Source organism: Falco peregrinus, chromosome Z, assembly GCF_023634155.1.
Source record: "Falco peregrinus isolate bFalPer1 chromosome Z, bFalPer1.pri, whole genome shotgun sequence".
Classification (NCBI taxonomy): Eukaryota; Metazoa; Chordata; class Aves; order Falconiformes; family Falconidae; genus Falco; species Falco peregrinus.
The window spans coordinates 26,302,585-26,374,673 of NC_073739.1; positions in this window are offsets into that span (position 1 = coordinate 26,302,585).

Genomic DNA, 72,089 nt, shown 5'->3' on the forward strand with positions numbered 1-72,089 from the left:
GCTTTTAAATATGATGAATTCTAGGATTCAGATTTATTAGGTACCCAGTAATTTACCTTTGTCTGCTATTAATTTCCTTTTCCATTTATGTGCTACTTCTGTTAGTTTTAGTCTGGGTCTCCTTGACCCAATATGTTAACAGATGCAGCCACCAAAATCGGGTCTAGGACAAAGTACCTGTGGGGGAAGGTGTCAGGGCTATCTGTCTAAGCATCCTGATCAAATTACATCATGAATAAATACAGTTGCCATTTCACTTTTTGCAGCAGAGACAGCTGAGAAAGCCTTTAGCAGTGATTAACATGATCTGAGTAAGGCCCTGGGTAGCTGATTGCCCACAGCCAGGTAGGTACTTGGAAAATTTAATAATGTGAACAGCATCGTTGCCTACCTGACTGTTAAGTCTGGAAGCACACTAAGGCTTGTAAGGAGTCAGCTGTCCCTCAGGACTTGACTCCATGGTCTCTTCAGACTCCAATGCAATGCTCCAGAATTCTATTTTGCAGAAGATCTCTTAACTAGGTATCAGCACCTGGGGGCCATGATATTGTGCCTATTGCAGCATGAAGTTGTTAAATGACATCAGAAGAGATGGGGTGAATGGGAAGTTTCACTGGTAAGGAAACAACAGAGCAGTTTGAGTTTTTGCAAATCAAAGTAGGCAGAAAAAACCAAACTATAGCACGGAAGAAGCATCGTTTTTTCAGAGGTCTTATCAGCAGAACTAACAGAATGATTAAAAAAATGCTCTTTGCTCATGAAGAAAATGTTTCTGGCATTCTGATTCATTGGCATGTGTCTGGTGCTCTCTATTCTGTGTTCATTTAGAAGAAAATTTTCTGTCTGAGTTGATAATACTTTCCTGGAAATAATTTATGTTTATTGTATCTTGGGTGTAGGATTACACAGTTTCAGACAGCAGCTTTAAAACTTACTTTGAAGTGCCTCAGTTTCCAGAAGTCTGTAACAGCTTCCAGCATTAACAGCAATATGTTTTTGAAACTTGTTGAAAACAGTAAAACTTTCTTAGGTATCTTTTAGTATAAGTAATTCAATTCAGTTAAAAGTAGCTTCAAAGCACTTGACAAAATGTATACTTTAAGTACCAAAGCCTCCTCCTCCACTAAATTGTATAACCCATCTTCAAATGAAAAGGAAATTGGTTTCAATTTTCCAAGGGAAGGTGGTTAAGCTAGAAATCTCAGACTTTGGCTATTAGATAGTTACTAAGAGCATTCTAAGAAAATCAGTTGACTGCAATGCTAATAAAGGAAAGCTTTTCCTTCCTTCCTTCCTTCCTCCCTCCCTCCCTCCCTTCCTTCCTTTCTCCTTTTCTTCCTTTATTTCTTTCCTAGGTATTTTAAGTTATTAACTCAAAACCCTAAAAACAATCATAACTGTCAGATCAATTATTTCATCTCTGAGAACACAGACACATAAGAAGACAATAGACTTTGCCAGCTGTGAACAAACAACTTTGTGAAACATATGGTTCAAAAGGAGGTTTCCTTCATCTATCAATCACCTTTATATAAATTTTCATTTATTAGGAATTTAATTTCAATATATTTTAGAAACTGTAGAAAAGTGAACATCATAGCACTTCCTCTGTGTTTCAAACACATTCTAGTGGCTGATTTTTACTTCAAATTTATGGGACATTTAATGACTATTAGCCTATTACCTTTTCTGCCTTCTAAAATTTGTCTGAATATTCATACATGTAACATATCTGTGAGTGTCTCTGGTCTAAGATATGTGAGGATCTCTGGCACAAATTTTGAAAGATGCTGTGTCCTGCTCTTCTGTACGTTTTATTGTGTGTTTCTAAACTCAGACAGAACTGCTCTGAACCCCTTGGGAAGAGTGAGACAGGGAAGTCAAGGGGGGAACATGATTGAATTACTTCTTCCCTAAATGTAGAAAGCTCTACCTTCTATGAAAAGGCACAAAGAAAGACTACTTTTTTTTATTCCTCAGTGAACACTGTATACAGGGGGTTCTGAAGTAGATGACAAAGTACTGGTTTGGAGATTTACCTAAATGATATCATTGGTAAGCTCCACAAAAAAGGTTGAATTTAAGTGGAAGGGATTTACAAGGTCAAGGATGAACATTTTTTTTAAGAGGTAGAGAACAAAAAAATCTTTTATTGTGATAAGAAACAAGAGGGTAAGAAGTAAAGGAGAAGGATGAAGAACAGAATGAGTACATGAAGATCAAAAGTAGGAGGAGCCACCACTGTGAGAGATTAGTTAACAAACTTCTGTAACTGCAAGAATAGTATATTCTTACCTACCTTATCTCCTCTAATGGTATGTCAAACATTATTTCTCCAGTCTTTCTCTGCTATCTTTTTTCCACTGGCTTCTTATCACTATGAATCTTTGTCTAGTTTTTCATAACTGCTATATGATCTCTCCCAATAAGTCATATGAATAACTCCTGAAAGAAGTATATAAAATCATAACTATTGCGAAGTGACTTATAAACTATCATCCACCTGGTTTTGTTGTAGAAGAACAAGCAGTCATCACACAAAAGTATCAGTCTCAAAATGAGAAGTACTTTTTCATGTGGAGGGAGGAACTGGTTGAGCTTGTCACCATGGGCTGAAAGTTGTAGATGTTGGAAGCTTACACTGGTTCAGAAACTAATTAGAAAAATCAATAAAAGAAAATCCTTCATGGAAATTAAACACAAACATACAATAAGAATTAGCATATTTGCAGAAAGTGACTTTTTCAAAATATTTTAAAAATCCACTTTCAAAGGCTGTGTTTCATATAACATGAATTACATGAAAAGAGGTTTCTCTTCTCTGAAGAAAGGGCATGGAATACGCAAGTATCTAATGCTTTTCACATGTTCATGTAGCACTTAATACTTATATGAACTTCTCAAGAGTAGGATTACCTGAGTCAAAACCAACCAACATGTCTCCTATACAACTTTCTGGATATCTGAGATTTTGCTTTGAGAATGAAATTTGATCCAAACTTATGAAAGCTTTTCACGTAAGTATATTTTGCAGATTATATCCTCAAATAGCATTACTATCTTCTTTATCTCATATTGTGAAATACTGTTTCAAATATGTGAAGGATGAATGAAGGAGTTGTGCATTCCATTTCAAAAGCAATAATTGAATAAAACCACTTTGTAAACATAAGGATGGCCCTTCTTTTTCTCTATATTAAGTGGTACAACTTTCCACTGTATTTACTGGGTCAAGTTCATATGTATTAGCTGGAGTCAGTAACTTATAAACATACAGCTTTTACACATATATTCAAACTGAAAAGACATGCAAGAATCATAGTTCAAAAGAGGAGTGATGATTAATCCTGCTTAGAATTTACAAGACTAAAAGGTGTTTGAGAATTGAAAAGTAATTAAATAGGTGCACGCTAGTCAAAAGAGACTGAAAGAAAAAAAGAACAAATATTGCTTTAGAGCAGGGGTCCTCAAACTTTTTAAACAGGGGGCCAGTGTGCAGATTAAGTGGCAGGCAGTCATCTGCGGCTGCTTGGTTTCCGCCCCCCCCCCCCCCCCCCCCCCCCGCAAACCGCGGCGGTATGTGTGTGTGTGTGTGTGTCTGTAAATACCAGGGGCCGAACTGAGGACCCTGGGGGGCCGGATACAGCCCACAGGCCGTAGTTTGAGGACCTCTGGTTTAGAGGGACTGGAAATGTTTAAGTCTACTTTTTCTCCTGTTATTGTAGTTGTAGATGCAATTCTGTAATTGCAGTTGTAGCTGTAGTTTTGAGGAAAATTAAAGTAACATATACTTACAAAAAAAAGTGTAACAATTAATACTAATTTGGAACATGCATAAAACAGTAGACCATTTATCAAAAAATGTCTCATATATATACAAATAATATTCCAAGAAAAAGACAATGTAGGTTCCATCATAAAATTCAGTATTATAATGGTATTAGGAAGTCTACAATGTACATACAAATCTTGCTCTAAATCTTACCCTACCTAATAATGTATGCACAGGTTGCTTGAAAATGCAATAGTTATGATAATGCTACTACTTGCACAACATTAGTATATCAAAACCATCTTCCATTTTATTAATCTATTGGACAAGGGACATCATACAACTTCATAGCAAAATAATTCCTTTTTCTTAAACACCTATAAGCATGCTTGCTGTGCACTGAATTCTGGAACTGAAAATCCCACTGCATGTAAGTTAACTCTAATGGCAAATAATATTTTTTTTATAGATAGACACAACACTGTTGTAATGTATCATACACAAAAGCTAAACATGATTAGTAACAACATATCCTTAAGTACTAAGTGCATATTGCCATTAATATTGTTTAACATACTTGAAATCTTTAAAGCACAGATTTGAACAATGCATTTTAATGTTTTTATTTAGAGAACTTAAAGTATATATTTCTCACAAATTATTATTAAAATTACAAAGAAATAACCTGTAATTCATTGATTATTTAATTTTTTATAACAGGGAAGGATGATCCATGTGCACTGGGAAACCCTTGGAAAATATAGAACTTGTGTCAGTCAGCTATTTCTTTAAGTATTTTAGACATAGGTCTGGTGTATCTTAGTAAAGTGTTAGCCTTCAGACATTTAGCTCTATATGTGGCAGTAGCAATCTGTATATAATATATATATTTGGATTTAGAAATTCTTATTTATGTAGGTAGGTACATATGTTCACATACATATACAGAAAATCCCTAAGCAGTAAACTGTTTAGAAATAGTATTGTAATAGTTTGTTGAAGTGATAGATTTCACAACTGGCTGATTGTATTTGCAATAAAAGCAAGCATACTTAGATTATGAGCACATTGGGAAATTGCCTATTGAGTAAATTCCCTTTAGAAAAAGATCAACGACTTTATAACTTTTGATTGTGTTTAATTAATTGAGTAATTAAAGGCAATAGTGACTTTCACAATCACACAGTTTTAAAATGAAAGTTATCCTTTGGGACTAAGCCTATTCTCTGTCACTCTTAATATCATTTCCATTTCTCTGATGCTCAGACCTCATTCCCTCAGGGGAATGCTGCTCAGTGCAGCAATTTTCACTTATACTTTATCAAATATCCCCAACAGGCAAATACTAGTTCTCTCATGAGCTTGAAGGAGGTGTATTTGCTAGAGTTTGATTATCCATCAAATGTTTCCCCAAAGCTGTAGGAGTAACCTACATTTTACAACTCATTCCTGAGAAAAATTGCTGCCCAATGAAATTTGGAAAAGATATATAATTTAACATTTCTTGAGAGATGTGTGTTTCTGTCAGGTTTACTTTCTTTGCTTTACTTTCTTGTTATTTTGAGAAAAGAAATGTCTTGAATTTCAAAAGAAGAAATACAAGCCTTTTTATATTTAGAAACTTTTGCATTAGATACAGTGGTTTATGTTTGTTCAGTTTGAATACAGAATGAAAAATTGACCACAGAGGCAAAGATGTGGCATATCTTTTAGGTATGGATAGCCATTATCTGTACAATATAGTACAGACTGAGACTATTTACATTTTAGCTGCATCTATTTCATAATTTTTAGCTAAAACCTCACAGCTTTTATAGTGGATAACAGTTCCAGGAGGATTCAAGGTGAGTCTTGAATATAACTGTGCATCATATACACTTAGATCTTTCCGTATTTGTGCTTGGAATTTCACTTGCTTTGTCTGTTAAGAGACAATATGAGGAGGACTTTAAGGAAAGCTCTGTCCTACGAATTTTTTAGGTCTAAGAACTGAAGGCTTATTACTGCATAAGGCAAATGTCTGTGAGGAATAACATTGGGAGTGTCTGAAGCAGTAACTGCTTGATCAGCAGAAGCTATGGAGAAGATGCTGTCTGGTTATTCTATATCTGAAATAGCTCTGTTCTGGCCCCCACATAAAGGTTATGGCACCCTTTCAAAACTGGGAAGCTCAAAGATTGTTTGAATTATACCTGGATATAATATCTGGTTCTTGGATTTTAGAAATATTACAGTTTTCTAGATGTACACTTTACTTTGTTGAAGGGCAAGTTCTTTGCTACTGATTCATCTCCTAGAAATCTCCGGTTGTCTGTCTTTTTCTGGGAATTTCTGCACTGTTTTGTATGTGGCACATTGTCTCAGGCCCATCTGAAAGCTGAGGCTAGACAAATATGTAACAGCCAACCTGCCAAGTGAAGTTTCTTGCTATGAGTACATGATGTTAATTCTTTATGATTTTCATTGCTGTCTGTTGACTTCCGGATAGAACCTAAGGTGTTGTTCAGAAGAAAGGAAAACTAAAAAGCCTGAAAGACACCTATTTAAATAACCACTATTATGTTCTATGAAGATATTCAAGGTAAATCACTTCATATTTAAGGGACTGGAGAGAATTTGCTGACTCTCTGTTTTCCAGGAAACAGGATTCAATATCCTTTTCATTGTACCAAACTAACATTAATTTTGTTTACTTTTGGTGCAGAGGTGAGTGGGCAGGTGAAGAGCTGAGACAGGGAGAAAGGAAATTAATTGTTCATAGCATTTTGCTAAAAGTCTAAGTTTTGTCAGGTTTGCTTTAAATTTGTAATTTTCCTTAACATAACTTACACCGTATTTCAAAAATCACCTGAGGCAATTTACAATGTGGTATGAGAGTTTTTCCTTCCCCTCCCTCTTTTTTAGTATGTGAAATCAAAATAAATAAATAAAATTAATCTCTGTGTGGTTACATGTGGTTCCATTCTTGTCAGTGTGGGCTTTTGATATATACCTTCAAGGCACAGAACATTCAAGTCTGAGGGGGAATAGGATCATTTAGTTTCATTTTATTTTGTTCCATAGCTTTTATCTCTCTGTGTATACAGGCTAAACTTCCTTTGACTCAGTCACACTTTTGTTTTCCTCTGGTGTTTGATTTTGCTGTATCTGCATTTATTTGATAACCTGTGGCTTACACGTGCTTTCCTATCTGGCGGAGGTTTTGCTGATTTCTGCCATATGTTGGCTTATATCAGATTATTTCTTTTTTGCCAACACATTGTTTTTAGCTGCCCTGTTTCCATACAGGAGTTATTAGTTCTTTTTCTTTTCTTTTTTTTTTTCTTTTTTTCCCTTCCTAAGTTTCAGTAACTTTTTTTTCCCCCCCTTCCTATTTTAACCCTTGATTTTCTGTAGTGCCAACCATGAACACAGCTTAGCATATGTGATAATTCATTACAGTTAATAGGCTTGACTTCAAAGTAATATGATCAAATTAACAGTCCACATCATCTGAAATGACAGTGAAAACACATACATGGTCTTGTATGAATGACTTGATGGATCTATGGTTAGTTCTTGTTAACAGAGAGACTAACTTTTCCTGTTTTTTTCAAGTTACTGCAAGTCAATGCATTCAATATTTTTTTTTTGCTTAATTTTCTGTGTAATTAATTAATTTAAATCAATATAATATTAAACATGGCATATTAAAAGAACAATGTAAAATTCACACATTCTATCAGAAATGGCTGGACTTCATATTTCTGTCTGTGTAGGTTTATATGACAGTCTATTTCATTCTTTTTTATTATCTTTAAAAAATATAAGAATTGCTAACTTTCTCTTCTGCAAAGGGTGGCTATTGTAATATTATTATCACCTTAGTTGCAATCAACTTTCCAACTCTTTTTAGTAATGCTGCCACTGGTCTACAACATCTATATATAGTACAGCTGAGGAACACTGCCGAAATTGCCTGTGCTGGATTTAAGTTTACTGGCTGTCAATAATATTAAAGGTGAAGCAGCTTGGTCTTGATCAAGGCTGCTTGACATGCTGGTTAGTGCTAGAATGATTAATTCCAAAAGAAAATCTGTGTTACTAGAGAGACACTGCTGCTCTGTATAGGCTATACCTGAGTTGACAGACTGTTCTCTGCTTGTACTTTCATTGTTCCATATTGTTGTGATTGTATGTTTAGCTCTTCCTCTCCCTTCTCTTCTTGCTGCTGTCAATAATTTAAAATCTAGGTTTTTGCTCCACAAACAACGTCCATTGCCCCTAACCTCCAATAATTCAAACTCACTAATGGTCTTTTAAAATACATACTTTGCATTTTATGAGTAATCTTTTTCAGGCAAATGTGATAATTTGTAGTAAACAAACAGCCACTGTTAGTTTAGAACCCGTTTTCTTATTGTAATCCCTACAAGAAAATTGGAATGCTGTTAAAATTGCCTAAATATATTTCTCTACAAAAATACAATAAAATATATAAGTAATAGAAATAAATTATAGAGTATAAACAAATTGGAAAACTTTTGATTTCACAGTATACCTTTATGATCATGTCCATAACGATTTTTACTGGAATCTGTTGCATTTGCAGAGCTAATTACTTTATTTGCTGTAACTACAGGATTTGCATAATTTCCTCACCCTGCTGAAATATCAATAGGATTCTGTAAAACTTCATGACTAAGATTTGGTTTTGACCTAAATCAATATAGCAATAAGGGATCTCTACAGAAAAAGGAATAACTTCTGACATAAATTGCTTCTCTTGCAGGCTTGTTTAGAAAAGTTCATTTTTCATAGAACTGTTCTCTCAGATGATAACATCAATGTCTTTTTCCTCTTTTGTGTGTGGGGTGGTGTGGGTGGGTGGGGAGATATGTGTGTGCTCACTCATCTCGTTTCATGGAATTCACCATAATGCACTTACATTTTCCTTAGAATTGTGTTATCAAAGAAGTCCCATGGATTTTCATTTCTTAACCTCAGTTTTTGGGACGTGATTTTGGCTGTTGAACAGGAGTCTACAAATATCTGACCCCAAATTTAAAAAGGACCTCAACTAAAATGCTATATTTTTTTCTGATTTTCAATATTTTTATTCATATTTTGTCGCTACACTTTTCAGACATATCTAAGAAATAGACAAGGTATCGGAAGAAAAGATGTATTGGATTTTTTTTCAGAATTTAATTTACAATCCAGGGGAAAAGAAATCTTGATGCTACAAAGTCTTGATTCCAGAGATAAGAGCACAAGATCATCTGAAAAAAGGAAGTCCTTTTAGTAGTGCAACTCCACAGGGACTGCATTAGACTTTGATAAGTATGACTTACTGCAGCTTTGAAATTTCTTTTTTACGGCATTAATACCTGGTGAAGAAGGTCATGGCCTGCAGGTATGGTGTGAGCAGTACAGACTGCATGAGTGAAAATCAAATGACTGTATCACTCCAGTTAGTCCTTTCTAACAGAAGGTATGATGACCAGCACATGACAACATCCGACAGACCTCTTTCTCATTGAGAAAAGAAATATGAAAATAATTTTTAATTACCTAAGGTAATGAAATAATGGAATAACTTGAGGTCAAGTTTCTTGGTTTGGATAACAATATTTATGAATCTTTATGCGCACAAATTAAAAAATCAGTTTACACCTTTTCTCTCTTGCATGGTACATTTCAGGTCTTCAGTAGAAAGTTGTTCTGGTCTACTCCTCATTAACAATGCAGCACCTTACTTGTGTAAAAAACACAAAAAAATATTGCCAGCAGACCTAGGTAGATACTTTAATAAAATCATCGTATTTCTACTATAAAAAATCAGCTGCTCTTGCAGATTTTCTCTTTTTGGCTGTTTGGCAGTCTTGAAAACTCAAGAACTTTGTAACCTCCTTAGGCTGACGGTACATTCCAACGCACTGAACTTCTGCCCTCAGCAAGTACAAGATGAGAGCATGTTACTTCTGTGACACCCTCAGATAATGAGTATGGAGAACTGGAAGGTGGATGGTGTTGGCCATCTCCGCTATGGTATGATCACAAGAGCTTGATAAGGACAGCATTGATAGAATACTAATTTGCTGTTGGTGTGAATGCATACCTGTTTCAAATAGTCTAATTTCCTGTACTAGCACCAATCTACTATTCCTCAGACCTACTGGGGAACAGAAGCACAATTTTAGTAAGATTCTGGGAGATTGAAGAAAACTCTTATACTATGCAAGGAACACTTGTTTACAATGTGGCCTTAAGAAATACTGTGTCTTTTCAAATATGTTTTTATTTTAGAAGTTTTTTTACTGATTGAAAGCTATTTCATGTGTTAATTTCAACTGTTAACCTCAAGGAGAAATTCATATTAGAAAGAACCTGCAGATATTTTTTTGAAATAAAAAAAAAAAAACAAACAAACCTGCCTGGGGATGATTTTCAGGTAGTATTCTTAATTTTCCAGTTTTTCTCATAAAAGCATATATACATCTTCTTGAAAATAAATTCTACTTCAGTCTACATACTAGAATGTTATGTCTTTTTGAAAAATAGCTTTCTTAGTCATAAAAAAATAGATTTGTGTTTGTTATTTATTATTTATTTTTAAAACATAGACTATTATTTTTATGACTTTGAGAAAGAGATCATAAAAGTGATCCAACATATAGTAGTTCTGACATTAAAATAACTGAGCCACCTATGGAAGACAACTAGTTTTGTCTTTTACTTGGAACATTGTATTGTTAAGGTAACCTCTCCAAAATAAATTAATACTATTTTGTAAAGTGAGAGATATTATCTATTTAGCATTTAAAATATAAGTGAAAAATAATGATGGCTGTTCTGTTATCATCCTGATATTTCCCTCTTTTTTTTTTTTATCATTTAATTTAATAAACAGATCAATTGCTAACCTGCCTGCAAAGTTATATGAACATGAAGCCTTTATGTGGTGCAAAAAATGGAATGAAAAAATAATTTGCCTTTATATTACACCATTAATTACACAAACATGAGGTGATTTCTACTAGTTTGTGCACCCCTCCAGAAATGGAAATTGTACATTGCAGGGATTGGTGCTCTGTACTTGAATACTGATTCATAAGGTGAGTGACTCTTCTAGCTGTTGAAATAGTGGTGTATGAAAATGGATACTTTCATGTTGAAGCTTTTATACAAACAATTCATGATGACTAACAGCAGTGTGGCAGATGTGAGGGGAATACCTAATACTGTCCTAGGCCACTTATTGTACATAATTGTATTTGCTAGTACAGTGCTGTAACTGGAGTAAAAGCATGTCATATTATTGAGTCTTTTTTAAAAAAAATAATCTTTGGCTCTAACTGTCAATTTACTTACAGCTTGGGAGTGGAAGGAAACACGAGAAAATTGATATCCATTAGTTTTCATCATAATGTAGAATGGGTCACATTTTTTGCCTATCTGGAATAGCTTTATGTTTCAATAACTTTTTTTCAGATGACAGCAGTACAAATGGAGTGCTACAAAAGGGTACCCTAAGCATTTCCCCATGAATATGCTTGCATGTAAAAAATTCAGGGTGTGCAATACTGAGGAAGCAGAGATTGGATGAGACAAGGGGTAGGTTTGAAGGAGCCTTGTTGCTTTCTGCTACTGGCTATTCTCAGACTATGTTGTATGAAGGTAACATACTTGCTTGAATAGTTCTTACATGGATAGTTCAAGATTAAAGAGACCTCCAGGAAGTGAAGGTAAAGAGAAGAAAGAATAAAAAACTATGGAGGCTCAAATAAACTGGAAATTTTTTCTGTTAACTTGAAACTGATCTGATTTCTCTAGAGTTTCATATGTCAGCAAGTCCTTTGCCAGCTGTCTTGTATATATATATATAAACATATATCTGATACTTCTTATTCATTAATGTATCTTTAAAACAGTAAAATCTGCCACATGCTTACAGGATGAAAGAATCATCAAATTATCCTTCATAAGTTACATATGCATTAATTCTATTTAAACCATAATATACTGAACTTCTGTGCTATTTCTTTTATTAGCAGTCCCTATATATGAATGGAATTTTTAATATAATAAGTACTTTTTTCTAGTGTCATGGATGTGAGCATAATTCTGTCCCAACTCTCCTTGTCTGTATGTACTGGCATCATGTGCAACCAATATGGCATATTTTGGATGGAATTTCACAACTGCCTCTTTTTTCAGATGGAACAAGGAATAACAGCCTATGTCAAACTACGTCTACTATGCAAATTGAAGTTGTAACGTGTAAATGGTTCATTTAGAACCTTTCATTTGGCAAGCTATGATATTAATCAATTTTTACATTTTGTTTCTTTGGTAAATGGTAAAAAAAGGAAAAAATAAAAAGTCAAAGTACAATGCACAGTGCCTGAATATTTAATTTCACCTACTTCAATGAAAAGGATTCTCTTCTCATGTAAGCTGATCCAGTACCTTACTGTCACCAGAAGCACCAGTCCTGTTTCTCTGTCTGCTCCTTTTTCTTAGCTGGTACTGAGACTTGTTTGTCCTTATAGGAAGCTGAGAACTAAGGATGTTGGGGAGAGTTTGGAGGGTTTCTTTTGCTCAGGGAAGATAGATAGTGGACACCAAGAGTTTTAGTGGTTTAGGATTTCATAAGCCAGAGTTACATATGTAAATTAACATTACAGGAACATAGGGAAGACCCATTTTTCTCTTTGCTTTTCTCCAGTGTTGCAAAGAATCATATCATGGGGCTGCCCTTTCCTGAGAGCAGTCCAATCTTTTTTTCAATAATAAAATGGTCGGCTGGGTCACACTGTTTTGTCTAATTGTCACCTGACATTTAAAAGAAAGGCAGACTAATGCATATTTTTACATGAAGTCTTGTTTTCTGGGGTCCCAAAATGGTATCATTTTTATTCTGAGAGTAAGTGACCCCTATTAGCTTCTTTGCTTCCATGGAAGATTCTTAAAGTACAAGCCATTGAAACACTTAGATGCAGTCTTCCTTTTCTTTCATTACTTCTTTAATTTTACTTATTGTGCTTTTGCTCTATTTGTTTTTCCAGTCAAGTAGTCATATCTTCTAAGATGATGTGTCCATATCAGTTGTTTTATTTAGAACCATTCAGCCATAATGGTTTGCAGTTATAATTCCTGTGTTGGTGACAGAAGAAAACATGGACTGCAACTTGATCCCACACACTCAGCACAACTGTGATGGTGGTACATTCTGTAATGGTGCAAGGACAGAGGCAATTCCTAAAATCCAGCCCTGGAATATTTCTTCTACAGGATTCATGAATTCAAACCCTTGGATCACAAAACTCATTATGCATGACAGAACAATGTTGATGATAAGCGAGAGTCATCTGGGTATTTTTAAAGTAGTTTATTAAGCTGGACTGAGTTGAGCATAATTTAAATAACTAAGGATTTCTACTTCATCTCCAGGCACTGAAAGAAGTGTTGATTATTGTTTCCAGAAACAAATAGGAAAAGGTTTTTATCTTAGTCCTTGCCTAAACCTACCTAATTACAATTGAATGCCATACCAGAGATCTCTCCGATGTGGCTAAATGTCTAACTTTTACTTAAAATATAAATACATCTAGTCACAAGAACCTAATATATGAAGTTGGACACTATAGTACTAAATATATCAGTTATGTTCAACCAAAATTAAGACTTTAAGAGCTTTCATATTTAAGATAAAATGGAGAGGAAGAAGTAGTTTCTTCTAACAAGTACAATGCCTTCAGTATTTTCCTCTGTGCTTTCATAAATAAATACAATTCAAATGAGATAAAAATATTTAAAGGTAAAATTCAAATGGTAATAGACTTGAAAAAAAAGCATTGTAAAACTATGAATCGACTTCCAGATGAAGCTCAGAATTTATGAAATTAATTCCGATGACTTATTTTAATTCAACAAACACTAATATTGATTAAAAAATTAGTCCCTCAATTATAAACTGGTTAGAACTTTATTACATCTTTTCTTCAAACAAAGGAACTTATTCCTCACCAGAGAATAACAGAATGATACTTAGGGAGCATAGTTCTTCTGTGTCACAAAGAGTCTTTTTTTTTTCCATGTCAACAATTTATTAAATTATTTTGAATTCCACTGTAATGAGCACTACGGTCTTTAGTTCTTTTGAAAATAAAGCAGTTTAATTTTATGCTTTTGGAATAGACTCAGTATTGAATCTTACCTTCTAGTAGTAGGGATGGACATTGATTTTTGCAACATCCATACATCTTTCCAAAACACTTTTCAACTGCTTTAGACAAGAATAAGGTAGATCTCTAGATAATAATGTTGGGTTTTAAACTTAGCTTCTGAAGAACTGTTGTACATGTATTTCATTTACAGAATTATTAATATGCATTTGGTGTTATTCTGGGCTTAAATTCTTCACTTTCATTATAAAGCAGGTATAGGGATCTTGACATTTTTCACATCCTTTAGCAATGGGTCCCTTTTGGTTGGAGATGAGTGCAACTTGCAGTGTGACTCTCAGCCAGAACGTTAAGGAACATAACAACGGCTGTTGCAGCATCCATAGCTGGTTTTGTATTGCATAGATAGGTGAGAGAAGAAGGAACGTCATGGTAAAAATAAAAATAAAAGTTGTTTCATTGATTGCAGGATTCTTTGACAGAGAGTAAAAGTAGATAATGGAAAATAAAACTTCCTCTCACCGTATGCCCACCACTATTGGTTGCTTTGAAAGTATTGGAGAAACATTTATTATGGCTGAGGTTATGACATTTACGGATGAAATGAAAACAAGAAAAGTTGTAAGTATTTGAAATTTTGCCATATTTTTTTTTCTCTTTTACTGAAACAGGCAAAAAGTCCCTGATTACTTTAGGTCCACATTCCCTTATGATATAAGCACATGCTTCTTAGAGAACATAGGTGTACCCCTAAAAGATTTTTAGTTTCTCTGTGTCTTTCTTTTATTGTTTTTGCTGTATACAAAACTATAGAGTAACAGTTCTTCTATGTATTCTCTTCTTGAGCTTGATTTTGTTAACTTTGAAAGAAATACTGTAAATGTAAAAAGACAAATCTACTTTTTATTCCTTAGATTGGTAATATATTTTAAATAATTTGCATACTATGGCATAACCTAAATTAGTCATTTCAGTTGTAAACATTTTGACTTTTCCATTAAAAAAAACACTTTTTGTGAAGAAAGTGGTAAGAAAAATAACTGTACTGAATTATGCCATGAACTTTAGTAGAAAGCAGAGACTTATTAACTAGAAGTCTTTGAAACAAAATCTTGAGAGTTTAATGTTTAATACATTATTCTCCAGGCTGCACTACTCAACTAAACTAATTCACCTCAGGATGCTGATATGGGGTATTCCATTAGTGAAAATATTTTAAGTAATAATATGCCTCTTTCCTTTAAGGTCAGATAATGTTTATTCAGTTTTAAAAGTAGGTTTTCCACAGTCTTGCAGTGAAATGTAGCCAGTTGCTGGTGTGAGGATTATTTATAACGGTAAGCCTATAAAGTTTCCACATTTTTCATCATTTTCAGCTTTGACTTTATAACAAATAGTTTGGTTTACAAAAAGATAGCATCTTGTTTTATTCAAGCACTAACAGGGCTAATAAAATAGAAGTATATAGTGTCTCCATTTAATAGTGTAACACTCTACACATTGTCTTCATTTCGGTTTTGATTTGTGAGCACTTGCACACATACACAAATCCACCCCTTTGAGCACTCGGGTTGAATTTTAACAGTATGAAGAGAAAGAACAGATCTCATCTTGTACAGGGTAGCTTGGATCTAAATAAGTAGGAGGTCTTGTGTAAGATGAAAGTCATATAGCCATTCCTGCAGTTCAAAATTTAGACAAAATCCTATTAGCTATATCACTGAAAACAGCAAATACTTAGCTGCAATTGCTTTCTGTGGTAGGTATGGTAGTATATGGTTATACCATAGGCTAAGTGGCTTTAAGCCAATTTGTTACATGACAGCTTTGTGGTGGCTATGTTATTTTCTAAATTTGCTATCAATTTTGTATGGATTTGATTGGTTAAGTTCTGGTCTACTCAACCTCCTGAGTTAGTAGTACAATTGTGTATCAGGAGAAGACCCTTGTATTCACTCAGCCATCATATAACTTAGTCTTTCTAAGAAGCACAGCATGCTGAAATAAAATTCCTGTGATGGTCAAGCTATCTGTCTGAGGGTTAAAATACTACTTACCAGGTTTGCTGATAAAAGGTCAAGATAATAATCGGCTTCTACACATTTTTAATGGAATAATATGCTTCACAGGGTAGACATCTATCATCCAAGTATTTTATCAAACTAGGTTTGTTATTTGTACAGCATCACTTGCACAATCCTTTATGGCTGTGCTACCATCTGCAGTACATAGTTAAATTATACGAACACCCTGCAGTGCTTCTTCCTGTTGTACTGTTTTATGTTTTATGATTATTAAATTGTGTGGAAAAAAAGTCTGAAAATTATTTCACCATTTGCACTTAACTTAATCAACTTAGTAAGAACCCTTTAAAAATAGGAAAAGGCGCATTTAAGTAAATACAAACCAAATAGTTTATTAGTGCACAGGGACAAAGTGAGATTGATGATCTGACAAAACAGTAATTAAAAAAACCCCAGAACATTCTTAAGACTCACTCATATAATTCAGTTGCATATAATTCAAAGGCTTTTTTTTTTTGTTTCTTACTTGAGAATAATACTATTGATTAGCCCATGTTATCAGTACATATAAAATATATTTAAGCACTGCAATTGGAAATAATGATATTGAAATGGTGCTATTTAACCTCTTCACCTTGAAATTAAATTTCAAGAACCCCACGGAGATAGCAGAAAATCAAATTTGCAATAAAACACTTTCACAGTTGCTTTTGTACATTTGTGTTAGTTTGTAAATATTGAATCTGAATTGTTTTTTTAATTAAATCAAATAAAACAAGAAAATTGGCATAGTTTTGTGCTGAGCAGTTGCCAAGCTGTTAAGCTCAACATATGCTGAATATTTTATTTAAAAGTGATTTATTGGAAAATTTACCAGTGATGGCGGGCAATATTTTGCTGAAGTTTATTTTCTTAAATGTCAGCAGTTTTAATGATGAAGTATTATTATAAATTCAAATGCCAAGAACATGTATGTATTCAAGCTCTACAAACTCCTTAATAATTATCTTATATAGGCCTGTCAGTTCATAAAATTTGTTCCAAATGTTTCTGTCCATTTGCTACAAGTATTTAAGTAACTTGTGTTGGAAATATGAAATAGAACAAGAACTTAACTTTTCTTTTCTTTTTTTTTTCTTTTTATTTTTTTTTTTTTTTAATTTAGGAAGGAGAAGATAATCTTCCTTATCCTTTCCTTAAGACAATGCATGTTCAAATAGGAAGTGTAAATATTTTGGTTAGTTAAAGAATATTTCTGCTCAAGAAGAAAAAAACAGTAAAACAAAACACTACTGAAAATAAAATCAAAGACACTAAAAATAGGTAAGGGTTTGCCAAGAACTCACATTATCTGCCTGTGCTAAAGAAGATAGCTAGAAGGGAGAAAGACAAAGCTTTTTGACTTTACGAGAAATTACTTTCAGTGGCAAGGCACTAATGCTGGGCCAGTGACAAGGAACTGTGATTCCACCTCCCTATATCAGGACATACAGATAAAAAAACTATAAGCCTTTATCATATTTTACTGTTTTCTAGCCAATTAATAAATCTAACAAAAAGTGAGTTTCTTTCCTTCCCTCAGCATCTGAAGCTGTAGTTGTAGACTGCTTACAAGTAAATGATTTTCTTTCTTTCATACCATAAGTTTGAGACTTTCTTTGTTTAGTTGTAGTGTACGTGTATACCATATACTACATAATGTATCTTGGGTCAAGTGTGACTAATAACACTGCTACATAATGCTCAGGATACACAGAGTGGTTTACTAAGCTATGTAGTTGGACACTTGTAACTTAGACTGATGATAATCCAACGCTGCACAGAAACAAAGCCCAAGCTTTCCCATGAGCCAACTTGTTTAATCATAAAGTACCATTTCCCTGAAAGCATTTAACCTCAGTATGTATAGGAAGCAATGTGATGCAAGATGGAAATTTTAATTGGAGCAATCAAGATCCTGAAGTCTGACAGACTTTGTTAATTAAAGACTTCTACTTTCTCAGCTTTTGCGTTGTAAGACTTCCATGTCTTCCACTTATTTAAGCCTATCTGTTCACCCTGAGTAGACTCCAGTTTCTTAGGTCAGTTCTTCAGCAAGCCTAAAACCACTGGGATGACAGTATAATTTTGTTAAACCTGTTAGAGACCAAGCTTAAATAAAAAAAATAAATGCATTTTTTTTTTCACTCCTGCTACATGAGGAGGGTTGCCAAATTTCCTTTCTTTAATATGAAAAGCACAAACTGATGAATATACAGTCAATATATCAAATATAGGGACTATCTAACAGTCTGCATCAATGTGGCAAGAAACATCAAGAACAGCAGTATCTTCTGTTTCTCAGTATATACATAGCAGGTACAAAGGATGCATATGAAACTTCAGCTTACACCAGATATTTAGCTGCAGGTATGGGTACTTGTTATGTCCTTTGTCTTGTTAACTGTTGTTCTCTGCTTTCTCCATTTCTGAATTATTTTAAAATAAAAAAGCCTGAGTTTACTGATAAGCACCACTGGTCCTCACCAGGGAAAAATTATCAACAACCGAACACCCTCACCAAAAAAACCCCAAACCCAACAAAACAAACAACCAGAAAATATCAGTAGGTAAAGAATACCAGAATATCTGAGGAATTTTGCATATGACTAAGGAATGGATATATTTCAAAGACCTAATATTTCTGAAATCCTGCCCTGTCTTCTGCTTTTATCAGATCTCTCCTGATTTCTGTAAGATTCTAATAACAAGTATAATAATAATATTCTAATAATAAGTATACCTAAAACCAGGAGCTACTGTTACAGTAATTTTTCTAATTTGACCTTTTACTTTAGACACGAATTCATGAAACTGAAGTCAATAAATATAATCTTCAGAAGTCAACATTAATGCATTTTAAATATATGTAAGAGAAGATGGAGGTGTGACAAATTTGAAAAAAAGGAAAGCTCTCATGGTGAATTTAAAAATCTACTAGTTTACTTTGATCACTGAAACTTTCATGGAGACATTTTTAGTTAAAGTGATTGGATATTTCAGAGAGTTGGAAAGGAAAGATATACTTTACTAAGTGCATCTTGCTTAGATCCTCAGAGTCTAAAATATAATCTCTCAACTTTGACCCACGCTGGCAAAACCTTTCACAGATTTCATGTTGAAAATGCTACAATACCAAATGGCCAATAATTTGTTAGAGGGAAATGTAGAAATAGGGTTATAGTGTTGAAAAAAACCTTTCTGTGTCAAAGCTTAGGGTTATTGGTAGAGCAGGTGATGTTATTCTGTGTTATTACTGCCTGTGCTGCCTGCATAGATAAATAAAAGACCATAGCATCGTTAAGCATTTTCAGGTACAGTTCACTGAAGGTAAGTTTCTAGGTAATTGTGCAGGGTAGTCACTACCACAAAAAAACCTTCAGTGATTTTGCTATGAATTATTACAAAGCCCAAGAATTTAGTTTCCCTTGCATTTAATTTTGTATTTCATAATCACTGTGTGACAAAATTTTGTAAACAATAAACATTTCAGTGGCAGCTCTACTACAAATGCAGTTCAGGTAATTATGTATGCAGATTGCTGGGCAGGTATATGCATTGTTTAATGCATGTGCGACACACTGATTTACATGTACAGCAGAATACTCCCTTTTGAAAATGTGTGTTTAATTTAAATATCTAAAATATAACTAAAAAATAAGATGGTGGGTTTTAACTCTCTTTGGTTCCACATTGTACAACACAGGACATGCCAGCAGTAATGCAAACAGACAAATCACCTTTGAGTGTCCCGTTCTTTAAATAGTGCAAGAAAGAAAATATTAGATGTGGTGATCTAATGTGATGAAATATTTTTTTTTCCATAGGCTTAGAGACCACAAATTAAGTTCCAAAAGAGGCCAATGACTATTGAAAGGAAATTTATCTACATCATTATTTATCTCATTTCCTCAATTAATTTTAAGTAAGATTTTGAACAGAAGTGCTCATAAAGCCTGTATAAAGCAGATGCTTTCTGTTTAACAAATCAGCCCCCAAATAATTTCTTTATAGGTTAGAGGCAGACACCTGTTGACATTACTGAGAAAAATACATGCTCATCTGTCCCATTTGGCATTACTATTGCTCAGAATTGGAAAAAAGGTCCACACTGCAGGTGAAAAAAACTTTGTTAAATGAAGCAATAGTTTTTCTCAAATATAGTCCTATCAACTCAAGAAAATAGTCCTTCCTTTGACGATAAATTGAGTATCTTTGATAATACTCTTTAAACTCCACAGGCTTCAAAAGGACTTAACAAGTAAGGGAACACCTCTATGAGTATGTAAAGTGCAGGGTACAGAATACATGAAAGTAACTGAATTGTAAGAAATCATCTTTCTAGACACCATTTGAATTACATGCTCTCATAGCTGTGGTCAGGTTTATGAAACAAAACATTAAGAAGAACATGCTACAGACTTACACTATTTTAATGACTAGAAAACCATAGCAAAATAATACAAGAATACTGTGATGCAAATCAAATCTTAAATCTCTCAGAAACTATGGTAACTTGCATATTGTAGTCAGTTTACATAGCTTTGACAGAAAGGCAAGGTACCTCATACATGTGAGTATGTCCATGCTGTACTGTGGACTAGTTAGCAGTTACATCTTTCATGTGTTCAACATAACAAAAATAATAGTAAAAGACTAGGTAGATATCTCCATATGACCCATGAGATTTCTTACATGAGCATTATAACCAATGGACATTGGTTCTTAATGACTTTCTTTTCTATTATGTCATTTTTCATTAGTTTCAAAATGAACCACATCAACTTAGTACTGCATCGTGGTGTTCAGTCCTTGGCTTTGAATGTGGATCCGTGATGATTATTTTCTAAACACAATGCCCTTCCTCAGACTTTACTGGAGAATCTACTCAGTATTTATATTTGCTCTGTTTTACAATACACAATGATATACAGTGTTACTCTTCACACACAAGCAAGGACTAGGTCTGGTTAATTAAAGGTTTTGTTGCACAGTAGAAGATTCCTTGAACAGTAAACAATGCACACAGAATAAACACACACAGCTTTTCTACTGGCACTTGTTTATAACTGCTGAAAAATGTACTTAACAATTATTCTATTCTGCTGTAACAGTGACAGGAAAATGATCTTGGTCAGCAGTAATGCATGAATATGAGATGAATTTTATGAATTATGTTTGATGCTTAGAACATCTATATAAGCAACTTTTTGTTCAGCTCTGTTACAATATGCAGTCTTTCAAAAGCATTATGCATGGTAACAAGTCTTACCCTGAGGGTAAAACCAGCTATGTTAAATTTACCATTATATAGCTCTTTCTAGTAACATATCTCAATAATCTTTGTTACATTTTCACTGCAAAGGATTTGAAAGCAACATATTTATTGCTTAGAAGTATTTTCTGATAAAGCTAATTAAAACATTCCATCATAAATGGATATATATTTTCACAGTGCAATTAACAATGTCAATAGAGAGGACTTAAATTCAAAGGTATTGAGTAACCACATTTCCCTTAGACTTCTCCTATAGTTGCCAATGATAACAATTTTTAAAAATAAAGATGACAGAGGAGTCAAAGTATAGACATTAAAATAAACACTGCTTCTTCTACGGTGTCCTTTCACTGCAAGTTGTATTTACTTTCAGAGGTCTATCCACCACACTAGCCCTAGGTCCCAGTGGCATGAAAAAATCCATTTCTACAGGCCATGTGTTCATTTCCTATGGGTCAATGTATATTTTTATTTTTTCTAAGGAAGGTTAGGGCAAAAATGCCCTGGTCCTCTCCTTTTACTTAAGAGCTGCCAGTTGTATCAGCTGAATGAAGCTGGCGTCTTCCACTTGTTTGACCCTATCTGCTTCACATTGGGAGATTCAGATGCATCATGATCCAAGAAGAAAAGCACTTAGATTCTGTGAGGTAAAATTTAAAATATTGTTTATTAGAGCTAACATTGTAAGAAGAGACTAGCATAGATAAGCTTATGTCCCTTTTGAAGGTAGAAGCCCTGGGTGGCGCGGCATCAAACTGGCCTCTGACCCATGCTCCACATGCCGAGCAGTCCCCATCTGTAGCAGGGTTTTCTCCCCTTTCTGTCAGTTGAGCAACTACAGCATTTTCTTACTTGGAAACAACTCTATTTATAATTTCTTCAATCAAAATGAAAAGGCTGTTCACATAGGAACTCCTCGGAGCACTTGTAGGCAAAGGCAAGGGCATCACTGGTACCCAGTGGGGGATGGCTACGGGCCTCTCTGTTGCAATGGACTGGCTGAGTTTATCCTGGTAAAGGATATGTGCAGCCCATCACCTGCCTGGAGGCCCATGTACATGCAACTTAGTGCCACACAGGCGTGGGCTTACCCAGGTTAGCCGTTACATGATTCACAGACTCCCTGATGGTTGGTGGTCTTCCTGTCAGGATCACTACAGTATCCCAGGATGACTATGACTACCTTTGAAAACAGTATTTGATGCAGAACACTAAGAATGACTAATAATTTTATATTTAAAGCGTGAAAGTTGTAACACAGTTTTTCTGCTAGTAGACGTAACACAGCACATGCTTAACATCCACTAAAAGTGATGGAGTGCTACATGGAAGAACAGAAATACATTAAACATCAAATTAAGTTTTTCTGTGTTTTCTTCCCAAAGCTATGAGTGACAACTTATGTAACTGTAAGTGTGATACACAAAAACGTTTTGGTTGGTATGGGTTCAAATCAATGGAAGTACACTGACTTTCAGAGGCAAAAGCTGTGAACTTTTGCTGAAGGAGTTAATACTTGGGCCTGCTCTCAGAGGGTATGAGGTTACCAAAGTATTTTTAGCATCTGAAAAGAAAAATGACCAAGACAAAAAGTAAAAATGTTGCATTTCACCAGAGAAAAAGGAAGGACAGAAAAGCTCATGGTTAGTGGAAGAAAAAAAAAAGGTAGAAAATGTATATGTAAATTAGTTTTCTCTTTGGCAGTTGTTTTTGGGTTTTTTCTGTTTTTGTTTGTTTGTTGTGGTTTTTTTAATCCAAATCAAGTTATTTGCAGTTGACCTGCCTGATAGAATAATTAAAAATCTACTCATACTCCTTAGCACACCTTTCTTATGGGTGTCTGTACATTCCAGCCTTCCCCCTCCCCACCCCCCACCCCCCTTTTTTTTTTTTTTTTTAACAAAAGTGCTGGCAATTAAACTTACACAATATGCATGTTTGCGATATATGTGTTACTTCTTTGGCAGTTCCACTTGAAATCTGTCTGTATTAAAAGGGTATGAGCTTCCACCTTGTGAATGAGAAATCCTCCATATTAAGTGGGACAACTTCTAAATAATTACCAGACAATATCTGGTGTCTGGACTTGGTTTCTACCCCTTAAAAAAGGCTATTTCATAAACAGTCTTAAGAATTCAAGGTCTGATACCTTGACAGTGTTCTCATTTTTTTAAAATTAATTCTGGATCTCTTGTTTTAATTGGTTAAGAGAACCAGGCAAACTGAGCTAATTTTCTGCATTTTTTTAAACAGAAGAACAGTTTGCTAAGAAGATCCAAATAAACTCAAAACTTGCTATTTCTGACAGGTGAACGATATAGTTTTACCAGATGTTTTCTTCTGTGATATGTAAGCTATCAAGCATTTGTGGTGTGGTGACAAAAGCTAAATCATCATTGCTTTCTTGAGATCACCATTGTTATTCTGATTTCCAGTAGCACAGCTCTGATCTAGTATTTCGGTAAATACTGGCTTTTGTGAAGCTCTTTCTATCACACCTGTCATATGATTGTTTAATTGTTAAGGAAGAACACTAAAGTAAGATAGTTCCTTGAATGATTTTGCAGGCCTCAGTTTGTTGAGAAAATGAAACTTGGTAGTAAAAGATGGCTGGTTTTGACGTTTTATTGCTGTCTGAATTGTTTTGGGTTCTTTTTGTTGGTATGGTTTTTTTTGTTGTTGTTGTATGTTTCCCACCCACCCACCCCCACCCACCCCTTCTGAGCCAGGATAACGCTAATCTACTGAATTTATTAATGAATTTACCTGAAGGAAAAATACACAGATTTTAAGGAATATGCACACACACGCCAAATAGTCATTGTTTTAGCCAGCACCAACATTTGTATTACTGTTAATTATTTATTATGAAATAAATCACAGGCTTTTGGGATCTCTGCAGATCCTTAGAACTTCCAGGAAAGCCCAAGAGGAATTTACATAAGCCACAGTTTTCTGTTAAATACTGTATATACATTGTGGGTAGTGGTGGTGGTTGTTGGTTATGTTCAGGCAAGCTGGGGTATTCAGGGCCACAAGCATCCCCACACAGCATTTCTTCGGAAGTTTTTACTATCAGTTCTCCAGAAAAAGAGGTCAGCTTCACCTAACTCAGCAATAAACTTTTCTGACCCACTTCAAAGGAGACAGTGTTGTCCAGCTTCTTTGAGGACAGCAACTTTTTATATTGTCAGATAATTTCCACACTTCTCCTTCTTTAAGACTTTCTGCCTAAAAGAAAACAGTTCAAAACCCATCTCTCACTTTCTTCTGGCCTAGGAGACTTCTTGAATCTGCCAAGTAGGAGCCTGGCCTTTGGCTTCATTCCCAACACCTGTGCCTGATTATCTTCCAGAGCAAGGAACTGCCATTCTCCTGGGCCTTAAGGGACCTGTTATAAGCCCTGACATACAAACATTATTGATGTCAGTTCTTCCTCGGTTTGTCTCCACAAGCTCCGAGTAGTAAAAAGTCTGTGGCATGCTGTTAAGTGATATTAATCCATTTAGTAGTATGTAATGTAATTTTCTCAAACTTTTTTCTTCCCTTCTGTTCCAGACTTGTATGGACATATGAACAGCACGATATACGTGTTCTGTGAACTCACCATAACTGTCTGCTAGAGTATGCAATATAGATTGTCTGTCTGAATTCTTACACTGCTACAAACAAACCTGGTCTCTGTATTGTGGAGCACTTGCCAGGCCACTGTTCTGCTATCCTTCATTTTACTTTTTACCACCTTCCCTGGTTTTATTAATTGTTCCCATTCTCTATTATCACAAAATATGTTTAGGATAGATCTTCAGAGTTGCAGGGAGGATCTTCTTCAGAACATATTAAAAAAAAACCCAAACCAATAGTAAGAGAACATGTATGTGAGTAAAATACTTTTGTTCTCATCTCATTCATACAGTTCTGCTAGGAAATTTCCAATTTAATGCCCTTAGTGATCAGCTAACCGCCTAAGAATGGTTAGATATTTATTCTTTAGCAAGAAGTGGATTCCCCTGTGTGTTTAACTCTAGGTCAGTTTTGTCAGAAACATATTTTCTTGTAATGCCTTTGGACAAAGGTTTTCAGCCCACTAATGTCTCAACATGGTGTGACAGGAAAAAGGCATGGGAAACAGTTTTCAGGAGCCTTGTGATTTCTTTTTAAGTACTTATTAATGCATCCCTTTGGTCTTCATGTGTATTCTGTAACAGATGAATAATAGTAAAAATATGTTTCTTCAACCTCACAATCTACTCAATTACTATAAATAAATTCAACTATAGAGAAAAAGAATTAATTTTAATGAATAAAATGAATTCCAGCATAACTGCAAATATATGTAATTTTGTGTAAAAAAAAAAAAAAGTGTAAAATAAAAGAAAAAAACCAGATTCAGTCAATATTTCTGATTAATTACAAAGATAATCAGGATTCTGGAAACGTCACATTTTTTCTTGAAATGTTTGCGTTGCAAAATTTTCCCTAGAAATGTCAATTTCCAATTTGAAACAACTCCATAGAAGGTGGGTGGAAGATATAATTTTTTTTTGACCCATATTAGAACCCGGGATTTCATTTTTCTGAATTTTCCTGCTTCACGCTGTTTCAGAACTGAATTCTTATTTTGGTTTTTTTGGTTGCCACCACTAGATAGGAGGAACTATTGATTGCTCACCTTTAGAAAGGTAACCTATTCTTGGATTAATGATACAGGCATAAGCTTAGTAGGTATTAAAATTACAACTATTTATTATTGGAGGAGATCCGTGTAGAGAATTTATCTTTGTAAGGTGGGAGTCCTGCCACCTGGTAGAGGCATTGCTCATTTCTATCTGCCTTTGAGGCTACATAAGAAAGATCTCGTTGCTTGGAAAACTCTAGAACACTTACTGTAGTCTTTTTTTTTTAATTATTTTAATATTATTGACAGTTTTACCTCAGCAAAACAAATGAGATTATCTCAAGATTTGTAATATAGCCAGTATTTCCCAACATTTTCTATATAAAATTGGTAACAAACCAAGGAAAACTAGTTAGTTATTTAAAGAAAGATAATGATCAAAATTTAAAGCTTACTGCAATATAATGTAGCAAACATATCCTGCAATAAACCATTTATTTGTACCTTCAAAGTGGACCTAGTCATATAGGCCTGGGAATAGAAACTAATAAATGTTTCACAGCTGCAGAACGGGGCCTCAAATTGTATGTAATGTATGCACACACACACACTCATCTCTCATTATTCCACAGATTTTAAGAATCTGTCAAAATAATCTCTCCTCCCATCACAACAGCTAAATTACTTTTCATAAGCTTTTAAAAATTAAAAAAATTAAGATTAATGCAGGCTGTACTTTAGTATTTGCATGATTATTTGATCAATCTCCCTCTGAGAATGAATATTACAGAATATTTAAAAAATGATTTTACATTAAATGAAATGCCAGAAACGATATATTATATTTTATAACTTGTACCCCCTAAAATCATAATGCTGATTTATTGCTGTGATCTACTATTTAAAGCATGAATGAGAATTATTAAACTCTCATTCCAGAAGGGATTTTTTTATTATTAACAGATGCATTCTGACTGGGGAACCTCAGTCTATCATGAAACATGAATCTTATTTCATCATGCCTTCATTAATTATGTATCTATTGGGATTCAAAGGTGCTCTGTTGTAAGCAGAGAACTTAATTTTTGACTCATGTTGTCATCAGCTTTATACTTGGTTCTGGTCACTTTGTCTTCAGTGACCTGCCCATTTTTATTAGCCCTTTTCCTGTGTCAATAAAGACCAGTCTGCTTCCCTGAGTGTACCGTGATCTCTTTTTCCTCCTATCCTTTTTACTTCAATAAAAAGTAAATTTTTCAAAAATGGGAGGACACTCTTTTTTTCCCCCCCGCATCATTTTTCAACAGCAGAATCATGGCATTTCAATTTTTTAAGTAAACAAAAAATCCTATTTTTCATACTGACAGCAAAGAGCAGTGATGTGTGAACCTGCAAGTCATATAATGACTTATCCGTGATAATACTTGAAGGAGCCTCCATATATTTTTAAAGCAAGTCAAGATAATTTGTTTTGGCAATGCATCGAAATCCTTGTTTTTCAAGCTGTAATCTGTTAAGTGTCAATTTCTATAGCGTGGATCAATCCTTAGAGATTAGAATTATTTTGTAAACTCAGTGAGAAGTTTCACAATAGGTGAAGTAGTTTTAAAATATTAACAGCAGTATCGTCTTTATTTTAGTTTTGGTAATGGCTTCCATTCTAAGATATGTCTTTTTGCTGCAACTTGCATTTGTTGCTATAACTTTACACTGTTGATGAATTTGTATATCAAGCCTGAATTTTGAGTCATGTTATTAAGAAATAGTCTCATAGTTTGGTGACAATCTACAGTACATACTGCTGAAAAACTAATGGTATCTGCCTCAAAATTAAAGACAGAATGATTCAACCATAAAAGGAATTTGAGGAACCAGATAATGTTCTTCTTATTTGAAAGTTTATGAATTTATTTAACAACTTCATTCCCTTTATCTCTCTCAGTGTTTCTCACAAGGGCAAGAATGGGTAAAAATGAAACACTGATTAAATAATCATTCAAATTAAGCTGAAAAGTGCTGGCCAAAGACCCTTGTGGTAAATTAATGTTTAGCTGGTCAATCTGTAACAGTGTTACCCTCTCCACTGTTTTCACAGATCAGTATGAGTTAGGACAGAGGCCTGACTGTCCCCGGTGGCATAACTTTGACGGTTTTACCAGATTTACTCCAGCGCCTAAGTATCAGAGTCTGTCAACTTTTACCTGCAAAGCAAGGCCTTCTTTTGCCTTGGATGAGAAAGTATAGCTTTGCTGAAGGTTTAAATTAAGTTTTTAATGACCTTACAACCAACTTAGGCCTTTCTGTCATTTTTAGAAATTAAGCCAGTTTCTAGAATTGGTAGAATATGTTCCCAGTTTTTACAGTGTGCTGTGTTTTGAACACTTCTGGTAAATGCTGTGTATGGATGGACTGTTATTTCTTTTCAGACTCTTTTAAAAGAGAAGGTGAGCACCTCAGTTAATGTAATTTCTGCTCACTCATGCGATGTCCTGGGAGGCAAAGCAACCCATTACTACATATCTCCCCTCTTAACAGAGGGTGCTAACTGATGGGTAGGGAAGTTCAAGATGACTGACTAGATATTCACTGCATCCCATATGAGCATATATATGTCCTCACATGACAGAAAGCCAAGCTTAACAAATAAATCAGTTCCATAACGCTGGAGATAATTTTGAGGCAAGTATCTTGTAGTCAATTTCCTCCTTAGCCATAACTAAGACTCGTTATTAAGTGCAAATTGAGAGACAGAGATTTAATAAAGTTTGAATCTCCTCAATACATCAGTGTTTTCTGAAAATAAAAATGGACTGGATTTGGACTGGACATCAACTTTGACCAAAGGTCTGAGGGCTAGAACTGAAACAGAAATGGCCTGAAAACACACATGACATTCACTCTACACCTAGCCAACTAGCAAAAAAAAAAATTAAATTCTAAGGATTAAAATAAATTGTGATGAAAAACCTTCTTATTGGAGTAGCTGTTAGTTATTAAAGATGCTTAGAACACAGGAAGTAAGGAAGCCATTGAGGTTCCCATTTAAGATTTAGCTAGGTCTCTGGCACCCTGATCTTGCCTGCTTTTGCTCGTGGAGTACTTTGTATGCTTACTTGATAGCAGAGCTGTGGAGGGATTTGATGCCACCAAATGTCATGCCTTGGCTTTGAGGGGGGCAGTCGATATTAGAGATTTAAGAAGGAATGATATAGATTACTTAGAATTTAGCACTAGTCAGGGAGACAGGGAGGAGAGAGACAGCATGAATAATACCCTGGCTCTCAAAATGTCCAAACAAACAGAAAAATAGTTCAGGAATGACTGCTGTGAATTATAGCACATGGAGAAGCTAAGATTTCTGAGGCAGATGATCCTACACAGTTCTATGTCAATGCAGCTGTCATCAGATGTTCTTTCTTTATGAAAAGTGTGTCACCTGAGAAAGAGAAATTCATGTCATGGCAGTTTCGAGGTTGCCTTGGTAAAGAAGGATTGTGCTTGTCTGAACTAATATGAGGGAGCGGTGCATCTGCAGCACAGCTTGGACTATGTGCCCTGCAGGTTGTGGTTATCAGCAGTGGTACCCTGAGAGCAGTCAAAAGCCAAGAGCCCTCAGCTGACTTCATGTGCAAAAACTCTTCACACTTTGTTTTTTATAAATGTGTAGGCAGTAAACCATGATTTTATTAATAGCTGTGCTTATAGATAAGTGAGGCAGATGACAGTTAAAGGAAGCAGTGTGAATACAAGGATACCTAAAATAACATGCCCTAGTAGGGCAGTCAGATAATCCTCACCTGAGACAATTATTACAGAGTTACAGGAGAACAATTGTGCATTTTTAAGGAGGTTATTTAAGCACACGTTAATACCTATTTCATTCTAGATATAAATAGTCTAAAAGACTAGTAACTTCTCTGTTCTTTCACAACCAAAATATATCTGAATTATTAGGGACAGATGGTTTCTGTGGTGAGCTTTGGTAGTCAAGACTTTAACCAAAATGGGAAGGGAACCTGGGAAGGGAACTGGTAACTGTACTAACCTGCATGGAGAGGCAGGATCTTCAGATCAGCTGTTTACTGGCTTCCATATATGGCAAATTTACATGCCAAATACATCATTTCCCAATAATACAAAGCTGGAAGTTAATTCAGAGAAAGCACTAAAAATCTTGACAGGTCGGTTTGTGATTCTTACATTCAGTTCGCTATGGACACTGTTACCTTTCCTAAGTACCTGGAGGATCTAGGCAATATAGTAGAGACTAGGTGCTAGTCTTTTTTTCAGGTGACATGTGCCATAAGAGCTGTTGGAAATGCTACCAGATAACCTGTAGTAATAATTTTGGCCTAATTATACAAAGTTTGTGCGACCCTATGCTTCTTTTCTATAGTCAGGATTTACACACACAAACAAAAGTGCACACAAACTTCATACATTCATGTGAAGGAACTGTGCAGCATATACTTGAAATAGTGCAATAAATGCTTTAAGTGGATTGACAAGGATTAATACAAAAGCCTATGAACAGCAACTACTCTTTTTAAAACTAGTATTACACCTGATTCATTTACATAGGAGTTTTCTGCATTTGTATCCATCTTTTTCACTTTAAGGACCTTTATAAGAACTTTTGTTTTTCCAGGTACCAAACAACAGCACGTTTTTCTTTGAGTTGGACATGTAAAAGCTTTTTAAAGAGGCACACACACACCCCACCCCCCCAAACAAAACAAAACAACGAAACCAAAATCCTCAGCATTGCATCCATTAGGTGAATAACTACGAACAGGTTTCACTTAAAAAAAACCAGAAAAACACTATGCATCCTCCTCTTTCTTTATTTCTGTTACACAAACAGCTTGCTTTATTCGTTCCATCCTTTCCAAGATGCATCAGTGAACAGAGAAAGAACTCAACATTTTTAATGCAAAAAAACCTGGCGTTTTTTAGATAGTGTGTTACTGTCCTATGCTGTACAATGTGTGCTTATACTCCACTGTTAATGTAACATGACACACTTAAAGTTACTAATAATAGATTTAAAAGCTCTAAGTAAGAACTCTCTTTCTGGTGAGTGAAAACAAGGAAAGGAGTTAAAAAATAATTAAAAGCAAGTATTGACTATGTGCAAGGCATACCTCTTGATATTATCACCATCTATTGCAAGACAGTAGCAAAATTACATAAGTATGTGATCCTGAATACAACAGAACAGAATAGGATAGAAACAGTCAATATATGACTTTTTAACGTATAAAGTTATTATAAAGATTATTTGTCTTTATGGTGTGTCTTTCATTGTACCACATTTCAAGTAGGGATGCATTTATGTGGCACCTGCCACAAGATATTAAGGGAAACACAAAGAAGTCAAGTCCCATTATCTATATTGTGTCATCAGGCCTTTCATGACTAATTCACATAATGAAAAAATTTATTAGATGGGCCTTCAGTTATGAGATCATCCAGAATAATTAATTTTAATACACTTAGCAGCATTAAACATTATGGGATGTGTTGGATGGAAATGAGAATCTTTCCTTCCTGAAGTATCCACTTCAGTGTGTCCTTTTGAAGCACAGGCCACTGACAAATTATACCTTCCTTGCACACCCCTTCCCATTCCTTTACCCTTACATTTCTGTGTTTATTTTTTTTTATGAGAAGAAGATTGCTTTCCATAACTAAGCTGGCCTTGAAATGACCCTTGAGGTAAAATTTGTTGGCAAGTCCTTGTGCTCAGATTCTGTGGGCAACTTAAACACAAACAGAAACAGAGGGCTTACCTCAGGGAATCTGTTATTCTTTTTTCTCTCTTCCTCTTAATAGGCTGAAGAGCTGAAGTCATCATTCATTAGGTCTGGGAGAAGGTGAGAAAAAAGAAATAGTTTCTCTACACACTGTCCTTAATGCACTCTATCTAGTTAGAGATGCTTTAAATGTGTGACAGTCCTTAGTCCACAAGGGAAGCAAATAGCCATCCATCAAATGCAAAGTTAGATTACATTCCTAACTCTTACCAGAAGAACCTACCACCACTACTTACATCTTTCCCTCTTTCTATCAATAAAGGTGTCACTTGGGAAAGAAAGCAATTTAAATAGTCTCAATTCTGATGCTAATGGAGGATGCTGCTTACTGGAGATTGAACTCCAAAAAGAAAAAGAAGGGGGTGAGAACAGAGCATGCTGTTATATCAGAGCATTTGTCTATGTGACAAAAAACACCAATAATTTAGGTGGGAGATAAATTATAATTACAGCAAAGTAGAATCAAAGCTAATTTTTAGGCTGCTGTCTCCCTTAGATTACAGAAAAAGACTACTTTTTAAAAGCTGAATTTTTGGTCAAGGTTTTCTGATAGAGGCTGTATAAAAGATGGTAAAATACAATGTTGCATGTGAAAGAAAAGCAGGAAGGGAAGGAGAAAAACAGTACACTGCCAAAACCCTGTTAGACAATCAGATGGCTACATCCTGCATTTATAACATCACTTTTTATGAGAAGAATTTACACATGGCTGGACAAAGGCTGGTTTCAGTATAGCCTCAGGTCAAAGAAATTTCAGACATGATGGACTTCAGCAGGGACATCTTATCCCTATGGAAATTAGTTCATGAATGGAATGTCAGGGAATTTTGTTTGTTCATTTCTTGCTTGAATTGCCAGCAAATTAATCCAAATAAAAACAGCTAGTGAGGAATGTTCAACAATTTTAACATATTTTTTAGATGTTTATTTCAATTCATTGTAATAAGTGCAGAGAAAGGATTTTAGTTTCAAAATGCAGTTACATTTTGAAACTAAAAAATATTTGGTTAAATGGTTGATTTGACAACAGCTGTTTTATAGTGGTGCAATACACACTGACAATCTCCATCAAAAATGTCATAATCAGATGGTTAAGGATGATATCATAAAATCTTTGATAAAACACGCAAAACCAAAGGACTGTAAAAGTTGACATGTTAGAGTCTGCCTACTGACGCATGGTAACTTTACATGTGTAGTGATAATGGGATTTACATCTGTGAATTCTCCACACTGTACAATGTTATCAAAAGAAGATATAAATCAAACAATCCTTAGATATCTTTTGGAATACTATAAGAGCTCTCAAATGTGAAGAATAGGTAAAAATAAAAAGTGCTTTTTATTATGGAATATACACATGGAACAATATTACAAAAAATAATTTGGAAAAATAAGAAGCTATACAGACATATTCCGTGATACTCTTTGTTTGTTTATTTTGATTAATAATCACATTGTACAACAAATATAGTGTTAAAGTAGCCTAGCTGCCTCTTTACAATATCCTTCATTCTAACTTCTCTGAAACAACATGTAAGTGAGAATCCAGGGGTGAACTAGACCAAATAATACTTGGATTTGAAAGACACTTTTTTTTTTTTTTTAAATAGGAGAAGAATATTGTTTGAATATTCCTTAAAAATTTGAGATTAGTGTCAGCTAATGCAAGGTACAATGAAATAAAACTTAAAGTAGTGAAATATCATTTCAGATCTTACAACTATACTCAGTAACTATGATATCAGCTTTTTGTGAAGTTTGATCTTTTTTATACAGAGATTCCTGAATTCATGCCAAAGTACTAGGGTCTTGCTCTAGCCTTGTCAGCATGGTATTGTCTTCATGTCTGTTAGCCCTGCCTTGGGGACATAAGTAAGTATTTCTGCAACATGAAGATATTACCAGAAGTTTCTCTTTAATATATATGTGAGTAATAGAATTCTGTTTCGCTACTTAAACATAGGTTAGGTTGAACTGAAATATCTTTCTTTTTCTTTCATCATTTCCCCCATCACTCTCCCCTCCCAAATGCTGTTCACCTGAAAATTTTATCTCAATTTGTAAGTTTTCATATTACTTTAATTTCTAAACAGTATTTTGAACAGTGTTTAAATAATAAATAAATATAAAAGCAACCAACCCACCATTCTGAAATAGAGAATTAATATTTTTGGTTTAGAAATTATCAAAATTAAAAGTTAGGGACTTCCAGGTTGCTCAAAGCCCCAACAACCTGACCTTGAACATATCCAACAATGAGGCATTAACAGCTTCTCTGGACAACATGTTCCTGTGTCTCACCACTCATCATAAAGCATTTCTTCCTTACGTCCAGTCTAAATCTACTGTAATTCAGTTTAAAACTGTTGCCCTTTGTCTTGCCACTACAGGCACTGTTAAAAAGCCTCTCTGCACCTTTCTTATAAGCCCCCTTAGAATGTTTAGTTTATATATATACACACATACATAAGTACATATATGTATATAAACTGAACATATATATTTTATATTAATGTCCTTAGTTATCACAATCCTTTAAAATGTTTCACTTCTTTCCAGTGCTTGCTCTGGTTTTCCACTGAAAGCATTTGACCAGGTTCCTGAACTTTTGAACTATCTTTTGTTTTGTTTTGGTTTTGTTTTTTTTTATATTTACTATTTGCTGAAACACATTTTCTTATTCCCACAGTGACGTTATTTACGTTTCATGTGATCAAGTGCTTGTGTCTGTTCTTTTTGTTTTGTACAAACTCTTTTCAGTCTCAGAGAAATGTTTTTCCAAAACTCCTTTAATCATACTAGGTGAAGAAGGCTTCAGCTCTCTCTTCCTTTTACTACCTGAAAGTTCATTAACTTCATTCAAGTCTCAGCCTAGATGAGGTCTCAAGGGGAATAGGAGGAGTCACACAAGGCCCCATGTAAGGCAATGACTGTTTCAGAAAGCAGGACGCTTTTCTGTCTTCACTGCGTTCTAAGAATGTTCTTTTTCAGCTGGGTTGTCAGTGTCTCAACTGACACCAGCACTAGGATTTGCCACTAGATTTTTTGTTGATCTATTGTGATAGTTTATTTGGCAACCAGATCTGAAGATCCATCTTTTAAGAAGGTTTCAGCGTTCTTTCTTGTTTGTTCTGAAGTTTGATAGCATGATATTCTTAGCAATTAATCTTGGTAATTAAAATCCTAGTGTCACAGTCTCCTCTCTGATAAGGTTTTTTTTTCCTTTAAATTCATATGTTTTGTCCGTCTCTCCTGTTACACAAGAGTTATACTTTATGAGCTCGGAAAGAATAGCAGTATTTCAGGCTGAAATTCATTGTTACGCAAGGCTGTCTATCACATTCTCTGCCATTAAACCTGTGTATTAAGCCAAATGGGAATATACAGTATCAAGAATTATGGCATTTTAGAAAGTAATTATCTTTTCCTTTTACACAGAAAAGTATGCACAGAAAAGAAGCCATTGGAAGCTGTTCTTGGGAAATTTACTTTTTTTTCCATTGTCAGATGAGGAATGCATGGAAAAGTTGATATCTCCTTGCTAAGTGCATTTGTTGTGACAACATTCTGACATTTATGGCAAAGACCAGCACAAGTATTCACCATAACATTACCAAAGTATGTTCGTTTCTAAAAGAAAATACAAAATTTTGAAGACAGTTTCTAGCATAGAGTAAACTTGGCCTAATTCCACTGCAGTGAGATTGTGTTTACTAGAAAAAGACAATAAAAAATACAAAACCCAGCAACCAACTAAAATAAATAGAACCACAAAGGAACAAAAGAAAAAAAAAAAAAAAAAAGGATGTAAAATGCTAAAAGAGAAAACCATGAAAAATATGTCTGTACCACTCATCTTAGTTGACCTTTCTGAAATGGTAAAGCATAAAATGCTTTAACGCATAAAAAAGATATCAAGGCATTTTTCAAAAGAGTCACTACAAACACATTTTAAGGTTAAGTGGAAGAGGGCAATGACCAGCAAGATTGCAGCAAGAAATGTATTTTATGTGTTTAATTGTGCAACTGTAGCATGGGGTCTAGAAGCCCCTGAAATCCCAAAGCCATTTTAATAACAAATTGGAAGGGCTTATGGGTGAAATACTGTATAACAAATACATTAAAACCACACAAACAAAGCCATGTGTATTTTCAAAACATAAGCACAGTAATGCAAAGACCACAGATCTAGAACAGCTCTGCAATTAAATATTGTTCCACTCATTCGCTTACACTAAAAAAAGAGATCTTTTCTATAGGCTAAATTAATGTCTCATTAATAAAATAGCCACCTGAAACACATATTTGGTGTTAACTGAAGACTGGCTGATGAGGCTGTGTGGTTAGATACATTATCCACACAGAAGGGAAAACCCAGGTGATTTAAACAGCAAAATAAACACCTGCAGTAGTGAAACACCGCGTGTTCAGAGCCTAAAAGCAATCTGCCATGTCAGTGACATTCCAGCTGAATTGAAGTCAGGGTTAGACTCACACAACCTCATCCCAGCTACTCTGACACAGAAATCTGGCTGCAATCACATGGAAGCATGCTTTCTCATAAGACCCTCTAGTTGACCAAGACTGAAAATATTCTGTAAAGTGTGATCCAAATTTGTCTGTTTGTTCGGGGTTTTTTTTGTTTGTGGGGTTTTTTTTGTTTTGTTTTGTTTGTTTGTTTTTTATGAACTTGAAACTCAGATCAGCTTTTCTGGAGGGTTCTTTTTGATTTGGGAACTTGCCAAAGACAGCAGATCCTAACTTCCAGGCAACATAGGCCCACTTACAGTTTTGCATCCAAACTCTAAAATATTTATAGCTACATTGGGTGTAGGTGCCATGGTGCTGCCAGCAGTGAAGGACCCAGGGGCTGCCCCCATGATGGACAGCCAGTTCCAGCCAGCTCCAGCGGACTCACCACAAGACACAGATGAGCCCATCAGTCAAGATGGTGAAGCATCTGTAGAAGTGGATTTAAGAGAGGACAAAATAGTGAACAGGCAGTGAGGAGAAAGGAAAAAAAGTGTAAGAAACAGCCCTGCGAGCACCAAACTGAGAGTCGGAGGAAGGGAGGAGGTACTCCAGGCACCAGAGCTGAGATTTTCCAGCAGCCCATGGAAGAGAAATCGGTAGAGGAGTTATTCCTCTGCTGCCCACGGAGAGGACCACAGTGGAGCAGATATCCACATTGCAGCCCACACAGGACTACACGCCAGAGCAGATGAGTATTCCCTGAAGGAGATGCATCCCATGTAGAGCCCACACTGGACGATGTTTATCCTGAAGGACTGCAGCCCATGGGAAGAACCCACGGTGGAGCAGGAGAAGGTGTGAGGGGGAAGGAGCAGCAGAGAGGAGCTGTTATGGACTGACCACAACCCCCATTCCCCATCCCCCTGCACTGATCTTGTAGGGGGCAGAAGGTAGAAGATTTGGGAATGGAAGAGTGAAGTTGAACCTGGGAAGAAGTGGGGGTCAGGAATGGGGAGTTGTTTTAGTTTTGTGTTTGTTTTTCATGATCCTACTCTATTTTAATTGGCAATAAGTTATTTAATTTTGCCCAACTCAAGTCTGTTTTGGCTGTGACAGTAATTTGTGAGTGATCTCTCTGTTCCTATTTCAGCCCATGAGCTTTTCCATCTTACTTTCTCTTCCCTGCCCTGTTGAAGAGGGGGAGTGAGATATTAGCATTTAAACTGAGTCTAAGTTTTGGAGGAAACTCGTGTTGGTGTTTCACCTGATCTGGACTGCCATTGAAGAACAACAGGGATGTTTATTCTTGGCTGTTTAAAAAAATAAAATAAAAAAAAAAGAGTCACGTCAAAAATCAGAAAATTACTTTTTTTTACCTCCATACTGTGGAAAGGAAAAAAAGGTCCAAAGATTATGTTTATTATAATTATATATCTTTCAAACTTCACCAGAAACACTGCTCAAAACATACACACATATTGCAGCTTACTTGTTTAGTTTTGTCTGCAAATTTAGCCCTGCTGAATGGAGCAAAACTTCTTACTCCACACCTACACATTATTATGTCTAATTTTATTCTTCGTTTATCCTCTTCCTTCTTGTATATTAACAGAAAATCAGTTTAAACACCAAAAATAACGTTGAGGATATCCTATTTTGGCAGCACTCAGATGGTCTGCAAGTGCAAGGGGAAAAACTGCTGGAATGGGTGTCTTGAACATGATCTCCAAACCTGTCCTGAAGAAAAGACCTAGCCTCTGGATAGAGTAATAACACTGAGTGCTTTTGGCAGTTCCTGCCTATGATTCCACACTCCGCTGTTAGGGAGTAGACACTCTTCCCTGACTAGTATAGCTGAATCTAGTAAGTAATTTTGGATTGAATTAGTTTCTGTGACAAACAAAACAGACTTTACAGTAGGCAAATTGAATTTCTCTGGTTCAGTGACCACTGTGGCACTGCTCCTCTCAAGAAGATTTTCACATTATTGAGGGTTGGTAGGTTTCCTTGTAAATAGCAACAGGCAGCACATACTGCAACACAACTGATTCCTTGTCTGCTGTCATTAAAAAAAATACCTAAACTTCTGTCTGCATCTACTGAGTCACTTACACATGTGCGTATGCACACCCACGTGCAGATACAGAAAACAAAATGCAAACATCTGCATAAAATGTTATTTTTGTTTTACTGGAGACTGTATTTGACATAGCCAGAAAATTCACTTAATGGCTTTCCTGGAGAGACTTAGTGTCAGCATCTAGTATTACAGAATGCGATGTGTTTTTAAGGGAGTGAAAAGGCAGAACTGTTTGCTTATCTTAAATACAATTATGAATGGGGAAATGGCCCTGTGTGCCTTGATTCAATTAGGTTAGAGGCTAGTGCCAGCCATAATGTGGAAGGAAAGACAGGAACCTCCATTTTTAACTTACCACTAACATGTAATCTTGCATTACTGGTATCGCACATTTTCCCTATAGCTAGCATTGAACACAGCCTCCAAATATTTTCTTTATTTTACTAGACTAATATAGCATAATTTTTTTTTTATTTAAAATTATTTAGGCAGTGCTTATAGAATCATTAACATGTACAAGAAATAAAGTCATACTTTTCAAATCTTTCAATTTACAGTGCAGATTTTCCCAATTACTGTTTATTTTTCTAAAGTCCATGTTTATTCTCTCGCAAGACAAGGGAAATTGTAACATTCCTGTTATTTTCATAGATATTTTTCACTCCCTTAAGTGGGAGGGGTTTTTTATATATAGTTTTTACTTTCTTTTTTACTGTGGATCTTAACAAATCATCACCACAGGATACAGAGATGCAGAACACGCAAGTGAATAAGCATTTTTATTATTATAAATAGTCAAGAAACAGTATCATTTCAAAGTGAGGCAGACACAGAATACTTTCAGAGCTGGTCCCAAATCACCATCAGCAATATGGATATCTGATGAAGAAATACTCCACTGTAGTTTTGAAAGACATTCAAAGGACAGAATAGAGCTCCAGAACGATATATGAAAACAAGTCTAACAGAAAGATGCATTTTTGTTACTTCTCATATTAATCCATTATTTAGAGCTCTCCTGCTTCAAGTCATCATTGCAGCAGAAATACCTCTTGGATGAGGTAGTGTACATAAAGCCCTCTAGAGAGCTAGTTATTACTGGGGCCAGCAAAAAGCTACTTTTTCATTATTGTCTGGGGTTAAGAGGCTGGTTTATGAGGTGGTGAAATAACCAGGAAAGTCTTAAATACTTAAAAAACAAAATGACACAAATGTTTTCTGGAAGCAAAGAAAGCATAGGAATATTATCCTGGCAAACATTTCAGCTCCTGTCTTTCAGAAATCAACACTTAAGTGAATCATCTGGAACATAAAAACACATACAGACACACACACACACATTTGAAAAGTCTTTTAACTATAGAAAAAAAGATTAAGTTTTTATTTCAGAAAAAAGGATTACTTTGAGAACTCCAATTTTGAGCAATCCTAGAGAAGTATAATATCCTATTTCAGTTGCTTTTCATAAAAATTGATGTTAGGTTATTATGATAAAAAAAATTAAAAGCTGCAGCTAAAAATTTTCATTGATTCAAACTTATTTTTGCATATTGTTACTAAAAAAAAGTTGCCATATTTTTTTTGTGTCAAAGACCTTTGCCTTTGTTTTTTCTTTGTCTTTTCCTTTATCAGGCAAAGGGGTAACCTCTAGTCTTTGAGACTGTTTTCCTTTCCTGTTAAGGTCTAACTTGCCCCATTAGTGCATGGAAGAATGAAGATGAATCTTAAGCAGAGAGATCTTTATGAGACAGAATCTGTAATTCTGTATATATGAAGACTATTAAATAAACTATACAAATTAGGTAGATTATATAGAAAATATTAGATATTAAATGAGTACACTTTGGTCCATTCTAATTTACAGTGTCATCACCAAAGTTGTCATTGTACAGCTTCATATGGTAATGAGCTAAGTCACTTGTATTTTTGATTGAGGTTTATTGCCTACATATTTATACAAAAAAAATCCTAAGCAGTTGCAAACTTCCATTGTTTCCTTTGAATTTTTTATTGTGGTGTTGATAAAAAGTGTTTAGGCACAAAGTTCCCATTACCTACTTTTGGGTTCCCATGAGATGGCTTTCCTACTACCACTTCATCCAAAGAGGAATTTGAAGTGATTCCAATTCTTTTTATTTCTGTAAGACAACCAGAAACTAAAAAGGAAATTCCAGCTCTTTACCATTTGGATAATTAACAATTTGTGGAGTAAACATATGTAATAGTTTTCATGTACTTATTCCTACTTTTGCAATGTAGAAAGTAACAGCAAGAGATTCCTAAAAGTTTTCCAGAGCTGTTATCTTTTTTAAAAAACTCTAAATCTGCTTTTAGTAATTGTTATTTCTCTATTACAAGACACATACAGGATACTTAGATACCAAGGTGGTGGCCACATTTTCTAATGTTATTAAAACCAACAAACAAAAGGAATCAAAGTGAAAAAAGTAGGTAGAATAGCAACAAATTAATAAATCAGCTTTTTAAAAATTAGCTTAAGACAAATACAGCATCTATTTCTTTGAAGTTGTTACTGATGACTGGATACAATAATTTCCCATGGTAAAATCTCAGTGACCTAAGTCCCAGTGAAATGGGATCTGATGTTTAAACAACCTCTGAGTTTGAATGTAAATATTACATTTTCAAGCTTTTCCAGATCAGCGAGTCTGTGAATTTTTACACTAGAAAACACTGTGTAGGCAGTATTCAAAGCTTGATAGTTTAATTTCTCTTACCTATGCAACCTCATAGTCCATAAAATTATTCACTTGTTGTGGTTTGAGAACTCTGGGTAAGGGTGTTCAAGGCTTTTTTTTGCTCATTTGCCTCCTCCTTTTCTTCAACCTTTCTTTCACTTCAGGAATTTTCCTTCACTGTATAGTATACTATCACAAGATAATCTTCAGCTGATTGTCTCTTCAACTACAGACATCTCTCTAGTTGGTGGTCCCTCTCTTTCACCTCTCACTCTGATGAAATACCTTCTACACTTGTGTCCCAGGACTCTTCGTTCCTGCTTCTGTCTTTGCTGTTATCGCAGTTTTGTTCCAAACTCTTCACTGTCCATATGTGTAATTTCTTGGCCTCAACAGACCTTTACATTGGCAAATATCTCATCTTCTGACAATGCAGTTTCTCAGTCATTATAACACGTTTTACTTTACTATTCTAAACATTTGCTACAAGTTTCTTCTGTCATGATTACCACATTTGGAAGTGTGAAAGAAATCACACTGCTTGAGAGGCAGTTTCTTCTATGACCAGAGAAATAGTCCATCGGTGGCTGCATGATTGCTTGACCAAGATGAAATAGTGGTTGCAATTGTTCTCTAAGCTTTATGATTCTATTGCTTGCCAGACTATGCAATTCAGCAGTATAAATAGAAGGATTATGCAACAGCCAATTTTTTATGACTATAAAAATCAATAAACAACAAATTAAAAAAAAATGAAATAGACCTATTGATGTTAATGGTGTTTCTGAACCAGGTATGCATAATCTGGCACAGTAGATAACTGAGAGATTGTTTAAATAATTATTCATAGTCTTGTGTGCTTATCTTAACTCTGTTTAAGATCAGCCAACGATAATGTTAACTTACACAACTTTTAGACTGACTGATCACCTTATCAAGAAAATACATTCTGATTTCTTTCAGGAGTGGAGTGTAACAAACACAGTTCTAGAGTTCTCATTAACATTTTATTCATATAGCTTTAGCACAAGCATATATTAACGGTAATCATACACAACTGCAGTGGTATTTGGGAAATTACTGTCAGGGTGTGCAGTATTCTATAGATGGTTAAGTATACAGAGAGTATTAAGACACAAACTAGTCCTTGTTCAGAAATGAATTTACAGCATAGCCTTCTTTTCATTCTGTTGTAATGGGTATTAGTTTTGTTAGATTGCATTATCCTAATGCCACACATGCTGAGGGTATAGATAGGCGTATTGATGGAATCCCTGGAGCAATATAAATTCTTCTGTTGTGATAATGTTACCATTAGTCTTGATTGCATTTGCTGAGGGTGAGATACTGGTTACAGGTTGCTTTGGGCATTTTTCTTTGTTGATTTACATTTTTCCTCTTAATATTGTCCTAGTGTCTTTCCTTTTCTTTTCTTTTTTTTTTTTTTTTTCCCCTTTTCTTCCCTTTAATTTCCTTGCCCTTTTCCTTCTTTTTTTTTTCTTTTCTTTTTTTTTTTCTTGTTTTTTTTTTTTTTTTAATCAGATTTCTATTCTATTACATGGTGTCTGTTTTATTTGCCATGGTAATAATCACTTCTATGTTTTCTTTGTGCCAGTTTAACATTCTGCTACTGATGAACATTTTCAGCATATTTCCTGGAGCTCATGTCACAAATATAAGAATACTTCCTGGTTTTGTCTCTTAAATATTCTTTTCCCCTTGTTAGTGGTTTTGCTATCTCAATTTCAGTTGCAATTACAAGTTTTCCCAGCTGGGAGTTTGTTTTGATTTACTTGGTTTCTGTGACACACTGATTTATTTGGAAACGTAGTTCAAATTGTTTTGTCTCTATATTTTGCACCCCATTTCCACACAGCATTAATAATGACTTTGTGAGTATTTTTCTGTTCAGAGTTTTGAAGAAAAACCAGTGCTACTCTGTGACCTGTTACATCATTGAAAAAGAGACTTCCAAATGGGCTGTAGAGTGAAGTGTCAATGCCTATAATGACCTGAAGCCTGAAAGCTAGAGAAAGATGCTGCAGCTCTCATTGTGTGGTAGAGAAAAAAGCTCTTCTAGTGTTGGTGATAAATATAGGTCTAAAGAACCAAAAGTGTCTGTTTAGTTTTGACTTTTGCCTGGGTCATACTTTTTAATGACATTGTAATTAAAAGCTGTTCTGGTGGTGTGAGCTTCTTATGGAATAATGTTGAGTGTATACCAACAGCTTTGGCTGAGTCTAGTAAACTTTGCATTTGGTGGGCCTTACTCAATTAAGGGCTACATTATCAGAGTTTTGAACAGCTGTTCATTAGTATGCACATGCACTTTTCTATGAAGAGGCTTAGAGCTTACTAGTATGACAGAAAGAGGCCCATGAAAGAAAGTGCAGGGGTTTCTTTATTTTTTCAGGGAATACCAGTTGGCAAACACTCTTTGAAAAAGTACTACTTGTGGCTCGTGATTTCAAGTCTTCAATGTAAATGTGAATTTTCCTCTTTAATTATGGTTGATTAAATAGGAACTTTCCTATTATATTTGATGATTGGGCAGATGAAATGTGACTTGTGTAGATGGATATGATGTGAACACTTGTGGGATACTTATTTAAGATTCCATTCCCGTGCATGTTTGAAAGTCTGGTCTTGCAAGCAAGGCCTGTTCTGAAAAACAGTGGAAATTTTTCAAAAAAATTCACTGAATTTGGAGAAGGTACCTAAATCAATTACAGTAAATAATTTGTTAACAAAACTTCATAAAGAAAATGGTCATAGAAAGCAGGATAGAAAGGAGTATAAATATAGGTAATGCCAGCTAATTAAAAGTATGAACTATATGGTAATTGATTTATTTATCCAGCTCTGGTCTATGTTTTAGAGTTCTGCTAAATTGTGGAATTTCAATCAATAGTGTCAAATGTAGGCTTTAATAATCAGCATTAAAATTCAGCAGAATCAAATATAGCTGTTCAATAACAAGAATAGTAGCAAAGATGCTTATAAATGTCCAAATATTTCTGACATTTTTTCCCCCATCCATTCATCTTACTGTTGATTTCTAGAAGTTGTGCCACACACCCTTTCAATACTGTAGTTGCCCTCCTTTCTAAGAATCATATGACAAACACACAATTATAAATCAATTGTGTCTGAATTAAATTTCAGATGCTCATTAGGACTGAAAGGATGACTCTGTGTCCTGGTTCCAGCTGGGATGCAGTTAACTTCCTTCTCGGCAGCGGGTGCAGCTGTGCTGTGGCTGTGCTGTGCGAGCAATGCTGACAGCACACGGGTGGGTTTGGCTGCGCCCGGGTGGTGTCTATCCTCAGTCAGGGACTTCTCAGTGTCTCAGGCCCGGCCAGCGAGAGGGCTGGGGGGGCACGGGGAGCTGGGAGGGGACACAGCCGGGACAGCTGGCCCGGGCTGCCCAAAGGGATATTCCACACCATGGGGTGTTGTGCTGAGTATATATACTGGGGGAAGAAGGAGGATGAGTGGGGACATCTGGCATTATGGCGTTTGTCTTTCCGAGTAACTGTTACGTGTGATGGAGCCCGGTTGTCCTGGGGATGGCTGAGCACCTGCCTGACCATGGGAAGTAGTGAATGAATCCCTTGTTTTGCTTTGCTTGCACATGCGGCTTTTACTTTACCTATAATACTGTCTTTATCTCAACCCTGGAGTTTTACATTCCTTCCTGATCCTCGTCCCCATCCATCTGGGTGAGGGGGAGTGAGTGAGCGGCTTCGTGGGGCTTGGTTGCCAGCTGAGATTAAATCACAACACTGTCATTTATTTATTTACTTATTTTTTAAAAAAAGAGTTTTCTAGTTCTTTTAATACTATAATAATAGTAATATTTCAGGCTGTTTATCAGCATAAACACAGGAAGTGAAACTTGAACTTTTTATAAACAATACAAGATTGTGTATATACAGTGAAAGACAATCAATATTTCAGGCTTACCCTTGCATTACTGAATTCAGTTGCCATTTTGTTTATGATTTCAAGAAAACCAGAATTAGTTGACTGTCTAATTTTAAAAGAAGGTATGATACATCTTTTGAAACAATCACCAAATGATGAACTGAGTGAGTATTGATGTATAAAGCAGAAGAATTTACAAAGGTACATCTAGGATAAACTTACTTAGACACTGAATTTAAGAATCTGCTATTGCAGGCAACTAGACAGTGTTTCTCTCCCTTAGCTCTATTTTTTAAAGTAGCTAGACTTTTTTCCTCTTTTGCTGTAATTGAAAGGCTGGTCCTTAAGCTTAGTCTTCCAATGGTTAGAAACTTTCATCTAATTTCATTTCTAAATTTATTCCTGCCAGTTTTATACCCACGTGCTCTTGTGCCAGCACTGTCCTTTGGCTTAATTGGTTTTCTTTCTTTATATGGTGTTTACCCCTTGGTTTATTTATAGCAAGTCATCCTATCCCAATTCTGTCTTTTTTTTTCTAGTCTCTTGAAGCTATAGTCTTTTTGTCTCCCCTTGGAAAATAATCAGGGCAAACCAATGTTAGATATGATATAAACATAGGTTTTGAACTTCAACATTAGAATGCTGTGTATGGACATCTGAGCAATATCATCAGTAGTGCTTTTTTACTCAACAGATCAATAGATTGGCTTGGTAAGATGAACCTGTATGGATGGTAGCAGAGAGTGAGCTAGTCAGGTGGACTGTTACATCAAGTAACATGTAATAATAACATGATTGTTACTAAGACAATCAGAAACATATCACAATACTAGTGTGAAATCTATGGCTGTTACAAAGAAACTGTTGTGCATTATTGTTACTTTAAAAAAATATTTTGGAAAACTGTGCTATTGAAGGCATAGCTTTACGGCACAAATTATATATGCCAAACTGTGCCATTTGTTACATGAACATGACTAGAGTTGAAGCCTGGATATATCTGAGAGAAGAATTAAGTGTTATTCCCTCAATTCTTCAAGTTCCCCTGAGAAAATATATTTCATTATTTGTTGTTACAAATTATTTATGGTGACAGAAGGGTAGGCATATTTTGCATGTGTCATATTTGTAAAATATATTTAGAAAATACATGCATACATGCATGTATTTTATATTTATATGTTTTCCATAAATAACTTTTATAGTTCCTTATTGTAGGGGTGTTTTGGGGTTTTGTTTGTTTTTAGCAGGTGGGAAAGAATAATATCAGAACAAAAGATTAAATAAATAATAATTTAAAAAATCTGCTTTGCCCCCTATAGGACAGCTACAATAAACAAAGCGATGGCTTCAGAGTTGAATTCAAATTGATGACATGTTTGTTTTTCAAAGCTTTAGGGACTGTAAAGTTAAATGTTCAAATCTTTCTATTTTGGTTTACTTGTGAGATTAGTACTTGATTCAGACACCAGCAGGCCAGCAACAGGAAATCACAAATGGGACTGAAATGGAGATACAGTATCTTTATAGACTATTTGTTAAAATAATAATTTCTAACAAAGCAACATTTTTTTAACTTAAAAATACGTTAAAATTATGTGGGTTTTTTACATTTATTTTTTCTTCTGTATTTTTTATCCTACTCTAAGTGTGTGTGTGTGTACATATATATATATATAATTTATATATATAAATGAGACAAAAATAAGCCATAGCTTCATACATAGCTGGGACATCTGAGAATGATGGTCAGTTTTAAAATTCTGTATAACTGTAAAGTATTCCTGGAGTTTCTTCATTGTGCTCATGTATGTTCCTTCCTTCTTTACTCATTGTATTTTGACATTGCCTCTGTTTCAAATGCAGTTTCTGTACTTCCCCAACAAAAGTGGACATAACTTAAGGAACATTTTCCAGTCTCACTTTGCTTTACTACATCTGGTAATTAGAAAAGTAATGTGTTATTTCTGCCATGGGAAATGAAAACTATAATTTGAAATCTCATTAAACACATTATAAAACCTTCAGTTACATTTTCTCAAGGGTTCTAAAGGATAAACTCTAGATCTCAAGATCTGGAAAACCAATTCAAAAACATGGGAAGAGTGTTAGCTTATTGCATTATAGAATACTTTTTGCTTACCTACTTAAGATCAACATTTATATTTTCTTTTTCTGTCTTTTACATCAATTATGTTATATTTAAAAGCCTCTGTCTTTGGTAGCCTGATTTTTTTGTTTTGTCTTTTTTTTTAGTCATTCATACCCATGGTTCTCTACAAAAGTAATCAGTCACGTGCCTGAATGAACATCTCATTTTCTTCTTGAGAAGAAACTTTATTTTTTCTAAACTTTCCATGTAGTAACAAACCCCTGGGTGTTTTTTTCGTTCTGTATAACATTTGTATATCTTTTCTTTTTTCAACACACTTCTGCAAAACATAGCAGTCAAAATTATGACCGAATAACCTTTACTCTAATAACTTTACAATTCATATGAGACTGCCAATGTAGCTACATATTAATTTTGGTTCTAGTTGTAAAAATTCCTATAATTGGTAATATTATCCAAGGTCACATGCTGTGCTCACTTAAAAAAATATGTTTAGGAAAACTGAATGCTCTTTTTTCTTTTGAATTTTTTACTTCATTTTTCAAATAAAAAAAAACTTATGTTTTTTATTACAACATTCTTATTTCAGAGTGTAGAATCACTGTTTGAATTGCTGGTTAAAAATGACCAATGGAAAAATAGTTTGGGGAAAAATATCGGACAGTAATGGAAAAGACTAGTGACCTTGCACTAGGAATGGACTAAAACATTCCTGTGAGAGGTTTGTCTCAAGTTTTAAAAGCTTCCAGAAGTAGAAAGTCCAGAGTACCCCCAGGCAACTTAGCTCTGTGTTTACCTATCCTGCCTTTAGAAAGTTTATCTGACAGTCTGATCTAAACCTCCTTTGCTGCAGTTTGACACCATTGCTGTCGTCCCACTCATGGACATGGAGAAAAAAAATCACTCCTTCCTTACTAGAAGCACTGCACTGACGGCCTGCCTGAAGATGGTTATTTTGATTCACTTCAGTGTATTTTCTCCTGAGACAAAAAAATATCAAATTGCAATACAATTCAGTTCAGAAAAATAAATTTTGTAAGGTAAAAAAAGTGAATCACATGTGCTTCCTTATTAATAGGTACCAAACATGGCCAAGGACTTCCATTATCATAATTCCACATAAATTCTTCCATACTCAGAAGTGTACTGGTTGATGTGCCAAATAGACACTATTCTTCTACTGCTTGTGGTATCTGTTTGTGACCAGGCTGGGAGAAATTACTTCATCTAGTACTTTGAAAGCAAGCAGCTTTCAAAGATAATTAAAATATTGTTGAATTCTTACAGAGACCTGCTTTCAGGCAGAATGATGGAAAGACTGGCTAAAAGCCGTCCAGTACCAGTGAACCGCAATGTCAGTGGAAAAATGGAAAAACAGCCATTATCTTACAGAAAGTCTTAATTTGCAGTTCAGGAAGGAGCAGGACTGTGAGTTCCTTTTTGTTAATCACTCTTGTCTTGATTGGCTTTTAAAATGCAATAGACTGTATTTTAAAGAAAATGAAATTGGTACAAAAAATGCATGTGTATATATATGAATTCATATAATCTGGCAACTGGCTGTGCACTTAAGCTATCAGGTTAGAAAGGAATTGCCAGTTCCTGTTCAGCTGATTTATATTAATGTGTTTCTTTTGGTTAATACTGGTCTGTTCTACTTTCCAACAGCTCCAAGCTGAAAGGAATTCCCAAGGAACTGCCCTAGGAATGTGGTGTGAGAAAGAGAAAAGTACATCAGAACATTATTTTGAACTCTCAGATAGGGCTGATACTCATAAAATCCTGCAGGCAATTTTAGAAACCTTCCTTGTGTGTGAATGCAACAATGTTCTTTTTACTGGAAGACAACTACATGAGGGATTCAGATGAAGAAACGTGACCTATGTGAAAAATACAGCATACCACTCATTATTTAAAAATAAATCTGTAGTTCCACCAGAATTTATGTGTGTTAGTACTCAATTTATAGTACTCAATTTAATAAATCATATTTAAGAAAAGATTACACTTTTATCTTCTTGGATTTGCCCATACAGGTCTTAACTTAAAGGTGTTTGTATTTTTGGCCTCAAAAACACCTACACAGCACCTTTACTTACAAAACTTAACATTCTATCTCCCATCAAGGTAGATCCTACCTCATTTTGTGTTACTGCTGCACAATCTTTTTCTCTTGAATACAGTAAATGATTCTGAGGAATGAAAATAGCAAAGATCTCAGCCTTTTTCAGATTATATCAATCACTATTGTTTCAATCTCACATTGTTTTTGAGGATCTGGCTGACATTCCCACGGGTATGCTGTGGGAATCAAAGATCAAAAGAGATATTTTGAATTTAAGCAGTTTACTAGTATGTGTTATAGAAACAGCAAGACGTAACAGGAGCAAAACGTACACATTCTGTAACAAACTGCACCAATATTCAGAACAGTATGGCTGCTGTCTTGGCACAGCAACAAAATTAAAGATGGAATACACAGAAAGCAAAATACATTTTCAGGCTACATATACCACAAAATCATTTTCCAGAATCAGTTTCCTTGTAAGGGCTTTGTGCCTTTTTCTGAAACATCTGGTATCTGCTGTCACTGAAAGAACATTATTGGACTAGACAGAACATCTATTTGCTCCAGTATGGCATTTCTTATGTTCACATACAGTTTGTCCTTATAAATTATTGCTATTTTGGTTGCTAAAAGAAATAGCCAGACCAATATTGCTATTGCTGGCCGTTTTCTTTTTTCTTTTCTAATTGTGTTCCTTGCTGTGCCTTGAATGAATGATGGAGTTTGCTTTGTATTTCCAGAAAGAAGAACATACTGGCTTTATGATTCATTGCCAAATGCCACAAATTCCCATTTTCTATTGTTCTATTTCTAAAGAATATTAGCAACATTCTTAATTTCACAAAGAACAAAGAAGGTCTTTAGAAAGAAGCATGAAGACTGGTCATATAGACATGGAAATACTTCTTTAATAGATTTAGCTGATTTTTAGAAAATAACTCTCTACTTTATTGCAAAAAAAAAAAAATGTCTTCATTATAGCCAAGGAATTTTTTCAGGTTGTAGTCAACCTCGAAGAGTCTTGAATAAAAGACCACCATTTTAATGCATTTAGATCAAAAATCAATAAAAAAACCTAAAAAGATGCAATGTTCTTTAGTGAATCAAAGCCTCTAAGAAAAGAAGGAAAGTATCAGGAAAAGAAAACATATATTTATTGAGAATTTCTGCTTAATTTGCTTAAAGCTTAACAGTGTGTGACAGCACTGAAAGGGAAACTGATTATACACATCCTCCTGAGCAAGCTCAGCAATCAAAAGTTTTTCTGGGTAGAGAAGAGAACAACACTCTTTACAGCTTTTGGCCTCAAGTGGCAGCAACCTCACCAACTGCCTGACACCTTGCTGTGGTGAGGCTGTGCTCTGGTTCCATGGCATCATCAGAAGGCCAGGAGATTCCATCCCTTGCTGTGAATGGAAGCACACCTATTGCAGGACTTCTGTTAAAGTATGGAAAAATACAAAATTCTCATCCAAGGCAGCTGATGTGATAAACCTCCTTGAAAACCTGAGTCTAACAACCTAGAACTGCAGACTATATAGTTTTATTTGAATAAAATTAAGAATGAAGTGTACCTTAATTAACTGTTCTCTTTACTCTTCACTTTATTTCAAAACGTGAAACGCTTGTGTTAGCACTTCTCAACAAATGTTTACTTGTGATTTATTTTAAAGACAGATAAACCAGGAAAAACAAGGAAAACACTGATGACACCTGTTCATAAGAGATTGTCAGTGTGATTTCTGAAAGAGTTTCAGGGGATGTATTGAGGTCGTCTTGAGGCTACTTCAGACAGATAAAAAGAGGTCATTCAGAGAGCCTAAATGTAGAACTTAAAGTTCTGCAGAGTCAGAGGAGGTTCTTGTACATGTCAGTTTAGAACCTGAACTCCTCATTACCTGAAAGAAGAGGATTTGCAAAAAACAGCCCAGAAGGCATGTCCAAGAGACAATATTTGGCAGTAAAAGAGGAATTCAAAATGCCTCACTGCTGAAACAGCCCACAGGGGACAGGTTTCTACCAGTGAGTTAGAGATGAAACCCTCTTATTTCCAAAGGCGAATTCTCTGGTTCAGAAACTAATTAATTTTAGCCCAGAAACCTATGAAAATGTCTAAATCTTAATTTATACTGCTAACACTCTAAGATTCAATGTGTATTCAGCTTGTATATCTGATTTAACCATTTTCACTTAGATCAAGACGTTAAAAAAGAATGAAAAATGAAAGCACACAGCCTAAACTCCACCATACAGCACTGAACTTTAATTGATGAAAATAACAATATAGGGGTTTTATTGGAAGATAACTGAATTTCATAATGTTAATAATTATTGGTCTCTAATACCTGCTAATACTGATAAAAGTTTTGTGATAAATTAATTGGAAGATAGAACGAAGAATAAAAAATGACACGTTTACCTGCAAGAACCCCATGGCCTCATGTTTATCTGATTAAATTTAGATTTCTGTATCAATAAGTCATATTTTTAAAAATATTGTTTCATGTTTAAGCACAGAAACACATCAATTGTATATACCTGTGCTCCATAAAAACTGGGTTAAAAAATTTATTCACAGATTGCCATATACATTTCCTGATCCTCGGAATCCAGAATCTTTGGAATCTGGTTTGTATATGATGAACAATCCAATTTGTATATAGTGAGTAACTTACAAAATACAAAAAAGTTATTTTGTGCCTTTCTGAATTAATTTACTGTTTTACATATTGCTTATGTAAAGTTATGTGATGGAAAGTCCTTGTAGGTACTCCACAAAAATGGAACAGTACATTCTGGATGAATGCATGGACACAAGGAATTACAGAGGCGTGAACTCAATTGCTCTAGCAGTTTACAGCTGCCTTGCTTGGCTGGATCTAAAAAACAAAAGCCAGATTAAACTGGTGAGGAGCTGATGCTGCCCTCATAGCCCTTTATAGCCAAGAAACAACTACTCAATAGTTTACTGTACATCTATTAAAAAAAAAATAACAAACCAAAAAAAACCCAAAACACCCCCCCCCCCCAAAAAAAAAAAAACCAACAACCAAAAAACCAAAACCACCAAAAAAACAAAAAAAGCACCAGGCAAAACTAGGATCCTTAGCTTCTTCTAAAGTGCTGTAGTAAAGCATTTAGCTGTTAATGGTCCAGGTCTTTTTGGACTGGGACAGCCCAGAGATACAGGAGCATGTCTGTGTCTGTATATGAGTGTGTGCATGTGCAAGTGCATGCCACGGGTGGGGGCCAGGGTTTAAACCACTGATTAGGCACATAGATCTAAAGGTCAGCAACTGAAATAACGGCATCAAGGTATCTGTCATCACTATGCCTGCTAAACACTGGAAGTAGCTTATTGGCAACTGTGTCCCAGAGGAGCTCTGTGAATGCAGTCACATTGTAATTAAACCACTATTTTTTCTCACCTCACTCTCCCTGTCTGGGTGCAACTATACAGCCCCTAGTACCCGAAAACTGTTATAGACTGAAGTATGTTGTGGCTGTTCAAAGGACTTGTCTTGTTATGGAAGAGGCACTATAACCTGAGCTTCCCTACCTGACAGAGTAAAAACTCTTATTTCTGAATTATGAATGTGATCAAGCAGAACTAGTACAGCTGTAGGCATTGCTCTCGTAATGTTCAGGATTAGGGACTGCATTTTCCCACATTGTTGAGTTTTTCTGTATAAATTTTGTGTTGTTTTTTAAGCAGTATCTGGATTATTTGTCTGGGTAAGTTCTTAAGTTGGTACAGAAGGAGCTAGGTGTCCAGGAAGTGAGTTGTCTCATATGTCTTGATAAAATCAGAATTTGATGAACACACCTTCTAACAACCTTTCCACCTTTAGTACTTGACAGAGCAAAAAAGCAGCCGCCTTTCCCCACTGCGTTATTTTTAATAAAGGGGAGGACTTCATCATCCAAGAACTGTCTATTGCCAACAAGTTTGAGAGACTGAAAGAGCTGGCAACTGCCTTTACAAAGTGGGGAAAACAAATGAATGAGGACAGCCAAGAGATTGTAAAGGATTTACTAAACAGTCTAAATGTATGAAATAGGATGTTAATACTTAAAACTTTGTATCTTGGTCTTCCTACTGCATGCGTGGTATTATGGGGGTTTTTTTTTTCACTCAATAAAAGATATTAAAGCATGGAAAGTCCTACATGTAGGTTTAGGCAGTAGTATCTTTTATTAGTCTAGCTGAGGTAGGTAGAAAACAGTTTTGACTCAGCTTCTATATATAGATAGGGCAAATAGACATTGAAAAGCAAGATGAAAATGAAGAATATTATTCTTTGCAGAAGGATGGCTGTGAGAAAAGGAAGTAGGATGAAAAATTTGAGACAGCTCAGATGGAACAGCTTCATATTTGGCTCAGAAGTGGGGGAGTGGAGCAGTAAAAATAAAGCTAAAACTGGCATCTGAGGTTAAGCTGCATTTGCGATTTTGGAGCCCATTCAAATATATACTTCAAATCCAATTTCAGCAACTGCAAACTCACAGAGATGGAACCCAAAGAAAATGTTTGCACAAAGCATGTGGAAAATGAAACCTCCTACCTCTGTACTGTTGTACTCTTGGCAGGAAAAAGACATTTATTCAAAACCACTACATTTATTTTTAAAGTGTATTCCTTTGTGAACTGTCAATTATTCAGGACTGTATTAATGAAGAGAAAACAACAATATTTTCACTTCAGATAACATGCATATTTGTGTCTAGTTATGTATATGAGTGTATATTTGGGAAATATATTCGTATGGGTATGTAAACAATAATATACATAAAGGATTGTAGTATTGATAAACAATCATAAACAACTAAGAAAATATTATTTACAAAAAAATTCAGATATATTTATGATCTCATGGAAACATGCTTCATTTTGAAATAGAAAGTATGCAGACCTTTATTAGCTCTTATTGACCAGCATACCCTATGTTCATTTACATTTTGAAGATCTCCTTTAAGGTCACCAAGAGTCACATGACTGTGAGCACCACAAGGTACCCTGGTTGCACCATCCATGTTGCACTCCTGAAGAAAGAATTAGTTTTAATTTATTATTTACTTTCTAAAAATACAAGCTTGCAAAAAATATCAATATGGATGAAAAAAGAACTTTATGAATAAACCAATAAAATTCAAAATGTAATTACAAAATGCTGCTTAATGAAGTCTGTCAAAACAGTCAAGTAGAAAAAGGGCCTGAAATACATTTTTAAAAACAAAATGCAGCTATGTTTTGATCCATGTGTATATAATAATGAAATTTCCATTAAGCTGTAACGCTATAGACATTTCATGCACTCTTGCTAACACAAGCTAGTTTCATTTCAGTCAATTTTGTTGAGACAAAAGTTTTAGTCACAACTTTTCCAGATAAAGTAGTATTTTTTGCTTGTCTCCCCATTTCTACACAGAAAATATTTTCAAATATGCCCTCTTCTATATACAGAAATTTATTTTGGGCAAATGATTTCAAAACTTTATAAAACATAAATATCTCTGAGTACATAAACATTAAATGTGTTCTGTGTATTTTATTGATTAAATTTTCCAGGTCAAATTTTTTGTTTTTTAAGTGAGATGTAAACAATTAAAACAAGTTCTACCATTTGTTGCTTTAGAAGTTCTGCACATTATAAATGACTGCTGGATTTTTTCTGTGATTTATAATTAAAATGTCAACATTAAAGAGTGACTATATCTATCATTGCTACAACTGTGCATATGAAATTTCACCCCTCAGATCATTTTAAGCAATCAATCTGCTAAAATGGATCATTTATAAAGTCATTGTGTTATTTTGACAGTACTTCAGATTCATAAAAGACCATTTCTCCAAAGTTACATCTTCTATCCCTTTAAAAATGTTCGTTCTTCATAGTTAGGTAAAATAATTTCAAATTCACCTGCTTTTAAAGTTATGTCTAAAAACAACTTTACAGTCAAATGCAGGTAAAGACATTATAGTAAAGAAGAAAAATGATTCATGTTAATTCTCATATAAACTGGTTCAAAATTTAAAAATGCCCTTCTGAAATAAAGAATAAATAATAAAGAAATACCAATACATTTATTTTATTCTATTTTTAATGTCATTCTTTAAAACTTGAGCATTGTTTAGTCATTGTTTTCAATATGCTCGTGTAGCGCACATCTTTCAGTACTGATGTAAGTGCACAAAATAAGCAAGGATCTAATGCCTAAAGCTACCTGAAAGATTTGCCCCCAGCTGATCATACTAAAGAGTAAGGGGACCATTGGACAGAATAAACAGTAAGTAAGGATTTTCAAAGAAGTAGTTGGCTAGCAAAGAAGTATAGAAGAGCAGGAAAAATTTTTACAGCAGAAATAAATATTAGAGCAAAAATATCTGTAGTCACACTCGTTGTGATGCTGCCAGGAACGGGTGGGTGGGGAGAGGAGCATTTGGGCAGGGACAGAGCCCCTGAGGTTAAGTAAATGTGTGCATGAACACACATTCATAATTAACCCATATTAGGATTAGTTACAAAAAGTTGTGCAGAATTTCTAGATAAACATTAAGTTTTGTAACAGTGTAGTGTAGTATACCTGCTGTATTACTGATATTCATCCAGAACATATAGCTCAGTAACTGCTGTTTAATTACATGTTGTTACTGAATCAATAAACCACTTTGATTCCGATTTGATTCAAACTGCATGTACTGAGCAGTTCTCCCCTGTGACATAGCTGAAGATGGAAAATGGGACTAAAAAGAGCTATCTAACAATAACAATGGCTGAAAGACTGTCCACCTACACCAGACAAAGCACAAACCCCAACTGTAGTAGGAAAAAAATAAAAAAAAGTAGGTTTTAAATTATCTGTCTGTGTATAACAGCAACAATGTATTCACAGTCCTTTCTTAGTGTTTATGATTTCCAGGTCTTTCTGCAAGCATGTTAGGCACAAAACTCTTGCTTCTTTTCCCCCACATTAATCCAAGAGCTGTACCTTGGTTAAATGAGCCTTGCCACCAGATCATAAGAACTGCCAGGGATTTTGCTTATGTTCCTTGCTTTAAGAGGAAATAAGGTTTATTTGCTTGTCCAACTAGCCAAGGAAAATGAAACTTTTTTATATATATAAACCACAACAGCTGGGTAATCTAGATAGTGTCAAGGGAATTTGTAAGAAAAAAAACCCAAAAAGTCTTCTCCTCCTACTTGATTAAGAAGCAGACATGTTCTCAAAGGTAACCAGGCAGAAATTATAGGAAACAAAAAAAACAACCCAACCCAACCCAAACAAAACAAAATGAGAAAACATGAAAACAGAAGAACTGCTTTTTACAATGATTCCGCTGGATTAATCACAGAAACCACCCCAAAGCAAAAATGTCACCGCCTTCCACTGTTCCAATTGTTATGGCCACTACTGAAAGTAAAATGTTGTTCCTAATAATTTTAACTTCATGGTTTTTTACATGTAAATTTTGAAAGCATAAAAATTAGAATAGATTTAATGCCCCTAGCTGTGATTGTGAAAGCTAATATTATTGTTCTTTTACAGCTTCTCATGTGCTAAAGCTAATGACATTTTAGAATGCTTAGTATTTAAATGAAATTTAGAAAAAAAGAATTTGACAGCTGACAACTACCCTTTAAGATAAACATGTTTTCCTTTCTCTGTTACACTGGAAATTGCCTCACCACACTGATTCTGACCACTTTCACTCTCTTGAAAGCATTTGCATGCAAGTTGTTTTCCTTCAGTTTCTGAGATGTCTTTTTAGTATATCCTTGCCAAACTTTCTTTTGCCAATAGCAGATTTATAAAGGTGACAGTCTGAAATCCATAATTTACAACTGCACTTCACAATGATGCATCACTCCATTTAAGGGTCACTGAGCAGAAAATGCTAAATGTATTGATTTAAAAAAATAAAATAAAATCTTGTTATATTACTTTTACTTCTTGATCATCTGCTTATATGATACTACTAATCCAATTTTTTAAATTGTGACAAAAAATCTTTCAATGTATTTTGCATTAAATTGTTATACAGTTTAATTTTTTTCTTCAGTATAACTAGAAATTGTTTACACTGCTGTTTTAACAGGTAGTAAAAGGACCTGTGTCATATAAGAATGTACAATATTCAAAAGCACTTTATCACAAAAACATTTTATTAATGCAAATACACTGTCATTTGCACACAGCTCCAAAAATCTTGATTGCAATTAGCATATAATAATAACATGATGGCTTAGACACATTGCTGTAGAAAAGCTAGTGAAGAAAAGTAAAGCAAGAAGCAGAAAACATTTTGTGGCCAATGTGATTTTGTTTTATTGCAATGTGCTTTAAGTAGAACTTCACAGTCTATCCACAAAAACTATAGCGAATTTCTTATATTCATTAAATAACATGAACTATTAACCCTGACACATCTCATCAGTCATTTAACATTAGTTTTCCAATCCAGGAAAGAGCAAAAGAAAATGCTTTAGCTGTGTGAGTAGTCTCATGATTTTTACTGGAGTTGCTCACAGGTTCACTTAAATGTACGTCAATGCTTTGCTATGAGTAATGATCATGACTGGCACATGAGAATAGTTTTATAGAGAAGTTTTGAAGCATGTGCAAATACTATTTGGAACAAAATATGCAGTGTTATGTAATAGAATAAGAAGTTAGAGTTTATATACCATTTAAATAAAAAAATTAGTCCAACATTTATTCAGCTTCTGAGTTAAACTATAAACAGTAAACAGGGAAAATATTTCAAGCTTTGAGTACTCCTTAGGCATCTTAAATCCTGATGGCATTTTTTCCCCTGGGTTCCTACATCTTCTGTTCTCAACTGTCACAAATAATTTCAGAAAAAAATATTCTAAAATACATATTTCTTACATAGCAAATACATTTAGTGGATTATTTAGCTTTATAACACAATATTTAGTTGCATTTGATATTTTAAATTTTGTGGGGAATGATTACACTGCATGGTTATTTTGAAAAGAAAAGAAAAAAACAAAAAAGCAAAAAAAAACCAGAAGGGAACCACATGTAGAAAAATCTGTTGATTCTTTGGAGAGATACTTACTACAGTTTGGCATCAGTATCAACAAATCATAGAATCACAGAATCATTTAGGCTGGAAAAGATCATTGAGTCCAACCATTAATGTAGCACTACCAAAGTCACCACTAAACCATGCCCCTAACTGCCACATCTACACATCTTTTAAACACCTCCAGGAATGGTGACTTAACCACTTCTCTGGGCAGCCTGTTCTGATGGTAGACAATCCTTTTGGTGAAGAAATGTTTCCTAGTATTCAATCAAAATCTCCCCTGGTGCAACTTTAAGTCATTTCAACTTGTCACTTGTTACTTGGGAGAAGAGACTGACACCACCTTGCTATAACCTCCTTTCAGGTAGAAGTAGACAGCAATATAGAAAGCCTCCTTTCTCCGAACTAAACAACCCCAGCTCCCTCAGCTGCTCCTCAGAAGACTTATTCTCTAGATCGTTCACCAGATTTGCTGCCCTTCTCTAGACATGCTCCAGCACCTCAATGTCTTTCTTCCAAGGAGGGACCCAAGACTTAACACAGTGTTCAATGTTCATCATCACCAGTGCCAAATACAGGGGACGATCATGTCCCTTGTCCTGCTGGCCACACTGTTTCAGATACAGGCCAGGATGCTGTTAGCCTTCTTGGACACCTGGGCACACTGCTGGCTTATGTTCAGCCAACTGTCAACTGGCACCCCCAGGTCTTTTTCCACCAGGCAGTTTTCCAGCCACTCTGCCCCAGGCCTGCAGAATTGTGTGGGGTTGTTATTATGCAAGTGCAGGATCTGACACCTCTCCTCATTGAACCTCATACAGTTGTCCTCGACCCATCAGTCCAGCCTGTCCAGATCCCTCTGCAGAGCCTGCCTGCCCTCAAGCAGGTCAACATGTCCCCCCAACTTGGTGTGGTCTGCAAACTCACTGAGGGTGCACTAGATCCCCTCACCTAGATCGCTGATAAAAGTATTAAGCCGTACTGGCCCCAGTACTGAGCCCTGGGCAAGACCACTTTTGACTTGCCACCAACTGGATCTAACTCCATTCACCACCACTCTTTTGGGCCCAGCCATCCAGCCATTTTTTTGCTCAGTGAACAACACACCTGCCCAAGACATGAGCAGCCAGGAGAATGCTCTGGGAAACAAAGTAAAAGGTTTTATTATAGTCAAGTAGACAACATCCACAGCCTTTTCCTCATCCACTAAGTGGGTCACCTTGTCATAGAAGGAGATCAGGTAAGTCAAGCCAAATCTTGGTATGGTTTATTAGAAAAGAGAATGTACTCCAAAGAAAATGGAGTTCTAGCAGAATATTATCTAAAGAGCTTTTTTGATGTTTTTAACTGAGTCATTAAAAGAAAAAGAAAGTGATAAGCCATTAGCTGAAGAGGGTGACATTCCAGCTCCCTCTCAAAATCAATGATAAAACATTTTTGCGATTTCAGTGGAGTCAATTTTATCTACCCTTTAGGCTAAAATTGGCTGCCTCTTCATTCAGGACTAATTCTATAGCACAGAAAGATTTTCAATAGTCCTAAAGAGGGTAAAAATCAATTAATCAGAAGTGAATGGAACACCAATAGTCGTGGTTTAACCCTGTTAGGCAGCTAAGCCTCAGAAAGCTAATTGCTCACTTCACCCAGTGAGGTGGGGGAGAGGGTCAGAAAGATAAAAGTGAGAAAACTTGTGGGTTGAGTTGAAGACAGTTTTATAAGTAAACCAAACACTGTGTGCACAAGCAAAGCAAAATAAGGGATTAAGTCACTCTTGATCAGCAGGGAAGTGTCAGCCATCTGCATGAAAGCTGGGCTCCATCACACATTAAGAGTTACTTGGGAAGACGAGCACCATAACTCTGATTTTCCTCTTCTCATTCTTTCCAACAGCTTTTATCACTAAGCATGATGCCACATGGTATGCGATATCCCTTTGGTCAGTTGGGGTCAGCTGTCCTGTTCGTGTCCTTTCCCAGTTTCCTGTGTACACCCAGCCTACGTGCTGGTGAGGCAGTCTTGAGAAGCAGAACATGCCTTAATGTTATGCAAGCACTGTTCAGAAGTACCTAAACCATTGGTGTGTTATCAATACTGCTCTCGTCACACAAATCTAAAAGATAGAACCATACAAGCCACTATGAAGAAATTTAACTCTACCCCAGCCAAAACGAGTACACCAGAATAAATAGGGTAATGAGCAAAGGCATTCACTAATAAATAGGTTACAGCTTTCATAACACCAATAACAAATCTGGACTTATTAAAGTTATCAGTTTCCTTAGTACATCTACAGGCTTCTATTTATCGTGTAGGTTGCAGCCTATTGCTCCCAGTTGTTGACATTATACCATTATTTGCATAAACTCTGATTTGACATTAAACCATTTGAAGTTTGTTGACTCACTAGGGACAACAATTCTCATTCAAGCATACAAGATACTGAAATTGGTATATGTTCTACACAAGAGTGAAAAGGGGGGGCGGGGGGGAGGGGAGGGGAGTGAATCTTTCAGAACCCTATTGGAAAAGATAAACTTACCCCAAAATTTCTGTTTCAGAAATTTAAGTCCCACAGAATGGATTTGTTTTCATGCTAGAGACCTGACAGTAACTCAGGATAGGAAAAGACAGATTTCAGATATATCATTTACTTGCTTTTCTCCCTTATCACATTAAAATCAGGAAAACTGACTCCTGAATCCAGAACTCAGGCTAGTAAATTTTTCTTGCTTTTGGAGGAGAGGGAGGGGGATTTTGATTAAAAAAAAGAAAAAAAAAAGCTTTTCCACAAAAAATATATTTTTAAAATTTCATTAACATTTCATGTACACTGAAAATTCTCTTTGAAATGTGATTTCAATAAACTTCCTTTCTTTTTGTTATTAATTTATTTTTTTTATTTTACTCTTTTTAGATAACCAGTAACTCTTGATACAAACATTTATATTTTTTGACTTGTGGCAGAGCAACAAGGACTTTTGTAAATGTAGCAATTGTATACTTAACATTTCGTAATAGGTTTTATTTCTGATCTCCATTGGTGGCCAGACACTAAGGTGTACATTAGTACTCATCCTCAGACAGCTGTCCCCAGTGTTTTTATGCCCTGGGTATCACTATAGAACTGACTTGAAGAAAGAACCCTCTGCTTTGCATCCACCAACTGCAAGTAAGTAAAAAATGTCAATTTACTTTGAATTGTGCTAAATTTGTCTCAATTGATAGTTCTGCTATATAATTTACAGGTGCTGTGTTATGGTTGGTTTTGGTTGGCTTATGGTGGGTTTTTTTTGTTTTGGTTTTTTTTTTGTTTGTTTGTTTGATTTGTTGGTTTGTGGTTTGGGTTTGGGTTTGGGTTTTGTTTGTGGGTTTGTTTTTGTTTTTGTTTTAATTTATTTTTCTGGTCTTTTAGATAGTTTCAACACTATGCTTATGTCTAGTGAAGGTCATGAAGTGTACTTCAGCTATCTTTTTCTTGCTTGCCAACTGAATTACTGATGAATTGAATTGCTCTGAACTTCACTATTTCCATTTTACATTTGTTTTTCTCTCTTTACTGTATGGACTCTCACTCTGTAACATCCTTCTAAACTGTTATCTCCTGGCCAATTTGATGTCCTAACGCTAGTGTTCTGCCTTGGCTATGAAATTGAAAAGGTAGCCCATATTTTTGGGAATGTTGCAATCAAATGTTTCATAGGTCCAGCCTTTAAATATTTTGTATCTATACTGGCTTCAAAGCCTTATTCATACTTTTATGATATACTTTAGTATGAAAAAGAGACACAATTTACAGCTATGTCTGGACCATAACATCTTTAGTAGAAAGATTATGGGTTGTTGTCCAGACTGTCCAGTGTCATCTGTTTATGCTGTCCTTACTAGAAAGACTATTCAATTGCTTATTCACATTAACAGTACATTTTTTTTGCTTTAGTTCCTACATATTTCCTTCATTTAAATGAGTGCTTGGCTCGTTTAGTTCATATAATTCCTAGCGATGGAGTGCTAGAAAATTCTATAACCTATGCTGTCCCTTTTAAATTAAGTGAAAAAAGGCTGCATTTGCAAAATATTTCTGCAAATCCATTAAGTTAAAAATCGTATAGAATGTTTTGCCTATTAAATATTTTTTTTAATCCACACTTTGAAAAATTTATTAAGAAATATATGTGCTGCAGGTCAAGGCTCAGACTCCATCAAGATTCACATCTGTGTTAAATCCATCTTTGATGACTACAGCAATTATACAAACTAGTGGTTTCAATTACAGGAGAAAAAATCCCAACCAAGCCACTTTTGACAATCTCTTATTCTAATACCATCTCTAAATAAAAAAAAGGTTCAGCTTTTTTATTTCTTTATTTATTTTATGTGAAAGCAAATCTAGAAATGTAGGTATTACTAAAAAATTCTAAACTGCAAAATATTTTCAGATAAGTTTATTTCTGAAAATAGATCACAGCTGGGCATATTTGCCCTTTCACAGGATTTTCCAATCCCATTTATCGAATAGGATAAATTTGAGAGCACAAATGAATCAGTGTCCAAAACATCTGTTTTAAGTGTACTGTCTATAAAAAGTACACTACTTCTCCTCTCAGAATTTGGTTTGCCATGAAGTTTAGGTGGTAGTCATTTGAAGTTATTCTGGTGCTTGGTATGTTTTTGGTTACAGTAAAATAAACCAGCCTTGATGTGAGATATGAAAGCATTAAATCTGTGAAGCTATACAGAGAATGAACAGCTATGAAATGCATTCTGAACACAGATGTCCTGAAATGACAAAAGTCAGTGACAATAAACTGTGTTGCTAGGAGACTGGAGCCACAGAAAATGTGTCTCCATTTAAAATAAGAATGCTGATTAAAAAACATTCTCAACAGATAATGAATAAAGGTGTCAGAGGTATCTGTTGGACCAAAGATCAGACAGAACGTTTAATTTGTAAGTCGGAGCAGTATAACCAAATCTTTAGACAGCAGAAAATTCACCATAAGAATTTCAGGATGAGGATGGAAGCTAATAAAAATTTAGACCCCGCTTAGAATAGGAGTTATCTACATGATACTGCAGTTGTAGGAATTCTTGATTTGTAAATTGATGTTTTATCTCTAAAATAAATTAAAAATATTGTCAAGGAATTTATATGAGGCCTGGTAGTTATGTGATTTAAATAACACAGACAACCTCTGAAGAACAGAGATGACCCCAAACTGTAAAAATGTTCTATGCATTTTAAAAATATATACAACTGATTGTCTTTTTTTGAGTGTTGAAGGGAATGGTGAAAATGGTTCTTTTTCATCATAATGGATTGGCTAATTATATGTATGAATATATCACAATATATGGAGAGAATCTATACAAACAAATGGAAAATTTCAGTTAATATTTCCACAAAGAAGAAAAATTGCTGATGAAGAAATGTCACCTGGAACAAGAAAAGAAAAATATGTGCATTTAGTCACCTCAGATACGGGTATCTCAATCTGGAAAATTTTTATATGGATGGACTAAACACACAGTTCTTCTTCTCTGCCTGTTTGCTGGTTTAACAGATTTTTCACTAGTTAGCCCCCAGATCTGCATGATTTCCACATTCTCATGAGTCTTCCTTTGTCTGTCAACTTGCCCTTTAGTTGTTTGTTATTTATCCTCATATGCTGGATTAAAACATAGCTCTAGGAAATTGGAGATTTTGGTTTTTGGAAGTAAGTATCTATTGAGAGATGTTTTCTTTGTATAGGAGTATTTTTTACTTGGTTTTCATAAATTTTAGTATAAAATGGGAATGTAGACATCTATTTTTACAGTCTTCTTTGTGTAACACTTGAGACTGTCAACATAAAATTTTCTTTGAGTTAATAAGACTGTGAATCCCAGAACTAGCCTAGTCAGGAAGAATGTGAGACTTTATTTATAATGTCAGTGTTTATCAGAATATTTCAATCTTTGTCATTAATATCATTAAGTGCCACTCTGCCCACTCTGCCATCAAATACTTCAAAACTATTACCTGTTCATCCTTTTTTGGCATATAACCCTCATTTTTACATACTAAGATGATTCCAGGAGTTTATTATAAATCTTCAGAGTACTTTAGATAATTGCAATGGAAGCACAGAACTGAGTATACAGACAATATTCTTACTGTTTTCCTGCTGGATCCCCTTGTCAGTTTGTTTGGAATGGTTTCAGAATTAGGAAAGATGAAATGAAATTTCTTCATCCTGTGATTTTCTGTCAAAATGCAAAATATTTCATTCCTATTATTATTATTATTATTATTATTATTATTATGGAGAAAAGTAACTTATGAAGTCTGTGGGGCATATAAAAGTGTTAAATTTCATTTAGAATTTCCCTAATCAGGACATTTCATTTTCCATACAGAAATATTTCAGATTCAAATTACTATTTTAAAACCTGTTTATAGCTTGAGTACAGTTTGCAAACTTGCATATTAACTGAAGATGTTATTGGTTTATTCTTGCTACACTTCAGAAGGATCACATTTCCTCATATTTGGTAAGGAAATGTTGACATATATAGTATATAACAAAAACTGAGAGGTCTTTGATGTTATTTCGACATTTAAAATATTTTATCATCTTTAGAAGCATACACATGGAGAAGCCTGGGCACCTTTGGAGTCAACAGAAACCAGCTGCTGATGGTAAGGCCATACTGAGATAGGGTAAAATGCAAAAAAAAAATTAATAGTGTGATAAGGTTCAAGTTAGAACCCTGCAAGATCCTAGAGTCTCCACAGAAATCAACAAAAAATAAAAAAGAGAAAAAAGGACCCTCTGGTAGGGAAGAATCAGAGTGGTACTTGTACACAGGAAATGTATCTGAGCTTATGTACCTTTCCAGTTTGCCAGCTACTGCAGCTTATACTGCCATTGTAAAAAAGAGATGGGGAACAGGAGGCAGTGATTGGCTTACGGAGAACGTCAGATGTCAGGAGATATCTTCCCTTGAGTCTATCAATAAATACCCAAAATTGTGCAGACTGGAAATATGAGAGACAGCAATGTGTCTATTCTGAGTCACTATAGAATCTAGAGCATTTTCCAGCAGTAAAATATGACTAAATTATGCATTTAAAAATAAAATGCAACCAAAGAAAGACAGTATGACTGTCATCCATGGTTTGGTCTCTGCTTCATCCCTTATGTCTATGCAATAGCTGTATTTATAACATATTCTTTTCATTTACACTCTGAAGTATATATGTGTATAACATAAGGATTTACATTGGAGAATCATCTACCAAGCACACTTTTTTTGCTCCAGGAGAAAAAGAGATAGGGTCTATATTTGTCCTCAGTTCTTGATAAGTTGTAATCAACTCCAAACTGGTTTTCAGAGGAGTCTTCTTTCTCACAAGGATGGGCTTAACACTTAGGGTAAGGGTATTTCTTTATATCTAAGGAGTGAAGCTGTCATCCAAAGCTTATCTTTGATGCCTTTATAAAATGGGAAGGGGAAATAAGCACCTCACAGTGAGAGCAAAGACTCTGAGTTAATATATTTTGGGTTTATGTGACAAGGTTTTGGTAGCATGGGATCTGCACAGGAGGCTTCTGTGAGGAGACACTAGGAGCTGCTCTTATGTCAGGCCCAGTTTCAGTTGGTTTCAAAATGGACCTGCTGTTTCCAAAGCTGGCACTGGTGGCACCCCTGTGATAACATACTTAAGGAAAGGTAAAAACGACTGTGCAACAGCTCTGAGAGAGAAGGGTGAACTACATGTGAAAGAAACAGCTCTGCAGACATCAAGGTTGGTGAAGTAGTGAGGGGAGGAGGTGCTCCTGCTCCAGAGCAGAGATTTCTCTGCAGGCCATGGAGAAGATGATGATGACACAGGCTGTGCCCCAGCAGCCATGGAAGACCATCTTGGAGCAGATATCCACACTGCAGCCCCTGGAGAGCCTGATCCAGAGCAGGCTCCTGGGCAGGAGCTGTGGCCTGTGGGGGACCCATGCTGATGCAGTCTGTTCCTGAAGGACTGTACCCCATGGAAAGGATACACACTGAAGCAATTCTTAAAGGATTGTATCCCATGGGAGGGACTTAATTTTGGAGCAAAGAAAGAGCATGAGGAGAAAGAAGTGGCAGAGAGGAGCTGTTATGGACTGACCACAACTCCCATTCCCCATCCCACTGTGCCCCTAAGGGTGGAGCAGGGGTAGATGAGTCAGGAGTGACGCTGAGCCCGGGAAGAAGGTGAGTTTGGGTAAAGGTGGTTTTAGGTGTACTTCTATTTCTCACTGTCATAGTCTGGTACTAAATGGCAATAAATTACATTAATCTTCCCAGTCTGAATCTGATTTTGCCCATGATGGTAACTGGTGAGTGACCTCCCTATCTTTACCTTGATTTACAAGCCTTTCACTGTATTTTGTCCTCCTGTCTTGCTAAGGAAGGGGAGTGAGAGAGCAGCTTGGTTTGCACCTTGTGGCCAGACAAGATCAACCCACCAAATCATACTGCTGCAAGTCAGGAAAGAGCACACAGAATAGGTTTGATAACCTCATAAGACACTTGTGCATGAGAGCAGTCCTATGGATTTATCTCCAGAGAAAGGTTCAAATGACAAACTTCTAAAGAACAGCAACTACTTTATAAAAACAGCTGCAAAAATGTCTCTGTGCAGCACATAACAATACAAAGTGTATGTTCTTGGTCTTAGTTGCAGCATTTGAAGCTTAAATAAACACAGTTACTGCTTTTATTATAAACATTAAATCCTACAGGCAACCATGATTAAACGTTATTCCAATGTCATGTAAAATGATGACCTAGGACAAGAATTTTTAGTACCAATCTACTTCCTGAAAAGAGTAAAAGCCAAAAGTAATAAATTGTAAGCAGGCTCTGGCATCCCTTTGCATGGACAGAACACTAGAAAAAAAATTTAAATAATTTCTTTAACATTTTATTGTCACAAGAAATTTTGAACAGCATCAAAAGAAAAACTTCAAATGAAAATAAAAAATCTGTTTTGGAGAGAAATATATTGTAGCAGTGGATAATTGACATTTTTTAGAGAACGTGCACAAGTTTGGCCTTTTTGCTCCTGGATAAGAATGTATGCCTCAAAAGTTTATAGGGTGAGTGGCAGTACATATATATTTTAGAATTTCAGCCTCCTATTGAGTAATTCAGTATCCTATTGGATATTCCAATATTTTAACATTTTTCAGGGCAGTTAAAAGATTCGCCTTGACTTAATGAACTATCCTGAAATACTTCATTGAAGACCCGTGCAGTATTCAATTAGCATTTCTTCATAATTAGGATCTGACATTTACACAGACAAGGCGTCCTTCTTATGGTAATTATTCCTGTTCTGTATTTCTCTTTTCATGACATGGATTCTGGAAGCTGGAGTTTTTAAACATCCAGGCAAGCAGAAAGAAAAAGGGACACAAAATACAATTCCTACAGAAAATGTAATTCAAGGAAAATCAAATACATTACCTCCTTGGGCTGATGACTTACAAAATGAAACATTACAAATCCATGAGAGCTTTAACATTTAGATTTTTTAGAAACAGGTTTTCAATACTTATAGAACTATGATAGAAGTCAAAAGATAACTCAAAAAATGGTCTATAAAGAGCGAAGAATATTTAAACTTTTGAATGCTTCCTAATCATTCAAACTAGTTAAAAATCTAGTCTGTACAATTATTAAAATGAATACAAAGATCACTGCTCTCTGCCAAATGTCCTTCATATGTATTATGAGATAGTGTATTCATGAGCTAAAATATTACCAGAGGAAATACCAGAAATATTAGGAGGCTATTAGCTAAAATATTATCAAAAGAGAAACTCATTGAGATGATCATGCAGTGAAATAATTATACTAGATGTGTGGTTTAGTTCAGTTTCATTTATATTTTTAATTTTGGCAAACTTTTCTTAGGAATAATAACCAGAAAAGAAATCTTAAAACTGATCTGAACTGCACAGATTAACAACATGCCATTTCCATTTCTCAGCTTGACAGAGCTTACTGTAGATCATTCTGTTCATCTCTGTAAGCAAACAAACAACTAAGAAGAGAAAACAAAAAAGTGCATAAAAGTGTTAAGGAGAATCAACTTTCCAGTTCAGTACAGTTTCCTCAGTATTGTGTTTAAGATAGCCTATACAACAGGGAATGTTTCTTTCCCTGGTTCTTTTATTCCTCACCACACACTGCCTCCACCCCCACCCCACCCCCACCCCCCCCAACCCCATCCCCCAATATGGAAATGATATTGTAATTTAAACCTCTCTTTTTAAGACTGGAAAGTTTAGCCTATGCATTAAAGGAAAAGGGGTAAATAGTACCATGGTTAGCAGATCAAAATTATCAAACTTAATTGGATTTGAAGATTCTTAATATTAATTAAATTCCTGATCTCAGGTCCCTCAGCAATTCTAGAATGGCTTTTCTTGCCTAACAAATGAACACATGCAAGATTAAAAGGCTTTTGTTGAGTGTAGCCATAATTGTCACTTACACTGTAAATAAAATAACCTTTAGAGCATCAAAAAAGAATTTAATTTGAGAAATAAGCTCAGCAAGAAAATAGGAATTTCTGATGTTTTAAGAAATACACTTAGTCTAAGAGAAAGTTTTGCACAGAAAGGCATGCAAAATAAATTGGAAATGAAGTAATCGTTGGGTAACTCGGGTTTATTTTAGATTTTTCTATATTAGAAGGTATGCAATTAATGACTAGTATTTTAAGGATTTTTTTTCAGTGTTGGTGTCCTTTAAACCACAGCAAACAACCCTGTTGCAGATTATCTTAAAATTACCTTAAGATCTTACTGAATCTTTCTATATTTTGTGTTTATGTAACGGTTAGTTAGAAAAACAACTTGATTCTAAGGAGTTAATCTTCATGATGGAATTACGTTAGCACTTATTAACCAATGATGTATGAATTGCTGTACTGCTTGTTATCTGAGACTGTTACTTGAAGTCCTTATGCTATAGACCATAATACCCTTAGTCTTTACCCTCTAGACCATAACCAAAGCACCTAGGTTCTATTGGGTATAGGATGAGTTATTGGACAGCCTGGCAAGGCTGATATCCAGCCTTCTAACTTGGCAACAAAACTAACTTTTAAGGTGTTCTGAAGTGAACTACCTTCATTATAATACTAAAAATCACACCCACAGGTCAAGAAGACCCTTGCCCAAGTGAAGAACCTTCTCCTGCGCAAGCGTGGTAACAGAGAAGGGTGACACAGCAACTATTACAATTATATGCAAATGTCTAACCAATCATTGTAACTGGGAGTGTACAACCTTGTAATTTTGTGTATAAATGTAATGGTAAAATCTACACAGGTGTGCTTGATTTGTGGAGATGCCACCGAGCACCCAGCAAAGGAGTGCCTGCTTCTTAATGCTACATTGGTGTTAAGAGGTTTGATTCCCAACTTTGGTGACAACCTCAAATGACTACAGCAAAAGGAGTCAAATCTCAAAAACAACATTAAGATGTTAGTAAAAAGGTAGAGCCCCCAGTTTCTTCATGCTGCTTATCTATCACATAAATAAACATTTACAGCACCATCATCCCATTTTGATGCTGCTATCACATTATTCACTTAACTGTTGAATGCTAATAACTCAAATCAGGGGATAAAAAAGCACAATAAACAATACCTTTATTTTAAGTAACACATGAAACAGATAAATAACCTTTTACTGGTGTCAACCAAACAAGAGAAAAACATTTTAAGTAATGTGACTAAGGCTGTACAAACTTGCTTAGAAAATAAGTGCATGAAAAAGTAACAACTGTTCTAACAGTACTCTTAACAATACTCTCCATGAATATTCATAACACCTTTTATCCCACTTCCAGTTATTATCACCTACTTACTATGACAACTAGTGGCAACATTCCTGATGTGAAGTATGTTTGTCTTAATTCGTGTCAAGGTATGCTAAATGGCTCTAATATTATCCTATATTAGTGTATATACATTTTTTATTGTTTTGAAAAAATAACACTATCTGTGATCAAAATGAATTTTGGGAGAGTTTTAGGTTGAGGTGTAGTGAATAATCTAGTGCTTTCCTTCTACGACAAAAAACTACTATGTGATCTAGAACAGTCACTTCAAAATAACATGCATATTAGTGATAGTTTAGATAAAGTATACACCAATTGGTAAAGTGAAAAACCCCAATAAATATACTTCACTACATTGTAGATTCGAAATTTAGTGATCACCAAAGTCTTAATTCATGTCTTGTATTTTAAGGTCTATTATTTTTTCTTTTCACAATGATTTTTTTTTTTTTTTTCAACCGAAGATATTAAATTCTTTGGATAAAATTCAATTATGTGGTTATGGACATCAACACATTTTATTTTTTATTTCTACTTATGTAGAAATAAGTAAAAACATATCTAATTTGCTGCCAAGCCAATGTTTACACTTTGTTTTTTCCCTTGTTTCACCCAGCCTGTTCTGTCTTCTGCTTGCAAGATACAAGTTTCTAGGATATTCTGACTCTTCTTGCAACTGTTCACTAAAAGAGAAAAATGAAAAGAAATGACTTCTAATCTTGCATGAGAAAAGGCCAGTTAGAAAAACAGAATCTGCTACCTGTGTTACCTTAATCTGTTGTTGTCACTGAAAAAATCTCTCTTTTTTTTTGTATTAAATGTACATGGATAGAGATAATACTGCTAGATTTTTATCATCTGTTTATGTGAATGTATGTGAATGAGAAAAACTGAAACTAGGACTGATGAGGGGAAATTTAAAAGCTTCAAGGTAGCCTAATAAAAAGAACGGAGCAGAAACATCGAGTAACAGATGTTGTACCCTGTGGCCCTCCAAGAATCAATGTATCCAGATTGAATACTGAAAAACAGCAAAACAAGCAAGCAAGCAAACCCTAAACCAGCAATAGACACTATGTTTAGCTATTTGAAAGTCAGTCCTGACACTCAATAGCAGTAATGAGACACACCGTCCCTAAGAGGAATCAGCAATAAGGCCTTTCAGACTATTTGGAACCTTCATATTTATTAATAGTTTACACTTTTCATATTGAACATAGACAAAGTTGAATCAAATGTGAAAAAAGAGAAGGATAATATTTGGGATTAGTGGAGAAAACGTTTCTTTGATCTAGGTCTGAATTAATAATAAAGCCTTTGGTTTCTGCTCGTTCTCTATATCAAAATCAAACAGAGCTTTAGGAAAAAATTCTTCAGAGACCAAAACTGATTTGAATTTTAGTAATATTTTGCTCAATATCAGAAATTAAAAACCCTATAATTCTCTAGTAAGATAGCAAAAATGAACATATAAATAGTTTCACAAAAGGAAAGTAAGATCTGCAGATGAGTCTAGTTTTTGAATATGGGTTACACAAAAGCTCTGGTTTTGTTCAATTTCAGAGTTCTGCAGAAGGAAAAGACACTAATGTAAAATTTCAAGTCTGAACTTTTCAAGGTGGTGTGTGCAGGGTGAACAGAAGTAACAGGGACAACAGAAAACTGACAGAAATCATCAGCTGCCACAGGCTGAAAGGTGTTTTTCATTATTTTTGTTAGTTCTGGGTTTGGTTTTTTTTTTTTGTTTGTTTGGTGGTGTTTGGGTTTTTTTTTTTGTTTTTTTTTTGTTTTGTTTTGTTTTGTTTTGTTTTTTTTCTTAATGAGAAAGCTTGTATTGTTTTCTTGCATTTTATTTTGGTGTCCTTGTCCTGCTCTCCCCCACCTCTCACTTCCATGTATCTCTAATTAGAATTCCTTTATTTCACTACCTTTAAATATTGGGCTTCAGAATTTTTTTTGTATTTGTCACACTGGCAGTGTCCCCGTGGTTCTGTCATTACATTCTTACAACACTGCAGCCTCATTTGCTTCTTTTGTGCTTCCATACTTTGATTTTTCTATTTCCAACTCCATTT